Source organism: Clytia hemisphaerica, unplaced genomic scaffold, assembly GCF_902728285.1.
Source record: "Clytia hemisphaerica strain Z4C2 unplaced genomic scaffold, Clytia hemisphaerica genome assembly, whole genome shotgun sequence".
NCBI classification, from domain to species: Eukaryota; Metazoa; Cnidaria; class Hydrozoa; order Leptothecata; family Clytiidae; genus Clytia; species Clytia hemisphaerica.
Genome location: NW_027103648.1, coordinates 1,416,764 through 1,477,910, shown reverse-complemented (window position 1 = coordinate 1,477,910; position 61,147 = coordinate 1,416,764). Strand labels below are relative to the sequence as shown.

The 61,147-nt window shown below is 35.1% G+C and overlaps 3 protein-coding genes across 3 annotated transcripts; 2 read left to right on the top strand and 1 right to left on the bottom strand.

The window, feature by feature from the left end:
- Nucleotides 1–18,421: 18,421 nt before the first annotated feature.
- Nucleotides 18,422–25,642, top strand: LOC136803058 (uncharacterized). The gene is made up of 6 exons (XM_067059811.1): nt 18,422–18,841; nt 18,968–19,073; nt 21,366–21,556; nt 22,270–22,405; nt 23,852–24,076; nt 24,380–25,642. Exons 1-6 carry the CDS (start codon nt 18,426–18,428, stop codon nt 24,455–24,457), a joined length of 1,152 nt encoding a protein of 383 aa, XP_066915912.1. The 5' UTR covers nt 18,422–18,425; the 3' UTR covers nt 24,458–25,642.
- LOC136803057 (uncharacterized) lies at nt 25,399–44,362 on the bottom strand. The gene is made up of 13 exons (XM_067059810.1): nt 44,162–44,362; nt 40,536–40,637; nt 34,309–34,494; nt 33,054–33,443; nt 32,521–32,745; nt 31,520–31,690; nt 30,517–30,999; nt 29,421–29,579; nt 28,908–28,958; nt 28,663–28,812; nt 27,732–27,919; nt 27,052–27,214; nt 25,399–26,676 (listed from the first exon to the last, which is right to left on the bottom strand). Exons 1-13 carry the CDS (start codon nt 44,274–44,276, stop codon nt 26,327–26,329), a joined length of 2,733 nt encoding a protein of 910 aa, XP_066915911.1. The 5' UTR covers nt 44,277–44,362; the 3' UTR covers nt 25,399–26,326.
- A 5,100-nt stretch (nt 44,363–49,462) lies between these two features.
- On the top strand, nt 49,463–51,096 carry LOC136803054 (uncharacterized). Its single transcript, XM_067059808.1, has 2 exons — nt 49,463–49,537; nt 49,703–51,096. Exon 2 carries the CDS (start codon nt 49,705–49,707, stop codon nt 50,593–50,595), a length of 891 nt encoding a protein of 296 aa, XP_066915909.1. The 5' UTR covers nt 49,463–49,537; nt 49,703–49,704; the 3' UTR covers nt 50,596–51,096.
- Nucleotides 51,097–61,147: the final 10,051 nt, after the last annotated feature.

Sequence of the window (61,147 nt, the reverse complement as noted above, 5' to 3'; positions counted from 1 at the left end):
TACAAAATTGGAAACAGAACCAACATCTTGATCTGGAGAGGATTATAGAGTTTCAATAAATGTAAGTGTTTTTTTCTACAACGATTCAATATTTACATCTGACGTAGTCACTTCAGTGGTCCCTGCTATGGTCTCCTCAGAAGGTTCTACAGAATTATCTTTACATCCATCAGTCAACTCTTCAAGGCTTTTTAACTCGTCTCCTTTTCTTGCACAAACAGTACATGCTAATTCCCTTTTTTGAGGAAGAACATTCTTATCTCTAAGATATCGAATTGCACCCACCTTTAGCTTTTTAGACGAGATTCGGAAGACATCGAAAGGCTCAGTAGTTGTTCTTGTCCAAATCCACGCCTTGTGCAGTGAACAACCACACGACGCCATTTTGAATTTTGATATTTACAATTTAAGGGCCCGTCTACATATTAAATTTTAGTGTAGAAAGTCGCAAAAATTTTGAAAGACTTTCCTAATTTGTCAGTCTGCTTCCTTGACTATTCTGTTACTAGAAAATCCAAATATTTAATAATAGGACCATCAAATTTAATTTGAGTGATGGACTTGAGGTCCGCATGAAGGGGCGGTATCTCATAATATTCACAGTATTATTTACTATGAAATTACAGAAGCAGCCACCGAGGCAAAACAAGAAAAAGCCGTTCCTTTTTGCCAGCCAGGAGAAAATTTCTATAAAATGAACATAATCGGGTTGTCCGGAACGGCTCCAAATTTCCAGCTGGAAAAGAAAAATATGCCAGGAAAATGGAACAAATTGAACGGGAACAGCTCTCAAAAAAAAGTTTCGACCTTTTCCTTAAAATAGCCGTTCATATTTGCCAGGAGGAGATATACAAATTTATAGGAACGGCTCTTTATTTCCAGCTGGAAATGAAAAAGGAAAATAAATGTAGCAAACGTCAGAGCAATATAGATATTTTATGGGAACGGCTCTCTATTTCCAGCTGGAAATAAAAAAGGGAAAATGTCAGAGCAATATAGATATTTTATGGGAACGGCTCTCTATTTCCAGCTGGAAATAAAAAAGGAAAAACGTCAGAGCAATACAGATATTTTATGGGAACGGCTCTCTATTTCCAGCTGGAAATAAAAATGAAAATAATTGTCCCAAAATTGCCTACAATGATTACAGTATTTAATGGGACCGGCACTGTATTTCCAGCTAAAAAGTGGGGGGCATACGAGGGTTGCCAACACCGAGATACCGACAGATTTTTCTTAAATCACCGTAATACCGACAAAATCTTCCTAAAACACCGACACCGACGTCTATTAGAGCAAGCTTAAGATTTTTATTTTTAGTACGAATGCTCAATATCACGAGCGTAGTAGTGCATTAGTTCAGTTTTTCTTGGAGAAAACTATCGCCGATTCAAGGGTTTCAAATCTTTAAAGCTCAGTTTTTCGTTTTTCAACGACTAGTGGATAAACAAATCCAGAATTTTTAGGGAACACTTTGAAGGGTTTAAAGTGCTATTTTTACTTTAGTGCTTACTTTAGTGCTTACTTTAGTTGACTTTGAAGAAAAACATTCAAAAAGTTTTTAAAAGATCTTTCCAAAAAACGAGGGAACAAAAGAGATATCTGAATGTATAAAGTAATGGAGGAGGAGGCGCAACCATGGTTTGCGCAAACTGAGAAAATTTTCCCATTTTTGTCCTCTTGTTTAGCTAAAAGAGATCTTTTTGAACGTTATTGCCCCCGCAGGAGCGTAGCGACGAGGAGGCACTCATAGTTTCACGCATAGATATTGGACTGGAATCTCGAAATTTTGTTGCGTTTGTTTGTTTTGTCGCCCAAGCATCCCCGTAGTTAGTCTCTTCCGTAAATGCTCGGTTTTCATATTACGTTATATGGTATTATCATTATTACATATTACAATTTTAGTTTTGATTTAGCTTTGAAAAGCTGAAGCGAGTGTTATAAATGCAAATCAAAACAGTGTATGATATAACACGAATTGTAATATTACTTGTGCAAATCAAAACAAACAAAATGGCAGACTGGTTATGATGATGATGAGCTGATTCATTGACTGGAGAAAGTGTTTTGTATGTCAAATTTTGTTTCTTGTCTTTGAAACTGAATACTAACTACTGTAATTTAGTCAGAAGTTCACTTCAGCAATGATTACAATTCTTTTTCCAGAATCTTTAAAGAAATTTGCTTAACTTTTCAAATGTACATTTGATATTTTTGTTCAAACTAATTTATTTTTGTCTGTCATTTTATTGATAACTACCTTTATTGTTTATAGGGCTTCTTGAGATGGCTCATATGGTCGTAACTCGAGAAAGTCCTTCTTAAGTTAGTAAAACAACCGGCAAAGTACAAAAAAGATGAATGTACGCATATGTATTTATCAAAAAGTTCTGCGCCATCTTAAGTTGGGTGAAATAGAAACTCACTTATCCTAGTTAAGGCCCGGGTTCCACTAGCGTACGCTGTGATTGCACTTCTCAAGCAAAATCTTCTATGTTGTTGGTCAAAAGAAAAGTAAAGGAATGCCATTGTGGTTCATTCAGACGTACAGTCGAGAAAAGTTAAAATGCGCCTAAATTTCTTTTCAAGTGCATAGTCCTTTTTCATGATGCAATCTTTTCTCCAAGCTGATCGCAGCGCAGACAATGAAGAGACGTGCCTTCAGGAAGCTAGACTTTTTGAGTTTATAGCTAGCGATATACTTTCCCTTCATGGTGTTTCTGTATGACCTAGTCTAACCACCGTTAAATGCCTTCGGGAAGGTCTCTCCTAACTTATAAAGCCAGAATTTGGAGCTATTTCACCAAACCACTGAAGCGTAAGTTAATCAGGCTATCACAACTGCATGAAAAAGTTTAACGTGCGCATGTAAAGTTTAACGAGTAAACAAACTTTTTTCAGGTTTTTAAAAAAGATTTTAGAAAAAGTTGAATATGCACATGTAAAGTTAAACGAATGTTAAAACAGTGAATACACTCTAAGTGAGGTAAATCTAAATGAAAAAGTTTGTTTACATTGATTGACATTCAACATTCATTCAACCACTTTTGGATTCAACTTTACATAATATGGCCATATGCATACATTCAACATTTTTGAACTTTGCCGGTATCTTGTTTTACTAAGTTAAGAAGGACTTTCTCGAGTTACGACCATATGATGGTATTTAAAGCTCAAGAAGCTCTATAAACAATAAAGCTAGTTATTAATATAATAACAGACGAAGATAAATTACAGTTTGAACAAAAAATATCACATATCAAATGTACGTACATTAAAAAACTTGAGCAAATTTCTTTAAAGATTCCAGAAAAAGAATTGAAATCATTGCTGAAATGAACTTCTGACTAAATTACAGTATTTAGTATTCAGTTTCAAAGACAAGAAACAAAATTTGACATTCAAAACACTTTTTCCAGTCAATGAATCAGCTCATCATCATAACCAGTCTGCCATTTTGTTTGTTTTGATTTGCACAAGTAATATTGTAATTCGTGTTATATCATACACTGTTATAAATAATTTGCATTTGTAACACTCGCTTCAGCTTTTCAAAGCTAAATCAAAACTAATAAATTGTAATACGTAATAATGGTAATAGCATATAACGTAATATGAAAATACACATACTACTAAAAACCGAACATTTACGGAAGAGACTAACTACGGGGATGCTTGCGCGACAAAACACACAAAAATAAAAATTCGAGATTCCAGTCCAATATCTATGCGTGAAACTATGAGTGCCTCCTCGTCCCTGCGCTCCTGCGGGGGCAATAACGTTTTAACCATTTGGATCTTTTAAAAAGGAGACATGGGTGTATAAGATAATATCTGTTTTAGATATTTGCACACGTGCTCTAATAATTAAATCAAAGTCATTAAGAGAGAGCAGTAAAAGGAAAGAAACTAAGATAATAACCTTTTGCTTTGTACTTATATGAGGCGAAGAAAATATTTAATATCTAAATATTTGTATTTATTTAAATAATTCTTTTAGATGACACATTCAAATTCCTCGAAACCATTTTTTTAGAATAGAGATTTCGAACAGGCGAAGGAGAGAGCCTGGAAGTTTTGGTCTGTAAAGTATCCAAACGGATTAGGTAGTCAGTATTAAGTATTAGGTAGTAAGTATTAAGTAGTAGGTATTAGGCGTTTTAGCTTCCCAAACACGAACATAACTTTTTGAAAAAAATGAACAAATTTTTCCTTCACTCTCCATCGGCACACTTTACAATAGAATTTCATTTTATATTTTACAAAAGGAGTGCATAAACTGTAAGACGGAGAGTTTGTTTATCTAATCTTACAATGAGAGCCAATCAGAAGATAGAAAAAAAGACAAAATAAAAAAATTCTAAATAATGTTTTGATATTATGTTCTGTGTGTGGTGTGATTTCATATTTTTGATATGAAACGAATTAAGTCAACGACGAATAATTATGCAAATTAAGTGAGTTTACGTTATCCCTCGCCGCGAAATTTGAATTGTCGTTGTTGTCAGTTGATAAGCTACCGAGTTTACTGTCCCTAAGCTAGATATTCTCCTCATTACGTCCTTTGTATTAAGAGGTCCCCAAACCTACCTCTTGTAACAATAGTAATAACGAGGGGAAGATCGATTGTGTTTATAAAAGACTTCGTAAAAGCGATTTTAAATGTTTGTTTCGTTTAGGCCGCGTTTATGTTCTGAATTGTTATCGAAAAATAGAATGTTAATCAATTCTCCACTACAGATATAAACCCACCCGCCGTATATCTCGCCGTATATAATCAGAAAGGTTGTAGAGATACTTTACAGAAAGTAATAAAAATATTGAGATGCTATTCCCATAATTGATGCTAACGCAATCGACAAAGTATTCGGAGGGTAATCAATTACTTTGATAAAAGGTTACAGTATATGGACCCTATATGGCCCTCAAAACGGAGGTTTTGCCTTAATGTTTTTACTTTAAAACCTGGAAAAGCTTGAAATTCAATCCTAACACATTTCGAGTCTGAAATGAAAAATACCCAAAATTTCATTTTTAATATAACTAATTTTTTTCTTCCTTTTTTTTCAAAATTTAGTTTCGAAAATCTTTTTTTGGACTAGAACCCCTAGAAACTGGATAACTCTGGAAAGTATACAAAAAAATCGAAATATTTCACGATAAAATAAACATTAGAGGGTTCTAGATTTTGCACTTAGCCAGGCCTGAAGTGAAACACTTCTCAGGCAAATTAAGGCCTGTCCAGATTTTTCAAATTTACCTCAATTTTTTATCACCGTTTCCACTTGTCATATCATATCACTTCATACATCGAAAGAAGCGTATTGGAGTGTAGATCACTGGAATGGCTGTGCGATGATTAATTTTTTACCCAAAAAAAGATATTAGGCAAAAACCAAAAAATGCTGACGTCAGCAAAACTTGTTTTTTGAATAACTCCAGTTTGGCGCAGTTTGGCTTATGGTAAAAACATGAAATTTGGACCAACGTTGCACACCATTAAAAGGATAATTTTGAACAAAATATTTTTGAATTTTTGCTGACGTCAGCACTTTATTGCAAACTTTCGTAATTTGCTGATTTCTGCTGTTGTCAGCAAAATTTGAAAAAAAAATAATGCAAAAATGTTCCTATTATTGATAGGAAACTTTTGTCTAAATTTCATGTTTATACCATAAGCCAAACTGGAGTTATTCAAAAAGCAAGTTTTGCTGACGTCAGCATTTTTCGGTTTTTGCCTAATATCTATTTTTGGGTGAAAAAATTAATTATGACACAGCTATTCCAGTGATCTACACTCCAATACGCTTCTTTCGATGTATGAAGTGATATGCTATGACAAGTGGAAACGGTGATAAAAAATTAAGGTAAATTTGGACATGCCTTAATTTGCCCGAGTTATTGTTTTGGTATGAATTTTCTCCGTTTTGACAACCATTCGTATGAAGATAAAGAGAAAAGTAAATTTTGATTTTTTTAAGTCGTAAAGCATTGCCTTCATACCTATTGATGGTAATTTGATGTCGGTGCTATCCTTTTTGATTAAGATATTTCGAAAAAAAATTAAACCTCCGTTTTAGGGGCCATTAGAAAAATGTGACTCAACTTGCCTGAAAAAAAAATCATACAAAAACCAAAATTATCTTTTGGGAAAGGAGCTAGACATGTTGAAGCTTAATTCACAAGAAAAATTTTTAACGCTCATTATTTTCTGAATTCACTAAAAAGATTTCAATTTGGATAAACATTTTGGGGGCCTCATAGCCCTCATACTGTATCGTAAAAAATAAAACGATAAGTAGTAATGTGAAAAGCACAGGTAGAAGTCATATATCGACGCTGTGCCGACCAATCCAGATTCTATTCAATGCGCAATCAACGCAGAGAAAAGTAACCATGACGACCATCCAAGATCTTGAATGACGTTCAAAGTTAATATTTTATTCCCGTCGTTGAAAACACAACTCAAAAATGTCATCAATGCTTTTTAAAAAGAGTCAGTGATAGAGAATCATAACATAAAGTCTGTCTATTATTTCGATTCAATTGAAGTGGCATTTCCATAATTAAAAGTTTAGTAATTACTGTTATACATTTGAGGATCATGTAAAAGATTTCTTTTGAAAGAAACTCATTTCAATTACACTTGGAGGTTTCTAGGGAATTCGTAAATAGTAAACTGCATACTGATACAGTCTGCTAGACATTACTATGGTAATATTTGCTCTTCATCTTTGATTTTTTCTACAATGATTAGATTGACACATGCGCGATATGATACTCAGGGTAGATAAGTAGGACAACTTGAAAAAAACAACATAATGATTTGACAAAAACACAACGAAAGCAGTCAAGGAGACGACCTTTTTTTCCGATGTGTTCTGAGAGTATGTTAGCCTGGATATCCAGGCTGTAAACTATTTCATAGTCGCGTTTTTTATATTTTATGTTTTAGTTTACAGCCTGGTCTCCCTAAAGCGATTCACCTCCTCAAATCATAATGCAGTCCGCTTGCGTTGCGCTCGCATCGCTAATACCGTTAGGATCAATCTATATGACGCGGAGCAATTCTGAAACAAAAATAGGATAATCCCCCACTTGCTAGTGAAGATACAGCTTTCAGTTACATGAAAATATGAACAAGAAGAAAACAGACGCAAATTCATTTTCCAAGAAAACATGATTGGTTATGGTGATAAATGCAGTGTACAAGAAAAAACTAAATTTGAATTATACATAGTACTTCAAGTTTCATCTTTTTCGAATCGTCAGCTATCAAATGAAAAATGACAAATGCTATGATTTTATGTTGAAAAATTGATAGTAAAAAAATATGTATAATTGTAATGAATCCCTAGGGTCATAAATACAAATGACGATATTCTCTATAGACGTTCTATATGCGTGAAAATCAATCTTTAGACTGATAATTTGCTAACAAGAATTTATTTTGATGACGGTATTTAGATACATGCAAACTTGTTTATGGACTTTAGGGTAACATTTGGATGTTTTAAATGCCCCGCAGGGGCTTTTGTTGCTTCACGTAGCGGACTTCCTCGCCAGAAAAATATTCATGTTCATGTTTCTTTCGATTTTTTTAGTGATATTTTTTTTAACTTTCGTGCATTTTACACAGAGCATTTGCGAAAGCGAGAAATCGAAAGGCCCGTCTGTACTGCCAGTGCACACAGCTAAGCTTTCACAAACAACAAACAGCACACAAGATTTTTTCTTGGTTAATATCTTTTTAACGTAGTTGCTCAAAACTAAAACTGGATTTACTTGAGGGACATTGTTTGCTACTGAATGAATAACTATCACTGATTTCACTGATATTGGATCAAACCAGAGGAATGTAAAGAGATGGAAAAACAGCTTCTCTGATTACTCAAAGTTCAACGATCACTTCTATTGAAAATTTTATTGTAAAAACGTTGATTAGGTCCAAGTCCAGAAAAGACGGCTCGCCATACAAATCGGACGGTTTCTACATGATTTGACGATAAAAATGAAAATTTGTTTTTCCTTTTTTGCCGATTCTAGTAATTCAATTTTTAAGAATAAGGAGCAATATTTTTACCAATGTATAGCAGAAGAAATTCTTAACGCAATGATATTAAATTGGTTCTTGTAAAACTGTCAGAAGTCGAGTAAAATCAAGATGAAGTTATAATTTTCTCGAGCTCTAACTTTCCATATTATGGTGCGGTCATGATGCGGTTATATCAGTAGAATCGTTATGAAATTCTGAGCAAGAAGATATAGGTACCTTTTCGTATAAGAGAGGTGTACCCAAAATGTAAGCCCTAAAAGTTTGCGCATAATCAGGCTTGAAACAAAAGAATTTTGTCACAACATGCTAATTATGCAGATTTTTTATAGCAACAACAAAAGAAACCTATTTACTCGACATAAACTCCCTTAAGGGCAAGAGACCTGGTATATGACGAGCCGTTTTTCCATTGTTTTCAAGAAGCTGTTATTCCATCTCTTTACATTCCTCTGGTTACACACACAGTGTTATGCGCTGCTCTACCGAAACCCTACTGATATTATAAAGGCATAGACAAAAGGGAAATTGACCGTTAATTCATATTGTCCACCTATATAGTGACTTCATTTTGAAGGAAATTAAATTGAAATTTTTCGTAGAAAGACAAAACCAAGTACCCTATATGGATTGCATGCGCCGAAAGTAATTTTTCAAAGAGCCTTGCGCCAAAACGTGCCAAAAACTGGGAATGAGCTGGAGTTTTTATAAGATACTTCACTAATTGGTCATTTGAAATAATAGAGATGACGCGTTCTTTAGAAAAAGCAATAAAATCCTTTGTCTCAAGATTCAACCATCAACCGAATCATCGAAAACCTTGTAAAAACTCCAGCTTGACCCAAAAACTGTTTCCAACATTAAGGTTTAGTGAGTGAGACATGCCAATGAGAATATACTATGACTAACATGAAATGATTCATTCTCGTGGACATTTGAAGAACAGTGTTACAGCAAAAAAATGGTTGAGCATGGGGAGCAGCGAGCAGAAAAATGTAAACAGAAGCGGAACAAAAGCCGGAAAACGATGGATTATGGAGTATTTGATCCTATTTTGTGAATAATCCTTTACGCCAATATTAAAGCTTTAGCAAACTTTGAAAATGCTGTTTATGCCACTGTGCCAGTACGGTACTTCGATGTGTATGTACGCCGAAGATTTTCAGACTTAGTTACCTGAATTCCAGACTGGGACAAAACATTTCAAGCTTCTAAGAAAAGCTTGTTATTACACACGCTATTGGAGTAATTTGGATTTGAATTGTTTTATCACATGAGATGAACAGACTCGAACACTCTCTCTACTAATACCACTACTGCACACTGTACCGTGTTGATGTTGAACGCAGGAGCGTACTTTGCTCAAATCAAAACTGAACAAACTTTTTGACTTTTTAGAACCATACTTCCAATAAAATACAAACACAATGTTGTACCACATGTTTTCTATAAGCATTTGTCTGCCTTTGGTTAGGCTTAAGTATGCTTACGACCGCAGCAAATCTAGGCTCAACATATGCTTACTATTTGCTTATAAGTTGTTAATTTTCTAACATCATTTATATTTTAGTCTAAGGTAAGTTAAGGTTTGGTAACATTACATAGCTGAGATTTTGGTAAAGAGTAGTAACTTTAACTCTCGCACGGGTATCAATCAATAAATACTCCCACTTTAGACTCCATTAGAAATTATATTTCAGGCTTAAGTATGTTACATTATGTTTAATAATTTATCGAATCTGAGTCTTCATTATACTAGAGTCTACTTTTGGCTGAACTTTGCTTTTTGATAATTTGGATGATGCTGAATTCAGTAAAGTATACTAAAACCAATTTGCAATCCCTCGGTGCTTTCGATTTCAAGCACTATTTTTTGCCGTCTCCATAATTCTGCTAAAAGGGCCTGGGGCGTTCTGTAAATTCTGCTAGCATATTAGAGCAAAGCACTACCAAAAAGAATCCGGACCACTTAATCGCATCATCCAGTTTATCAAAAAGCCTTAAGTGGCCTCTGGGCTAAGTCGTCATATGTTTATAGACGTTATGCTTATAAAAAAATCATGTATTGGTTCATATCATGGCAGCTTTTTTTTGATTTTAGCAAAATATTGGACTCGCTTTCATTCTAAAAATAGAGCTGCCCTTGACCAAATGGCTATTTCAAATGTACTTTCTTTTGACTTTTTTTAGTCCTGGTTCCTCCGGGATGGCTATGCTCTGCACCTCTGCGGGGCATTTTTAGCCATGGCTAATTGCAAGTTTTAGATCTTGTAATGCTGCTTTTTATTAATTTCTGTTTTGCTGCCCTGGGTTGGCTAGGAAGGTTTTTGGAAACATGGGTTTGCACTTTCAATCTCTAGGGAGACCAAGCTCTATAATTTTAGAACTTTGTATGTTGAGGTAAATTTTGCTTTTATCTAATAATTTGAGCTTGGATATCCAGGCTAAGAGTATGTTTTAGCTAAAAATCTTGATTTGTTCTGTTATGTTCAGGTACCCCCTGAACGGGGGAAGGGCTTCGGAAATCAATCAGCTAGAAATGATTATGTGTTCTAATGAGATGTATAATCAAGGTCATCTAACGTATTCTGGTTGTCTAGGTAACTCTAGAAAGCTTCAGAATACATCTTTTAAGGAAGCAGATAAAGCAATGATAATTTTAGAGCATGGAGGTATAAAGAAAAACAGGAGTGAATGTGTCGGTAATTGGCCGTTAAAGTCTTTTGATTTCTGTATACCGAGTCTATCGTTCTACATCTGCAATTTGAGCTTTACTAAGCTCATTTGACGTCAATCCACACTTCGATTATCAGCCGGATTGATAGACAATAGAGAGTTTATGTATTCGAGATAAATCGAGGGGGATGGTATAAAGCAAAGTTGACATGTCTCCAAAATCACCGTCCACTTTGCTCGACGACAGTAAAAACACCAAGATACCGTCGTCTGTTTAGGTGAGAAAAGGCCTTATAGAGCCGTACATCAACATCGACTTTGTTTTGTATCGATTTCACTTACCGTCGCCTTCGATATCCTCCGATACAAAAACTCGGTAATGACATGTGAGTGAAGGTAGAGAGTCTATCACCATATTTCCCTAACAATCCGGCTCAATCAATCCGGGCTCAATCCAGGCTGATAATCGAAGTATCAATTGACGTCAAATGAGCTTAATAAATTGCAGATGTAGAACGATAAACTCGGTATACATTCACTCACCATTTGGATAACGGTATCACTGTATCTCACTAACATTCTGCCGATTGGTAATGTGAAGGTTTCGATCACAGACGCTCACCACAATGGACTGTGTTTGAATCCCAAGCTCTTCCAGGCAGGGTGTTAGGAAAATATGGTGAAAGACTCTCTACCTTCACTCACATCTTTTGATTTCTTTTATAAAATGTATCAAAAGAAATTCTAATCTCGCTAATCGACTTTTTAGTGGAACTCAAGTTTGCTCTGAACATTCTAATTATCAATATTGAAGATTCTAGCCTTTTAATATACGAAAATTGAATAAAACTTCGTACACGACGCAATTATGTTCCATTTCGTTATCCGTTCAATTTTGTTTTGAAAAGATATTTTCTCAAGCCAGAAAATGAAAAAATCTTTATAAGCAAACACAATTTCAGACTCAATTTGTAGATATAAAGAAAGTTGGAGAATTTTGGAGGAAAAGTATGGAGGAAAGTATCAAGCAATAGAGTTCACCTTAAAGAAAAAATTGATCGAAAAATCTTATTATTTGACGAGGGATTGCGAAGTTTACAGGCCTTTTTTTAGTGCAAATATTTTCTTACACTGATGCCAGAAGGAATCAAGACTGTTAAAAAAACTTGTATTTGTTTGTTTTTAAACGTGCAGTTACAGTCACAGTTACAGTTTATATCTGCAAAGACGAAATCCACAGGTCTATCATATTCAGAGTAAGTTCTTTGGCTTTATCAAAAAGATCAAGTCTTGACTTGGTTAGATCCAAAAGTACCTTGAAACCATCCTTTGCATTTTTTATGGCCTTGTTAAACTGAGTACACTTGCTGCGGAAAGAGTAAAACTCAACAATCATGCTTTTTATTCTCGCCCTACACGATGTGCACGATCAATATCATCTGCAGAAATATTAAGCTTCAAATCCTTGCAAATACCCACCACTTTTTCAACACAATCAGTAGCGTAGACAGGAGGGACGCAAAATTTGTGTAGGAGAGCAGATTTTTATGACGCTGTAATTATCTATTCATAATGTAAAAAGATAATTAGATTTCCATAAAAATCTGCTCTCTTACACAAAATTTTTCACTTCCTATGGTCATAAACGAATCTACTTGCGGCTCGTTATCTCATCCCATCAGGTTTGAGTATTTTTTGCCTTTCAATCAATACGACAATTTCTCGTTTCTAAATGTTTTTACAAAAAAAATACACTTCAAACATAGAAAATAGATTTTCATTTTTTATTGTCCTTGGGAATAACTTAGATGTTATTGTTTTGCCCCTCGATAATAAAACATTTTTATCGTCTTGAAATTATTCAAGGTCAAGGAATTATTGAAGACGCTGGAAAAACAACTGGCTGATTTTTGCCAATTTCTCATGTACAAACCGCAGTAGTGACATTATTGTTCATCCTCCTTCCACCATTATATTGTTTTTCGTAGTATTTTTATTGCAGTTCCTTATCGTCTTATCTAAGAGCACTTATTCAATTCTCAAATGAGACTTTAAGCTTTCCTCCGAGTTAATTGCTAATGATATGTCGTTATGCAGTGGCGTTGTGGCAGGGAGGGTGCCCCCCCAGCGGAACTTTTAAGAAGGGACGCCGAAAGAGATTTTCTTAAACGCCCCAATCTTAAAAATCATACTTTATGCTCCTTAAATTGCGCCACTAGATCGATTTTACTGAGATAATCTTAAATTACTTGCAAGTTTTTTCGCTCGCTTCGCTCTCAATAAAGGTAATTGGTAACTTCTTTCCAATCTAGCTAATTTGCAAGTTTTTTTGTGTACAATATAGCATTATTGAATGAAAATCTAACTGCGCCCCAAGACCAATTTGCTGACAACAATATTGACATCATAAAACATTAATTTGTTTGCTTACTTCTCTCGCATTACACATTGTTTCTTTAAGTTTCTTTTCGCTCTACAATCCGTGCCATAATATATTTGCACTTTTGGCTAATTTACCATTTTTTGAAAATTGAAGTTCGAGCGAGAATGTCAATTTCAGGCCCTCAACTTGATTTCATCGATTATTTTGATCTGGGAGGGATTTATTGGTTTCTAGGCTATATTTCAAGCCTTACTGGACCATTTTTAAACTTTTGGATCCTCATATCCTAAGGTCCTAAGTCTAGCCTTAAAACTCAGAGTTAAAACTCTACCCTTCGAACCTACTTTAGAGCACTTAAAAATCGATTGTGGTTTCAAAACACCCCGGTGAATTTCCCTTTTGTGCCAAGTATTTTGTCCCTGATTGTAGCAAGTGTTAAATTTGTTTATTTTTATTTAGTGATTTAGGGTATCTTGGCAGTCGATTTTCAAAATTTTTCTAGTCGTCCCCAACCATAGTGGGGCCTGTTTTTCCCTTTTCCATTCATGAAAGATATATCTACTCTCATTCACTAAATATTTCCTTCCTCATTATACCTAGGCAAATGAATTAAATTAGTAAAAGTTTAGAAACTGGTGAGTGGGGGCGACACTTTGGAAAATTGGGGGCGCCCACAACGTCACTGTCGTTATGACGTTTTATATTGCAAGAAAGATGCAAAAACATACTTTGTATAAGAAACTGAGCATTGACACCAGATATTTTCAAACTTCAACCTTAAAAATACCACCGTGCTACCACGTGCCACCAAAAGATTTTCATACCACAGTGGAGCTATGAGACTCACGTCTAATATATATCAAGCACCGGGGGGGGTACTAGGGTTGCGAGCTGACGGGGGGGTGCCGCCCGACTTTCGATCTTTGGACCCTTACCGGGACTAAAAGGAGAAAACAAAGGAAAATTTTGCGAATTTTGCGACCCTTAGCGGGACAAATTTGACCAATTTTGACCAATTTTTGATCTTTCAGGGGGTAAAAAGTTGAAATTTTCCTATTTTTCCGACCCTTAGTGGGACTGAAATTTGATTTTCTGATTTTTCCGACCCTTAGCGGGACATTGGAAGTCCAAAAAAGGTACCTTTAAGGGCGGCACATACCGTACCCTCCATTTGCCTAAGTACCCTCCCCCCCGGGTATCAAGCTCAGCTCTTCTCGGAGAAATATTAGAAAGATATAACCCAACTGAAAAATTCGTGTCACCATTTGCAAATTGAGAAGAATGAACAGAAGTATGTTTCCCGAGCAGGAAGATCTGTACGATTATTTTTTTTGTTATAATCTACTTGTTCCGCTATTCAGTGCTCCTAATTTGGTTCAACTCTACCCGTTTTAACATTCTCAAAAGAGAATTCAAAATTAGAAGAATCTTTGAGTTTTTGCTCGTCATCCTCACCTACAATCATGGTTGAAATATAATAATAATTCCGGTTATTTTAACGTTTTCAAGATTTAAAGTCGATTTTGGGCTATCACTTTAATTTAATCGAATATTTCAATTTAGGAATGGGCTGGCAGATTTCCAGGCTATGTTCTGAGCCTTATTGGACTATTTTTGAACTTTTGCATCATCAGATCCTAAGGTCCTAAGTATTAGTCTAGCAGTCTAGCGTTAAAAACTCTACCCTTCGAACCTACTTTAGAGGACTTACAAATCGATTTTGGTTTCAAAACTTCCCGGTGAATTTCCCTTTTTTCTCAAATATTACGACCATGGTTGTAGTCGTTTAGCTTTCGCGTGAGATTTAACCATTTGGGTCATTTCTTGACCTCTTGATCGGGATGAACCTTCCGAAGAATCCTAGCTTATTCTTCCCGGTTCGGAAAGTGTCTTCCCTTTTGCAATTTCCCAGCTTGCATTTCTCTCAATCGCTGAACAATTAATTATCATTGACAAAAAGAATCCACAAGAAAAGAATTTGGTAATGTAATTAAAACAATGAAAATGTGAAAACGTTTGCAATTATGCTGCGCAATTAATTTGATACTTTTTTCTCTGCTGACAAAAGTTATTTACATAATAAATGGGCTTTTGTTTTTCCTCTTATGAAAGATGTTTTCTTTTATTTGTGATCGTCTTGACGTTAAAATGGATGGTGTTGTTTTGTATATTTTTTTTAAATCTAGTTGCTTGTATAATTTGTTGTTTGTCGATGTTGTTAGTTGATGTTGTGTTGCTTCCAGGGGGGCGTACGGGGTTTGGGATTTCCGAAATACCGAATAATTTCGCCAAAATTTACGAAATTCCGTAAAAAAATACTTGCAATTCTGATACCAATTTTTTCGGGTATTTGTACTAGTTTTGACTAATTTTCCTTAGAATTTGATTTTTCATGTATGAATTCCGAAAAATGGGGATAAAAACTTAATAATACCGAAATTTCGAAGCAAAAATTCTTGAATTTCCGATACTGAAACAATTTCAGAATTCCGAAATACCGAAGGAATTTTGCCCGATTTCCGAAATTGCGAAGAAAAAAGGGTAAATTTCCGCAATTCCGAAATATCGTACACCCCTCACCTTCCAAGGATAAACCAATGGGCGCGGTAAGTGTTTTTACGGCAGGGAACTATTACTGTCAACATCTTGTTTTGTCTTTGTAGAGAATGCATACACAGTCAAACTAGAAAGTTTTTAATAATTTATATACCATAACGTTACTATGGTAATCATATATGAAAAGAAAATCTTTTTTACATTTGAATATTAAGAATGTTTCGCTATATAGACAGTTTATAAATAATATAAAGAAAGAGAAAGTTATAAAGAAGTTCTAGATATATATGTTTTCTGAGATAGAGGAATATATGAGATTGAAATACGTAAGAGGAAAACATTCTATCTAAGATGGTAGCTGAAATGTGCAGAGATTTTTTGGTTAAGAAACATATATCTTCGGAAACAATAAATCAGCTAAATAATAATTTTTTGGGCATCACACAATTTTAAGAGTTACATATTACAATAATTTATAGTGACATCTGAAGTCCTTTCTTAAGTTAAAGCTTTTTTCTTGTGACTTCATGTTTATGTTCCTCAAAGTTGCCTTGTTACATGATTTATGGGAGTAACAGAACAAATTTAGTAGAACTAGTGCTCTTTTAGCTTAAGTTTTACTAATGAGTTTTTGTTTTACCCCTGTATCATGTTAAGCGACATTGAAAATATCCATACGTTTGCAACCATACGAAAACATTTTTACGAAAAAATTTATGTCTTTTATCAGCATAGAGTTGCTATCTGTGTTATTCTAAGACAGATATTTCGGGAAGTTACCCTAAGTGTGTAGATTTTTAGTGTTTTGAAAATTGATCTATGTTTATAAATAAACAAGAGAGAATGTCTTTAAACTTTGTCTGTCACGGTTTTTCATAAGTCTATTACAAGATTCTTTTCCTCATATGATGATAGGGTGATCTTGATATTGGATGAGGTGTTTGACATGTCTTTTTGTGACAAAGTGATCAATTTCGTGTTTGACGCAAGCTATAAGAGAAAATGTTAAGGTTATGGAGCTAGCTTAAATTTGTACAGTGCTTGAAAATTGACGTCTTTTATAGCATGTTTTACCAGCATTGATTGACTTTCTATTTTTGCCAGTAAAAATTTTAATGACAGTAATTAGGAATATGATGAGATAGAAAGATAGAAAATAATGCTCATCTCAGGCGCAAAATATTCTTCAAAATATTCCCCATCGCAAATATTCGTTTTATGTTTCCCTTGGTTCTCTTGACTTGGGAAATCACCTTACTCCAGCCATTTTAATATATGATCATGTTTTCTCTTGCAGGTAACATATAAAAGACATTTGAATAAAAAAATAGACAAAACTTTATTTCAATGCTGGTTCTTAATGGATAGAGATTGATCATATTTTTCTTTTTTATGAGAATTTGATATTGTGGTGCAGTGAGACAGAAAGTTAATTTTCAAGATGAGCAGTAGAAAAGAATCATCATGCACCAACCAAAACACGTTAACAACATCTATTGCCAAGATAGGGTCTGCTGTCAACAGTCCTCGAAATCGATTATTTCAGATTCGGCAACAACAAACACCAGTTTCCAGTAGCTCATCTATATACAATCCACCTCAAAGACGTGTGGTGAACTTAGATACTTGGCCAAACAATGCTGGTAGCTTTGACAATAATAATGCCGCTATGGCTCAAATGTATAGCAGCAGATGGGGTGTATATGATAATACCACATTCAATATCGGTTACAATGATGGAGGATTCTCAAAACTACCACCACTGAATATGAATGGTATTGATAATAATAGTATGGACAATCTAGACCATAATCAATTCTCACCTAAACACACCATGATGAACAACAGCCCTAATATGAGTCCCAACAACTATATGCAACAAAATATGAACAATAATCCATTTACAACGGTACAGACTTCCAATAGTAACACGTTGAATGATAGTCTATTTCACCAGAATCAACAACAACAGCAAAATCTGAACACTCATAACAATCAGCAGCAAAATCATCAGATAAGCGTTACAATGCAAAATTCGAACTTTCATCACACCAATAACCAAATAAATAACACAACCACAAACTTTCAAACACAGCACTCCCAACAACCTTGTATAGATCTAAATACAACGAGTTTTAACCCACAACACACGATAGAACAACAAAATAACACGAACACTTTATTCCAGCAAAGCCAACAGACCCAGCATAATGTGGATCATCGACAGACTATAAATAGTGTAAATAACACAAGCAATTTTCAACAACAGAACATTTTTAACCAATTCGATCAACAGCAAACTGAAATAAACTCTGCAATTCCTCAATCCTTAGTTGATATTGTTATGGAAATGGAAGAAGAAACTCCCGAACAAACATTTGAGCAGATGCTGACAGACCATAACAAAAATATTCAAAATACTTGTAGCTATGGAAACTCTCCAGTCCCAGAGACTTTCAACGATGATTCCATGATGGATATAAGTGATATGAATGACATTTTTACCAATATTCCATCAATAAGGCCACCTTCTACGTGGAATTTCGATATTGTTGAACAAAACAATAAAATGAATATAGAAAACTTTGGATCGTCTACTTCACAATTGATTAACGAACTTAAAAAAGAGAATCTGAAAGCAGAGCCAGCGGTGTCTATAAACTCGCTATCAACAACATCAATGATAACAGAGCAAATTCACAAAACTTTCAACAAACTTTTGAAAACACTCAGCAGACATTGCAAAATCAACAAGATATGAAAAATTCACAATTACAACAAACTTTACATAGTGAGCAAATCTTTCAACAAAATAGACAAAATCATCAACCATTTGTACAACAAAGTCACCAACCAAATCAGCAACATGCCTTTCAAGAGCAGAACTCGGAACTAAGTCAAAAACCTCAACAAACTCAACAAACTCAACAGACTCAGCAACAATTTTTGAACCAACAAACTCAACAAACTCAAGAGAATTTACAACAAAACCAAAAAACAAAAGAACAACATCAAATCTTACAGCAAAATAAGCAAAATAATCAACAGACCTCAACGCCACAACGACAAGAGCAACAAAAATATCAACAACAACAACAGCAGCAAAGTCAAAGGCAAGAAGAAGAGGAAGAGGAAGATATCCCAAGTGAAATTTTTGACAAAAATGGCGAAACGTGAGTTTATCTTTTTTAACGTTTTTTAACACTAAGTTGAACAGGGGAATATTTATTCCCGAATGCTATTTATATTTTTTTTTGCCCTGGATATAATTTTATTTTTATCAAACAATGTTTTTTTAGGTTCCTACACTTGGCAATCCACAACAGAGATATCAAACAATGTTTGGAAATTTTGGAAACACCTGTCCTGAATAAAGCAATCAATGTTAAAAACGCCAGTAAGGAGGTAAGTAAAAAATTGCTCATAAAGAGTACACAACGTTTTTTGCCAGTAAGTGCACTTATATAACACCCGCTGTAACCCCAGCCCAACTGGAGAATTTGGCAAACATTTCGTCGCCGGTGGAAAATTACCCTGGAATTTTAACCCCATTGGGAAATTGACTTTGATTTCATCCCCATTTGAAATTCGATGCTTAAGAATTGCACTCCAATAAAACCATCTCCACTGGATTTTTTAAACTTGGAACAATAGAATTTCTCCATCAGGATGATCCTCCGGGGCTTTGAGACAGGGGTGTTATAAACCATCATTCATATTTCCCTTCTTTTATTTTTCATTGGAAATTTTCCCCGCTTTGAAACCCTTGTCTCGATGACCAGTAGTCTAGAGCTAGACTACTAATTAACATCAGTTTTACTCGAAAGTTTCTTTTAACAGTAGTAGAAAAAAGCTACCTAGAAGTTTGTTTACTTTTCCCGTACGGCTTTTTTCTTCTTTTTGACTTTGAGGCAGGATTGTTCCTACGTTTTGTGTTAAAAGAATAGTGGTCTGGAAATCGAGGCTAAGAGACCAGGTGAAAAGCTTGCTTTGCCAGTAGAAGATATAATAATTTTCTTCCAATGGGTAATCAAGAATCAGCTCAAAGTCATCGAGGAAGGGTCGAGGAAGCTAGCTTAGTGCGAAACATCGGACATTAATATCTTAAATATTGTCATTGTTTTGTTAAATACTCATTACAGAGTTTGAAATCCTCTGTCACGTCTTGACAAACTATTTCCTTCTAATATAGAAGCATAATTGACGGAAATGAGAGAGTTTATATTTAACGAGTGAACTTCAATCTTTCGGTTTTGATTGTAAAATTGGAGAGAAAGCATTGAATGATTAGGAAATTCTATGTAAACGTACTATGAGTTTCTTAAATGAGCCCCCTCCCCAGCGGTAACTCTGATCACGATATCAAGCAATTTTTTGTCTTCAATCACGATCCCGCAAATATGAAAAAATGGACAATCACGCATCCCTTTGAAAAAGTCCAAATCACGATCACGTTTTGACCTCTCATCACGCTATCACGTAATCATGCCCTAAAAAAGTCCCTATCTACAATCAGGGACAAAATACTTGGCCCAAAAGGGAAATTCACCGGGGTGTTTTGAAACCACAATCGATTTGTAAGTGCTCTAAAGTAGGTTCGAAGGGTAGAGTCTTAACTCTGAGTTTTAACGCTAGACTTAAGACTTAGGACCTTAGGATCTGAGGATCCAAATAAAGTTCAAAAATGGTCCAGTAGGGCTTGAAATATAGCCTAGAAACCAATAAATCCCTCCCAGATCGAAATAATCGATGAAATCAAGTTGAGGGCCTGAAATTGACATTCTCGCTCGAACTTCAATTTTCGAAAAATGGTAAATTAGCCAAAAGTGCAAATATATTATGGCACGGATTGTAGTCATCACGAAAACCGCTCGGGGCCTCTTGAATAGAGGTTTAATTCAATACATATGTGCTAGCTCAATATGCATCAAATACAAACTAACAGATTTGAAAAATCTCCTTTCCTAAGTCATGACTAACGAGCTATTCCTTAGAGGAGCTGTTCGAGTTTTTGTCTTCAAGACACAAAAAAGGTACCGCCTAAAAACGGTTTCCGGAAAGTACTTCCGTTGCCCTTAGCACAAATCGATTTGGTTTAAGAAATGTATGAATTTTGTTTGATAGCGAACCGATCATATAATGTTCTTTCGTAACCACAAAGAAATTGTGTTTATTTTGTCTTGACGCACAGCCGTTTTAAATCCCTTCTAAATGATCTAACAGTTGATATCTTTTAGAAATTTGGATTTTTCGCAAATTATTTGAATGAATTTGGCAACTACAGGTTATCTCCACTTAGGATTTGATGTAAAGTATTAGAACTATCATCATATAAAAAGTTTTCCTATAAGAACAAACCATATAAGATTATCAGACTTTGATGGCTAAAATATTAAGAACATGTTAAGAACATTTCAAGGCTTTGCCCGGGAATTTAAAACACCTATTTTCTTAGGAAACGGCGTAGAAAATACTCATTAAGTAATGAAAAATGAATATTTTAAGAATATCTTTATGCTTAAAACTCAAAAAGTTTAGGAAATCCGAAGGCTTTAAAAATTTGGATATTCTTATAAAAAACATGTAAAACCGTGAAATTAGCTAGACAAAAATTGAAGAAACGTTGTGTCTGTGATAGGGTGGGAGCATGTTCATTCTTTTAAAGTTATATATTCACACTATCATTCCATTTTCTAGGTCCCTATCCTGATATTACTGAAAAAATGTTTCACACAATGTGACAAAATCTTGGAGAAGTTTTTGGATCTAGATGTCCGTGTGAAAGCTATTGATCATTCAGCCAATAACATTTTCCATCTTTCAATATCTGAAGCACCTGATGAATCTCAATGCCTTCAAATCCTGGACATTTTGTTTAAATATTCAAAGTAAGTTAAAAAGTTTTATGAACAGCATGTTTTATCAGCGATCCAAAAAATATCTGCAATCTGATTGGTTAAAAAGAGTACGATATATCTTGTATTTTACATGTAAAAATATAAATTGACGAAAAGATGTTGTTGCATTGTAGCGGCAGAAGCAATCTAACGTCACTTTGCTACAAAAGTGTCCTCCAAGATAAAAAGTGCATTTTTTGGGTCACCGATAAACCAGTTATCAGACATTTGCTCGTACAATATGGAAATATTGTACTCGCAACTGTCTGATAACTATTACATATCACACACCCCTGTCTCATAGCCCCGGTGGAACTTTTTTCCACAGTGGGTGTGTACAATGGGAATGAAATTTCTTATCAAAACCTCTACGGGGATAAACATTATATTGTTCTCAGCTCGTAAGATCTAGTGGGGATAGCTTTGGAGTGCAATAATATCTTCCATTGAATTTCAAATAGGAATGAAATCATGGTCAATTTTACAGTTGGGCTTAAATTGTAAGGTATTTTTCACATCGGGGAGAAAATTTTTGCCAGATTTTCAACTGAGGCGAGGGACCGCAGGGTTAGTGACACCAAAGTGTTTCTAGTTACGGTAAAAATCTAAAAGACTGCAAAATACAAGAAAGGTTTTGTGAATACACCCAAAAACACAGGGTTTGATATCATGAAAGCTCACATGCTTTTCTTCTCATTCATTAGATACAAAGAAGATTACAAATGGCTGATGAACCAACGTAATGTATCAGGTTACACTCCAAGCCATATTGCAACTATCAGAGGTTATGGAAAAGCAATATGGAAATTTCACGAAAACGAGGCTAACCTTAACCTACAGGTATGGTGGTAATTTCACGCCAAACTCCAATTCTATTATTTTGTTGGTCTTATCGCGTTAAATTAAAGCTCGGGGGATTATTTTAGCAAATGTGGGTACGGGTATGTGTCGCCCTTAACCCTATTCAACCTAGGCTTTTAGGGGCGGTTCAGAACTAAGGGGGGGGGGGGAATTTTCCTGTACCACCTCTTAACTTTTAATCTATTTTTGGATAAAATTTGGCACACAAGTTCCTTGTCACGTATAAGGTAACTTTTGACAAAAAATTTTTTTGATGACGTCACTCATTATGCCCAAAGTGAGCAAGAACCGAAAATTTCCCTTGTTCTTATAAATAGCTATTGTATTCTAACAAAGGATTTGGAAAAAAGTTGCCTGGGTTTAAAATGCTTATTATATCCTAAATATTCAATAAATTACGGTTTAAACGATATATTTGACATTAAAAATAAATTTGTATTAGAAAAGTGTCAATTTTTGTGACACCTTACTGTCAGAAATGTCATCATGCTCAAGGTGTGAAAATTTTTAGTTGTCAAATTTTTATTTATTTTGAAGCTAAATAAAAGTTAGGAATTTACAGAAAATTTCACGGCAAAAGCCTTATTATTTCAGGAGCTATTACCAATAGTTTGACCTAGGGTTAAAGAAGTCTTTTGAGACCTTGAAAAATTCCTCTAAGGATTGTAAAAATCATAATATCTAATTTCAGTCTCCCTAAGGCTTACAAAAAAATCAAAATCTCATAAAAGTCGTAGTTGGATTAACCATTGATCTAGAGTCACGATACTAATTTTAATTTATTTTTGTGAATTATTGCACAATTTGAATGAAATATCTCTTGCAATCCGAGAGTTATTTTGTCTGGCATTTTACTTAAAGGATTAGCATTAAGCCAAACAAAAAACAATATCATTCATTTGCGAGATGAAACCCTGGTAGGAAATATTCAAGTTACAAGTTATTTTGACTTTAACTAAAATACAATAAACTCAAATCAAACATTTACATTTATATAAAAGTTTGCTGAGTATCCACGAGATTTTACCTCCTGTGTTGATAAAGCCCGGGAGGGGGTACTTAGGCAAATGGAGGGTACGGTATGTGCCGCCCTTAAGGGTAACTTTTTTGGATTTCCAAAGTCCCACTAAGGGTCAGAGAAATAGGAAAATTTAAATTTTTTACCCCCGGAAAGATCGAAATTTGGTCAAATTTGTCCCAATAAGGGTTTTCCTTAGTTTTCTCCTTTTTAGTCCCGGTAAGGGTCCAAGAGTCGAAAGCCGAGCGGCACCCCCCCCCATCAGTTCGCAACCCTAGTACCCCCCTGGTTGGTAAAGTCTATTTAAAACAATCAGACATTAGAAAGATTTATTTTCATTATCCTCTATTATAACTTTTATAACTTAAGACTTGATATATATGATACTTCTCGATACTTCTTTTCAGGATTTTCAAGCACAAAAGACATGTTTAGTAATGGCTGCCGAAAACCAAAACTGGCCTCTCGTCACAGAACTCATTAAAATGAATGTTAATGTCAACGTGGCCGCCCGTGGCGATCAACGGGCAATTAATTACGCCATTAAATCAAGTCGGGCGGACATCATAACTTTGCTGTTTGAGCACGATACAGAATGTTTGAAATGGAAAGATATTGTCCCATCAGAGGAGGTAAAGGGTTTTTGATTTTTTAGAGAATGCTTTTTTGTAAGAACGCCGAGGCTTATTTTCATATTACTTTATGAGTATTTTGATAGAAAATGACCATGTACTAAAAACTCGAGTCCTTTGAGATGATAAACAGAGGGATTTTAGTTTGTGGATTTTTCTATTGCATTTTTGAAATTGTAGAAGTTCTGCATCGATTGCGGTACAGTATATTCACTCATAGGCATTTGAAATAAGGCCATGGGACCCGAAAAAAGCTCAAAGTTTTACTTACTTGGCTTATATCCTCAGTATACTTTTTTTTAGATTGAAAAATTGGTTCGTAAGTTGATTCGAAAGAAAAGGCGAAAGAAGAAGGAAGGGAAAGTGGAACGCGTCGAATGACAATGAATAACTACTAGTGATCGAATTCTGGGGCAAAAATCGGTACTAGGTTATGTGCGGTCGGCAAGGGCCGGATTTCAGAGGTCCGGTCCGCAAATTCCCGACACTCTCTGACCCTAGTACCCCTTCTCCACGGGGAACGAACAAATGGATGAATGGATAAATGGATGGAAGAATATCTGAATAGGCCATTGATCATGGGTAATAAGGACTCTAGTAATGACTTCCGGTTGGCTGGACGCAAAATTCTTCAAATCTTCAAAACTTTGGACGAATAGTAAGTCGCCATTAGCGCGCAGTGGTCTTGATTACCCATTACGCTTTGCGACTGTGAAATGGCCTATGAAGGAATGAATGGATTATTTACTGTATAGATGAAAGAGTAAATGAATGAGCGGGTGACTGACTCGATAAGTAAACTTTTGCTCAAAAACAGTAAAATTGTTTTCTATGGTCTATCTTCTGAATCAGGCTTCCAAATGTCAATTTCTGATAGATGATGTGTGATGGCGTCATCAAAAGCTTTCAACAACTTCAAAATCGATCGAATGTGATTGTGGTTCTTGGAATCTTAACATTACCCTTTCCGTGTCCATGTCATGTATATCTGACATTGCGAAAACCCTTTTGGAAAATGATATTTTTTAGAATCAATTGAGCACCTGCACAAAAAAACTGGGCAAAAATTTATAAGTCATGTCCAGTATATCTGACATTGGGCCTGGCGGCTAACAATTGGTGTGGACAAATATACATGCCATCGGCTGCTCAAAATATTTTTCTCATTTTCTTCCGCCGAAAACAACAACATCACCTCGAAAATTTTTGTTAATTTCTTTTGCAATTTCCCCCCTTTGGGGCGGAAAGAATTAATGTTCATTTTTGAGTGTTAATTTAGGCCTTCTATCTCTACCAAATAAGTAAAAGAAGAACTGGATATATAATCAATTTGTTTTTAAAGATTGTTTAGCTTCGAACATATTGTTATATGCGTTTATACACGATTACTTAAATTTAATCAAATTTCTGTACATAAATTATTTTTTACCCAAAATTTTAACTTTTTTAACACTTTCTTTAAAAAAATATACTAAAATGCTTGAAAAATTGTTTGAATTGAAATATTTACATTGAAAATAAAAATCATCAAAATTAAAAAAATATTCAAATGATTTCCCATTAGAACACCCCTGTCTCATTTACTCGTTGAGAATTTATTAGCCAGAGGGGGTAAACTAAAGTAGTTTAATGGCCATCGGGTTGGATATTTTTCTTTGATGAGTTCTTCTAATTAAATTATATAAAGCTAAAAAATCAAGAAAAATCAAGCTTAAAAATATGGCATAAATATATGGCAAAAATATAGTAAGGATAGGTCAAGGGGGTAGGTATTCAATTGAAAATTCAGTTTCTTTGTCACCAGAGACGAGCTCCGCCGATTCCGATTTCTTTAATGGATGGATTGTCAAGCTGAGAATGTGAAATGTTTGTATAATGAGGTGAAATTCAGATCAAATATTATCAAATCTTCACGTTGAAGTTCTTCGAAATGATTAAAATAGGTCCGAGCACGCGGACTTTGGCTTAAATTGCTAACAGAATCAATCGAGGTTTCAAAAGAAACGTTTTCGAATTTGAAGTTTGATATCTTTTTGTAATGACCATAACACTCAAATCATGTACATTGTAGAAGCATTGTAAATGTTTTTGAAGCTCAAATAAATAATTGTTTCATAAAAGAACAGCATCTGTAAGAAATGCCAGGCACTCTTCTTATGGCAGTGATCCGCAACCATTGACAAAATACACTGTAGATTGCGATGTAGAAGAATTCTTCTTGTATAGCAAAACCAAATAAGATCCAGTCCTTTATTTCATTCTTTGCTTCTTGCTTTTGGCTCTAATCTTTTTCATAATATTATGTGCAATTTTACGAATCTTTGAAAAAATTCTTTTATGTCCTTTCTTATGTCCTGGGAAAACTGTTAAGACATCCTCATCCTGTCTTCGAATCCTGGCTTCACTAGGACCAACAATTTTATTAACGTTCAATAAAGTTAATTTAGCTTTTTCTTCTGGGTAGTGTGTCCACCATGCTTGTTCTCGTATGACCACGCCACGCTTATTATTGATGCTACGATGATGTGGGCGTGGTTGTATAAAGCTTCGTTTAACGGTAGGTGATGTAGGAGCTTCTGAGGTTTCTGAGGATGGGGTTTCTATGGATCGAAAAGATATTGCGAAGAATTCATCATGTCGATGGTGGTTGATGATGAACTAGCCTTTTATTTAGCAGCTGGATAAATTCCAAAGCAAAATCATACATAGCTTTTATTCGGTAAATGTTAAGTTTTTTTAGACGTTTAAATTTGTCACACATTTTACAGGTTCCATAGTTTTATGTGTTTGGCTTTTTGTCTAAACCTTTGATGGCTTGATTCACCGATGACTTATATATAGGACATAATCAAATAATTAGAAAAATTGCATTGAACTTCAAGCCAAAAGCCAGAGGCGATTCTTCAACCTTTCCTAAGTTCCGAATTTCGGATGACGAAACTTCAACCTCAATAGAATTTATAGAAAAACCTTACCTTTACACTTGAATAATGCAATCCTCATACATATATCATGTTTATCAGGTTCAACACCTTGGTTCCATTCGATTGGATTTAATTGAAAATAACGGCCTGTGATTGGTGGAGAAATCACACTTCGCTGGATACTGTTTTGATCGTTATTACCATTGAGTGGATTCTAAATAAAAACGACAAAACAATTCTCAATAATTGATAACATTGCTAATTTGCATTAAGCTCTATTAATTGTTAATCCGTGTTTAAGCCCCTGGGCTTGTTGGGTGAAAAGGGCTAAAAATCTTCCAGAAGGAGAAAAAACTGGAATAATCTTCGCTCATTGCAATGTCTAAACGCTAGTCACCAATGGGTGGAAAAGTCACATTGTCCGTGCTACGATTCAAAAAAAAAAAAATCTTACATCCTCAGAAATTGAAAACAAATTTCATCTCTGAGGCCATGTTCGCACGTGACGGTTCCGTTTCGCTCCGAAACGGAATGAAGCCATTCTATTGGTAAGAAGTGATGTAACACTTGAATTTTACCAATAAAATGACTTAACCTCGTTTCGGAGCGAAACGGAACCGTCACATGCGAAGATGGTCTGACGGTATCCTACTGGTATTAATAGAAAATAGTTGGCTATTTGCAAATTTTTCAGATTACTGTAAATAAACAAAGAAGTATTGTAACTTTACCTTTGAGTAGTATTGCCAACTCTTGCCATCATCGCTGTATCTCAAATTATATTTTTTGACCCAATTCTCTAATAAATGACTACCCTGGGTTGCTACACCATCCACAGACATCTGTTTCCCGAGGTCGATTTGTATGAATTGATCTTTATCATCTTGTGTACTGTATTTATGCTCTGCACACCAACCACCTACGAAAATTGATTTTTATAAGAATTTTTGTAACAGCCATTGTGCTGATTTGAACCGTGATTAATAGCTTGGATTTCTCAGAAACTACGCTGTGGAGACGGACTGTAAGAATTTTATCACGCATGTCTCAATCACATGAATATCCAAAGAATCGAAGATGGAGAGCAAATATCCCCATGTTAAGCTCGAGTAGATTATATATATTTCTATTTCCAACATTGGATCGGTCAAAAAATAATCCTCAGTAGGACTTATACCTAAACTTTTTTACCAGACTGAAATGTCATCGAAATAGGCACTGTTATTATCTTTTAATAAAGTTATCGCGAGAAACTTGAAACACTTCGAAAAGAAGAACTCGAATCGAACCACCGTATAAATTTGTCTAGCATTAACTATTAGGTAACTTAGTGAAAACCTCCAATTATGAATAAAAATGTTCAAATTTTGCAGCGGGGGCAAGAGAAGAATCTTCAACCTTTCTCATACAAGAAAAAGTGAAGCCTTAAGATTTCGGCCACCTTTTCAAAGACGGATTGAATATAATAGTATTTTCTTTTTTTTTTCGAGTGGCATATTGTCGAGATCTGGCGGTGGGTTTTACTTTCAATCCGACGTTTGTGTGAAAATCACACACGGGTCACGCATTTTGGATGGGAAAATGTTGCATCTTTCCCCCATTAAAGGATTTCAAATTTAACCCCTTTTAGAGTTTTAAACACAATAATAGTAAAAGTCTTACCTCCATTGATTTCATTATTAAGACGGGCGTTTGGCGGTGCATATTCCCTTTTGACATAATCGTCGTCCGTGTCGTGAGAATAGACGGACGACGCCGTGAATTGAGTGTCGTTTAACGGAAGTTTAAGCAACGAAGCCTCACTGCAGCTTCCTAAAAATATAAAACAAATTCGATTCGTTTGATGTTACGGCACTATCAAGTAATTAGTCCTAGCAATGAAATGAAATTGAATTAATGTATCTTACCTTCACTGCTCTCTGTTGGAGATCTTGTCGATGCTCCAGAAACTTTCTTGGCTAAGAAAAACCGAGGAAAAGATGTGACAGGAGAATATTTTTTTGATCAGTCTACAAAAAAGAGGGGTCTGGTAGAGGTTACCTTTATAAAGTAAAGCAATGTTTCTGCATCTAGTTCATTAAGAGCTACTCAAATAAGTTATGGCATGTCTCAAAAACATGAAAATTACCATAAAATTTGGACTAAAGTTGCACATCATTAAAAGTATCATTATACAAAAAAATATTTTTTGGAATTTTGTCGTCCCTTTTTTTGCACTTTGACAACAGCAAAATTTAAAAAAAAGTTTTAGGTCGTAAGTATTAAGTCTCATGTTGAAACTCAGAGTTAATACTCTAACCCTTCCAACCTAAGCCAGAGCGCTTCCAAATCGATTGTGGCTATAAGATTTTGTGGGAATGTCCCTTTTTTCTCAAATATTACGACCATGATTTTAGAGAGAGAAACAATAAAATACTAACCATCATTGTTCGTCATGTTTGCTCTTAATGACGGGTGTAAAACCTTTTCAACAGTCAGTGTTGGTAACAAATTATTCTTGCTATCTACAAAACCACTTGGTGTGGACTTGTTTGATGTCACATTTGCTAAACTGTTCATTGTTGGTTGGTTGTTAGACGCTGTTGTAGAGAAAAATATGAATTTAGGATTGATTAAGCTTGAAACAGTCCCCTCTACATAGAGGTGAGCACTCAAAAGATCATTAAAGTAGAGTCTCCATTGCTCGAACCTACGCGGAGAACACAAATTTGTTCGAGTCAAAGTAAGTTTCAAGTTATGAAGTGAGATGTTTATAAGGCATTGTTAACGGCAGGGACTGTAAAACTTGTTCCAGTTAAGGAGATATTCGAGTCATAGATGTTCGAGTTAAGAAGACTCTACTATATTGTAGACTGAACATATAACTGTTTTAAATTGGATACCCCTAGGGCCCCTTTCTTCTGCAACTCAAACACTTAAAGAGAAAGCTAAATTTTTCGGATTATCTGGAGAGCTCAAAATATCGCTCATTGAAAGGGCTAAACTATGCTAGAGTCTAAGACAAATCTTTATCTTTAAGAAATGAGCCGAAAGCCGTAGAACATTTGCAATCAGTTTTTTTCTGCTGAAAAGGCTATTGTTGAGGGAAGTAATGGAAAGATTCTTGATTTTTATCAGGTGGCTCTAAAATAAAAGAGGGATATTATTGGCTAGAAAATTAAACATATTGTAGCAAGTCTTTTACAGACGAGGGTATGCGGCCGTAGAGTTTCTAGCTACAGTGCGCAAGTTAGTTCAATCTCCGACCGGGTCATACCAAAGACTTTGTACTTAGTACAAAAAAGTATTAGTATTTGATGCCTTTCTGCTTAATACTCAGTAACTAAAGAAAAGAATGAGAGTAAGTGGAGAATTTCTGGAAAAAGAGCTGCCGCCTTCCCGTACTTTCGGGTAGACAGTCAGAGAAAAGTAACTCTTCAGGCTGCCTTCGACTACGGTGGCAAACTTGCTTGCTTTACTTGTAATGGAAAATAATAGTTTCCTCAAAAAGCATCAATGTCTGTTTCATATTCTTACCTAAAGAGTCAGTGCTAGTTTTATTACTGGTGGTCAGTCTTGCTTCTGTTTTTGACGAGGATGTTGTTGGTTTATTGTCATCAGCTGGTGGAAATTCTACTGGTTGTTTTGAGTTGTGAGATGCAGTTGCCGGTAGCGACAGATTCTGATTGGACGTTGCTTGATTCAATAATGAGCCCTGATTGGCTACTGATGGACTTGATGGATTCTGATTGGTTGATGAAACTATTGATGATGTATTAGTGATGTTTTGAGGTGTCGATTGGAAATTAGTTGCATTTGTGAATGAAATTGAAGTTAATAGTGTTGAATTTGTCGGTGAATAATATGCAGGTGTCGTGACCATAACTTTCTGTGTATTGCTTGCTGGCGGTAATGTGGGTATAATAGAGGCGTTTGAGTAGTAGCTTGAGGACGTTGCTGTATGGTGGCGGGTGGTTGGAAATGGCGTGGTGTAAACTATTGAAGGAGCAGATTGTCCGACTAAAATTTAGATCAAAAGAGAAATCTATCACGTGAATTCGATAAAAAACCAATGAAAGCAACAAATAAAAATTAGATTTTTTCACTTTTTCGCTCTCTATAAAGACCGATTTTTAAAAACACAAGCACAGCCAAATTGTTAAATATGAGTCAAGAAATCTCAGTATAAAAAAGACCTGAAGAAATTACTTAAAATTTTAACTAAGAAGACTTTAAAGAACCCATTGATTGAGGTACCAGGGGTTTTGCTTTGTTTTTGGTAGGCTGGCGAATGAAAAATTAACGAATTCTTAGCAAGCGCAGTGTTTTGATTATCGTAAATATGTACTTGAGGCGGCGAACCAAACTTTTCGAACTGTGAATTGTAATGTTTTTGTGCCTTGGACCGGCGAAATTCGTCGTTTGCCAGGCCTAAATAAGACCTTTGGGTAACGGAATCAAACACGTTATTGAGAAAGATATCATGAATTTTCGAGATGATGAAATTGGTAGACACTCAAGCTTATTTAGAATCCCTCACCTTTGCAAGGCCCCATATAGCATTCTTCATCTTCCACTCTCGGTCCCGTACAATCAGCACCATTATTGGCGGGAACTGGTTCAGTACACGTGCGTAATCGAACACGTGTTCCATATGAACACGTGACTGAGCAAGGTGAAAATTCCGACCAATGGCTCCAAGCACCATTGACTGGAATATAAATTAAAAGAATAAAAATTGATTTTATTATAGATATTGCCATCGAGTTTCAAGACTAAGGGAAATTTTCAAAATTTCTCAAGAAAAAAATTAACAATATCTTATAAATCTTACTTCATACCGCGAAATTTCTTTAACTGGAACAAATTTACGTTCCCCGTTCGTGTTCGAATTATGGAGAACTGTAGAGTCAACCCTCACAAAATCGAACCCTTATTATTCGAATTTTTCTATAATTTGAACTAAAACATTGGTCCCCTCATGTGTAATATCGTATAAAATACTCTCCGTCATCCGAATCTTTCTATAATTCAAAAAAAAAATCTTTAGTCCTTTAAAAATCGAATTAGAGAGAGTCAGCTGTATATGAAAAGTTACAACCTACCAACACACGCTGCTTGACTGACGCTCTGTATTTTACGTTATAGCTTGGGTTGATTCGTGACGTAATCTTTTATACGGAAACACCCGAAAATCACCTGGTGTTTGCCAGCAGTTTCATCGTTTAAATTCAAAACTGGTGGCAAACACCCGGTGTTTTTGGGTGTTTCCGTATAAAAGATTGCGTCATGAATATCAAGAATGTGAAAAGTAAAGACCTACCAACACAAGCTGCTTGACAGACGGTCTGTACTTTACGTTGTAGCTTGGGTTGATTCGTGACGTAATCTTTTATACGGAAACACCTGAAAATCACCTGGTGTTTGCCAGCAGTTTCATCGCTTAAATTCAAAACTGGTGGCAAACACCCGGTGTTTTTGGGTGTTTCCGTATAAAAGATTGCGTCATGAATATCAAGAATGTGAAAAGTAAAGACCTACCAACACACGCTGCTTGACTGACGGTCTGTACTTTACGTTGTAGCTCATGATAACCATCGGACATAAACACGTGCTTGTTTGTTGGCTCAGATGCTATAGTTAACATTTCTTCTCGCATTGTTTCAATCTCTTCCGGTGTTTCACTGTCAGGTTCGATTCCAATACAAAATAAAGCAATTCCTGTCTCTTTCAATCTCTCAGCTGGAGCCGCTACTAAATCTTTACCTGTCGAGAGAAAGAACAAACTATATAAGAACACAAGGCTTTGCTGGCCAAAATGTTAACAACAAGATAAGAACACTTCAAGGTTTTGTGGACTCAAAAACACCCTATTCCCTTATAATTCTTGAAGGGAAATTTGCGCAGATTTGTACATTTTTACTTTAAATTGAATAGAAAAAAGCATGTAACAGATGCATGAATCCTATGAAATAATAAAGGCTCAATTTTTCAAAATTTCATGAACTGGTATCATAGGTGATGAACAGTTTGCTTTATTTAAAAGCTAGATAAAATATATGCATAAGGTTTACCTTCAACGAATCTATCTTTACTGATCTCCAGTTTGTTAGTCGGTCCATCCGTGAGCAACATGATAACCTGGTTTCTCGGCTCTCCAACAGGGAAAACTTCTTGCGCTTTCTTCAAAGCTATATCTGTTCTTGTACCCCCCGTTTTATAGAAAATATTATCAATAGCTTCGTCTCGTGCTTCAGTTGTATTAAATTGAGTCAGGGGTACTGAAATTTCTGGTTCTGATGCAAATCGTATAAAAGCCACACGAGTTGTATTTAGAGAGAATTGATTACAAAGATCTTTAACAAATTTGATAACGATTTTCCAGTTTGAATATCGGACGCTTTCAGAACTGTCCAGAAGGAAAAGAAGATCGACATCTTTGTGACATTTGCCTTCTTCGCCGTCTATAAAAAGCAATAAAAATACGGAGAAAATCATATCTTTGTTTCCTTAAAAAAGGGTCTCACAGACCCGGTGGGAGCTCCCTCACCACTGGACAATTTGACATTATATCTGTTTTGTACCGGTTGACCAGATAATAAATAACCAAGAGGGTACTTGATTTTAATATTGACCGTATGTATGCACGCAATCGCCTGTTTTAGGCACATCTGAGCAAAATTGACCCTTTTGTGCTCTTTGTCGAGTTATGTTAGTTTCCAGAATTTTGCTCGAAATACTTCGTTTTTCTTCCTTTTTACCCCTTTACATGATAGTGCTTCTCATATTAAGTCTTGAGCTGGGGCTACAATAAATGGGGGGGGGGGGTTTCAGGGGGTACCCGATTCCGCAATTCCGTCAATTTTTTCTCCAATTTCCGTCAAACCGTCTTAAATTGAACCAAAATTCCGTCACCGAAAATTCCTTTGAAATTCAATATTTTGGTCGAAAATTCCGCAAATTTTAATTATCTTTTACCAATTCCGAAATTCCGCAAATTTTTTTGCTAAATTCCGTTTTTCCGCACTAAAATTGTCTAATTTTCCGTCTCCGTCAGAGAACCCAATTTCCGTAATTCCGTCTAAATTTTCGCTAAATTCCGCCACTCCGTCCGAAAAAAGGGCCGATTCCGCTCCTCCGCCAACCATGAAACCCCCCCATAAATAAGGGATGTAAAAGGAAAACGTTTTTATTTTACATCGCTTTTTTTAGTCTATTGCAACAAACAAATTCGCGACGAGCTCATTTTTTTCAGTGGAAACCCTGCTTAAGGACCAAACCTACGATAGGTCACTTGGCCAACCCAGGGGGTAACAAACACCCTTGTACCTGTGCTATTGTTTGTGTTGTTCGTTTTCTGATGTTGGCCCATACTTTCTGTTGTGATTGTTTCTTCACTTGTATTGTCTGATAATAAATTACTCGTGCTGTGATTGGTCGAATTATTTGATGACGTCACAGCAGTTAGGTTGCGGCGCATTGACATGTGAGTTTCAGGATATAAGATTGGGAATCCTGGAGAAAAAAGATATTTTTGTTTCTTATTTGTCGAGAAGAGAAAGTACCGAGTTTTGGGGAATTGCACTAAGTAGCTTATGCCCAGCTAATTAGTCAGCCCAGGTGACTCTTCAAATCGGTTCGACGATTTTTTTCCAGCTGGTCGTTAAGGAAAACATAAAAGACAAACCTCCAAAATGTGATCGGCTATTGCTCATTCCGACATTTTAAATTTTCCGGGGGTCTTGCTGTTTGGGATTGTTTAGGTCAGGGTTGCTAGTAACGGCTTGTCACTGTATCGGGTGCATACTCGGCGCCTTGGGCCCCGCAGGGTTGCTAGTAACGGCTCGAATTTCAGTCAGGTTTAAAAAAGGGGTACTTTTACCCATATTATAATAACATTACCCCCGTATTTTGCCAGTTTGGTATAAAATGTTATGAATTGAGTGGTTTTGCTGTGCGGCGATGGCTCAAGGGATAGAGCGCTGGCTTCCGGGTCCGAAGGTCTTTCTTTGGTGGTGGTTCGAATCCCACTCGGTGCGAAAATTAGACTGGTCGAAATTGATGAACAAATGATTGACAGGTATGAAAACTCAGTCAGAAATGAGAAACTAAGTCTCAGAAACTCAGAAGCTCAGACAGTCAGAAAAGAGAAGGACGGGATCAGAGATAAGGATCACATTTCGGAGGTTTGTCGGTCGTTAAGACTTAAAGTTTTAATTCCGATTTCGGATTATTTTCGGGAAACAGGATTTCGGGATTACTTAGCGCGCGAAAATAATTTTTTCTTAGTAAGGCAATTACTTTTTTATTTTCTGGTTTACGGAATCGCCGACGATTATTTTCCAAAAATAAAATAAAAATAAAATTGAAATTGACAGAAATTTTATTTATTTTTGCACTTCCGACTCTTTTTGATCTGCCTTAAAATGGATTTTTTTTAGAAAACTTCATTTTATAAGAGCAAGAAAGGAAGATAATAGGATACAGCAATCTCTTTTTCCCAATATGCCTCATCCAATGGCGCTCAACACAATTTTCTAGCTGAAAAACTTTCTTTGATTTTCCGGTGTATGCAAGTTTCCTCAAAACACATTTTATTCTTTCCAACACAACATTAAAGTTTGAAAACGACAATTTTATTTTTATTTTTTTTCCATCCTCCGGTCCAAAAGATCATCTCTAAATGTCCGTAAACCAGAAAATAAAAAAGTACTTGCCTAAGATAAAATAGGAAGAGAAAAACACATAACATAAAAAGAAGCGTATTAATTAATAATAAGAAAAAAAGAAAAAAAAGATTCTTTTTTGCGTCATATTCAATAGTTAATAAAAGATACTTTTCTTTTGCATTGTAAATAAAGAAAGAGAACTAATTATACCGGGTGGTCCAGAAAAAACATGTCGAAACTTATAACGTAGATATCTCGAGAAGTAATTGTCAAAAATCACTCAAATTTTCTACATTTATTTTTTAACAAATGTAGAGTGTAAATCCAAATTATCTTTTTACGAACATCGTTTTATTTCTTTTTATGGGTTCTAGAAGTTCCCTAATCATTTTTAAGTTGTATGAGAATTAACGTAAAAACAGAGAGGCTTTCAAAATTAGTTTGAGTTGCCTGGAGAATCTGTTCTTTCCAACATCCAAGAGTCCTGTCAGCTCTGGTCTATTTTTGGAATAACATTGTAAAGTCTTCTTTTAAAAAAAAGATGCCATTCCATTGGGCTTTAACGTTTATCAGTAGCTCTGCTGACATCGATGGTATCGGAGTCTCTTTTTTGACGCTGAAATGGTTTTTTCTGACGAAGACAAGGCTGTTATCAAAAATGATTACGAAGAAAAACAATGGACAGCTTATCGAATTTGTACCGAGCACCCTACAAAGAAATGGCACAAAACATCCGTTCAAAACTTAATCAATCGATTTAAGCAGTATGGTTCAATGGACAGAAGACCCGGATCTGGGAGACTAAGAACTGTTACAACACCTGAGAATGAAGCCTTAATTGATGATTTGATATGTTCTCAAGAGGACAACCCTGGTACACATTTGTCACCACGGGAAATAGAGAAATACACTGGAATTAAGAGATCGTAGAGAAAGTGAGTATTAAAGAATTACTTTTCTTTGAATAATGTTAAGTTGTATACTACTTGTAGAAATTCTTCTATTTGGGTCTTTTATTTTATTGTCAAGACAAGAGACCCGTCGGCAGGGCTCGAAATAACGGTCGGACATCGGACATTGTCCGACCCAATTGCTGTAATGTCCGACCCAAATCGATTCTAGTCGGACATCATGTCCGACCCAATTACTTTTAGTGCCTTCAAAAAATTTGTCAGAGGCGTTGTGAAATTTCCAAAAGAAATTACAATTTACATAGAATTAGTAACTTCTTTATTTACACAAAAAAAACTCTCAAAGTTGCGATCATTAGTGTTAGTATTCATTTTGTGTGATACTTTTTCTCAACAAATTAAAGCATGCTTCAAGTAAAAATCATGGGCTTCTGACCATTGATTGGCATTTGTTTAGCTTCTTCGTGATCAATATGAAATTCTATCAGAAGCTTGTATTAGACTTGAAGTATATAGATTTGGAAGTACATAATTGTTAATAGAAAAATGCGGTAAGATGAAAAAAATCGGTAAACACAAAACTGAATTACTATTTAATAGGTAACACCTTTTAAAAGAAAATTGTTTAGAAAGAAAAAAATTGAGGGAGTTTCTAAATATCGACCAGAAATGGCGACCAAGACCAGCGACCACGACCGGCGACCAGATAGATTTTGGTTATCGAGTTTATCTGCTCTCTCCACCGTAGAGAATGTCTAAATCAAGTCCTTAGAATACTAAACAATGACCTTTGAAGTAACCAGTCATTTTCTTGACAAAGTGACACTATTTGACAAAAATATTGACAGGGTCATTAAGTATGATGTTTGTAAGCTTTGTTAAACCAAATATTTTAATTATGCTGAATGAGATGCCTTTAGTATGAATAGATAGAACTTGTCAGTAGGAAAAAATTGGGAAGGCCAGTTTTAGAGATGAATCTAATCAATTATTCTATTGTCTCTTTATGCTGACAAAATGATTAATTTTGACAGAAATAACAATCTGATGATGAAACACAAAGCTTCTCAAACCATTTTCAAAAAGTTTTGTGCCACTAATTATTGTGATGCTGATAATACAAAAGGATAGAAATTGACACCATAATCAAGCTCCAAGAGCGTCGAAATAGTTGCTTTACGTATTTGGCATGTGGCTTTAATTAGATGAGACAGGGGTGAGCTTACTCTTCAATATTAAATATATTCAAATGATTAGAGACACTCTACGTTAGAGAAAGAGAAAAAACTCGATAACCCAAATTTATCTGGTCGCTGGTCGTGGTCGCCGGTCGTGGTCGTCATTTCTGGTCGACGTTTAGAAACTCCCAAAAATTGAAGTGGCTCCACATACTTTCGGTTTATTCTTATGTAAGCTCACAAAAACTAAATAAGGCACCTGCTTTTTTCCTATTCACTCAAATAAATCGCGATCGTTTGTTTTGATTTTCCTTATAAGGAAATTTAGTATTTCAAGCATTATTGAGTATTTATATGATCACGATCGTGATTTTTGGAGATAGAGGCTTAAAATTAATTAATTAAATTCAATTATGTCTGAGATGATTCATTGTACTAGCTACGTACAGAAACCTTTTGCTTTTAAGTTGAAAGACGAATGTCCGACCCCACATAAAAATCAATCGGACATGTCCGACCCATTTTACTTTAAAAGCCTTAGGACATGTCCGACCCAAATCAATTTTTGATCGGACAATGTGTCCGACCACCTAAATATCGTTATTTCGAGCCCTGCCGTCGAGTGTTTTTTATAATCTGATATCTCTGATATACACTAGACAGGTTCGAGCTGTGAGTCCAATTTTGGACTCACATTTTTATAACAGTTGAACAAGCACAGGACTCACTCACTGAATAAAAATGAGTAAACGAGTGGACAATAAAAAATCGCGCTTTTTTCTGAGGAAGTTTGAAAAGAGAAACTAAAACAAGCTTTCATTGACTAATTCATCAACTGTCATTTTGAGGAGCGAAATTCAAATTCAAAACAGCAATGGAATTAATTTGTTTCACCGACTTCTGCTTTGGACGGATCCCACTATGCAGGTCCCCCCCCCCCTATGCACCACTACTTTTTCGTCTGAACGTTTCAAGCAAATAGATACACTCTTTCAAGCTTTTCAGATTTTAACAAAGCTAGATTTCTTATTTGTACTTCCATGAAGGTAATAAAGATATAGATGGAGAGAAAACGTCTCGGTAATGACCTAAATGATCGTTGAAATCTTTTATAAATCTATTCAAAGCGGCTTTTCTTTGATGTACCATCATTGGAAGTAAAAAAATCCGAAATGTAAATTTATAAGAACAGAAAGAGGCTGGTCCGTTGATTTTGAAAAACTTAATTTTGCGAGAAATCTTAGTTAAAATGCGATTTGAAATAGTTTCAACTGATTTAAGGATAAAAGAATATATTAATTTCATAAGGATATATTTTTGGGCTGGCATTTTGTAAACATTGAGAGTCGCATCACATTATCATCGAAAGTTTCTTATCTTAAAATTTTCACGTCTAAGTGAGCAGCGGTTTTCATACTCTGACAAAATGATCGATACAAGGTTCCTAATCGTAACACGTAATTCTTTTTTAAAACTATCGATGGGTTTATGGGAAGCTTCCCCTAGAAGTTTAGAGTATTGTGCTTATTATGTGAAGCTTTTTTCAATTTTTCATGACAAGGCTATTATATTTCCATATACTTGTTAAAAATGTAATGTCTTTTCATTCATCTTAAATATTCCCACGAGTATACCCAAAATTAATCATCTTATTCCCAAAGCAACCAAACAGTTGTTTGCTTCCGATGATAAATCAGAATAGAACAAAAGGCATTGACTCTCCATCTATCTTTATTACCTTCATGGTACTTCTAAGCCTTTTGGGCTGACTTTCCAGCGCAGCTGGTTTATTTTTCAATTAATTTCTGAATAAGTATATAAAATTGTTCAAAATCTTCACTAAAATCTGTCTCAATATAATCTGTAACGGAGACAAAAAGTGGCATAATTCGAATTAGATAGCTGTTTCATATTGTTGAAAAGGTAATAAAGAGTAAATAGTTATTAAATATTCTTCATTTTTCATCTTCATCTTTCGGTTTTTGTTTCTATTTGATAATTTTCCACTCCTGATTATCTTTTCAATAAGCAATAAAAAACCGCTACTTTATTCGAATTCTATCAAAGGTTACAGCCTTTACTTCCACTGCAGATATTTAGCCTGCATATTCTTTTAAATTACAGCAACGCGTACAGTAATATAATTACCAATTTCTGTTTACCAGAAACACCAGTTGGTGTTTAGGAAAATATAAAAAAATCATTGAATACTTTTTATGAGTTTCATAATTTCAGTCCGCAATTTTTCAGTAATGCACGTTGAAAGCTGATTCAGTGTTAAATTTCTTCTTTTTCTTCCTGTGATTTTTTTATTCAAAAGTCAGGGTGCAAAACTCCAAAACTGGAGGAAAAAATCAAAGCGGTGCGTCAATCTTGGCAGAATCTCATATGAAGTCATGGCCTTTAGAGTAAATACATGCTATCAGAATCTGCTATGAGATTACACGTTTTTTTTTATAAGAATGGTTTCCATTTCATCATGGATATTCTCAACTTTTTTGGGAAATCATCTTAAAATATTCCTACAGCATTCTTAGGTTAGGATCATAATTCAGACTAGATTTAACATTTAGTACATACGTCTCAAGCATAAAATGACATTTTTGTGAAAGGGGTGAGCCTTACTTGGGGGTAATTGACAATTTATAATTTAAAATCCTCTAAAAATGGCATTCCTAGCTTGAGTAGCAAAATTCCATGATGGTGATATTCTTAGCATTATTCTTATTTTTTGGCCATTTTCATCATGGACATTCTTATAAAGTGCATTCTTATAAAAAAAAGCGTGTAGTGCAAACCTTGATTAGTTTCATAGTCATCATTGTTGTTATTATCCGTGATCTTTTTAACACTTGATTGTTTTTTATCCTCCTTCTTTCCATGCTTCGATTTCTTCTTGTCTAAAACATTACAATGTAGTTGTTTAAATAACGATTGTCATGCCAAAAGCTGCAGTAAGCGGGATCGTGTCACATTTTCAAGGATCGAATATATAAAGTTTTCTACGTCGCTTTTCTCTGCACAAAGTTATCTATTTTCCCCTTTAAATCGAATGGAAAATAGTATGTAACAGATGTGTGAATCCTATGAAATAGGCTTATCTGACAACACTGGCTAAAGATCTGACAAGCTCTGGTAAACCCAAACCCAAGATGTTTTACACGGTATGATTTTCGTAAAAAAGTTCTTGGTTGTTCGACGACTTCCTGGTGCTGAATAAATTATTCAACAAACTCGTTCACTACTTAGAAAATTATTGCCCCCGCAAGGAGCGCAGCGACTGAGGAGGCATTCATAGCTTCACGCAATATATTGGACTGGAATCTCGATTTTTTGCGAATTGTTTTTGTTTTTGCGTCGTAATCGGCTTTCCGGCCAAATAAGTGTTCCGCAAAAATATGGCGGTAAATTATACAGCGGTAAATGTTATACATATTTTCATATTACGTTATATGCTATTACCATTATTGCGTATTACATTTTATTAGTTTTGATTTAGCATTGAAAAGCTGAAGCGAGTGTTATAAATGCAAATTATAGAAAAAGTATAGTGATTACACCATAACACGAATTACAATATTACTTGTGCAAATCAAAACAAACAAAATGGCAGACTGGTTATGACGATGAGCTGATTCATTGACTGGAAAAAGTGTTTTGTATGTCAAATTTTGTTTCTTGTCTTTCAAACTGAATACTAAATACTGTAATTTAATCAGAAGTTCATTTCAGCAATGATTTCAATTCTTTTTCTGGAATCTTTAAAGAAGTTTGCTCAAGTTTTCAAATGTACATTTGATATTTTTGTTCAAACTGTAATTTATCTTTGTCTGTTATTATATTAATAACTAGCTTTATTGTTTATAGAGCTTCTTGAGCTTTAAAGACCATCATATGGTCGTAACTCGAGAAAGTTCTTCTTAACTTGGTAAAACAAGATACCGGCAAAGTACAAAAAAGTTTAATGTACACATAAGTAAAGTTGAATCCAAAAGTGGTTGAATGTGTTGAATGTAAACAAACTTTTTTCAGGTTTTTAAAATAGATTTACCTCACTTAGAGTGTTTTCACCGTTTGTTCAGTGTGGTAAATCTATTTTAAAAACCTGAAAAAAGTTTGTTTACATTCGTTTAACTTTGCATGCGCGCGTTCTACTTTTTCATGTAGTTGTGATAGGGGCCGTCCATATAGTACGTATGCAGAGATTTTCCAAAAATTTGATACCCCTCCCCCCTTGTACACAGAGAACAATAGAAATGATGTCATTTATACAATAGATGTACGCTTTTGCTAAACCCCCCTCTCCCCCTTCACCGCGTACGTACCATATGGATGGCCCCATAGCCTAAATAACTTACGATTTAGGGGTTTGGTGAAATAGCTCCAATTCTAGCTTTCCAAGTTAAGGCATTTAACGGTGGTCAGACTATAGCTAAATACTCAAAAATTCTAGTTTCCTGAAGGCCCGTCTCTTCACTGCTCTTCATTGTCTGCGCTGCAATCATATCTTAATGGCTTCAATCCTTTCAGCTTGGAGAAAAGATTGCATCATGAAAAAGTACTATGCACTTGAAAAAAATTAGGCACATTTCAACTTTTCGACTGTACCTCTGAATGGACCACAATGACATTCCTTTATTTTTCTTTTGACTGCAATCACAGCGTACGCAAGTGGAGCCCGGGCCTTAACTAGGATTGGTCTATTTCAGATGGCGCAGAACTTTTTGATGAATTTTATACGCAGTATCATCTTCAATCTTATCATCTTACTATTGTTTATTAGGCAAAGTAGCAATAGAGAATTGTTGAAATATATAGCAGCCAATGAAAAATAAACAAGCTATTTCTGATTACCTTGTTGATTTATTCACCGCTATATATTTTGCCTACAATCTAAGATGTCTGCAGCATTATCGGAAAAGGTCTATTTAGTGAATGATCATGATATATATTGTTGTAAGAAAAAACAAACAAACAAGGAGATGTGAAAGTCAGTAAGATAATGATACCATGATTTTCGAAATATGTTTTTGAGAAGCTTTTCCAGATTTATAAATTGTCAAGCTGCATGAATTCTTCAAGTATTTGTTAATGGAATATGATTTTTTTTCCCTTGAATTTTATTAAATTGTCAAGCTGCATGAATTCTTCAAGTATTTTGTTAATGGAATATGATTTTTTTTCAATCGATCAATAAATAATTAAATCAATCAATTATTCCTGATTATTTTTTATGATTTAATTTTTAAAGCATTAAAAGCTTTATAAGTGCATGAGATAACCTTTCTGTGGGGGCATTTAGTAAAAGCTATGACTAGTTGTAAATTTCGTGGTATATATTTTCGAACCTGGTTTACATTCAGAGACCATGTAAAATTAGCTGCTAGTTATATGTGTTGGCAATGGTACGATTCAACGATCTTATCTCTCAAAGGGTTGATGTTGTTTTTTCTAAGATTTAGTCAGGGTTTTATGTTCAAATTTACCAGAATCAAATGGCATAATTGTCAAATTATAAGCTTTTGATGATAAAATAGCATACCGTGGCGTAGCCTGGGTATCCAGGCTGTAAATTATTTCACAATCTAGTTTTTGATATTTTCTTTTCTGGTTTACAGCCTATGCTCTCCCTAGAGCGATTTGCATTCTCAGATCACAATGCAGTCCGCATGCTTGCGTTCACTCCGCTAAAGCCATAAGGACAAATCTACATGGCACGGTGAAATTCTGCAACAAAAAAACAGTGTAACCCTTATACTTGCTAGTTCACATACAGAAAGAAACAAAGGCGAGTTTTTTTTCCAAGAAAACATGGTTGATCATGGTGGCACATGTAAACTTGTTTATGGACTTTGGTGTAATTTTTAGATGTTTTAAATGGCTTTAGATCTTGTAAGGCTACTGTTTATTTCTATTTTGCTGCCCTGGGTTGGCTAGGAAAGTTTTGGAAACATGGGCTTGCACTTTCATTCTCTAGGGAGACCAAGCTCTTTAATTTTAGAACTTTGTATGTTGAGGTAAATTTTGTTTTTCCTAAAATTTGAGCTTGGATATCTAATTTGATATCTAAATCTTATATAGATATCTAAATATAGACATTAATTTTTCTGTTTGACCAAAATTCAATTCCATCACCCTTTGCGTTTATTACGCTTGCACGCAAAACACACTCAATTACAAAGAAACAGTAATAAATTTCATGACTTTTTAATTTCGGTCAAATGAGAGAAGAAATAATCATGATGTTTGAATAACGAAGCGCTATCGAAGCGCTGTTCGTTCCCACGGGGTTAGTAAGTTTTTCGAATTTCCCGGTTTCCTGTTTTGAATGTTTTGTTTAAAAGTTAAAAATTTTAAACAACCAAACCCATAACCAAAACTACCATGAATTAAATTATGTTTCATATTCTAAAACAATACAAACCATCAGAATTTTTATCTTCTTTGTCTTTCGAACGTGAATCTTTTGTTGCACTTGCATGACAACTAATTAAAACCAGGGCCAAAAAAAGAAAACCAATAATTTTCCAATATATCATTTTGAATCAATTTTTTAGTTCCAACTTTAAGATTTTTATTCCGCCATTTTTTATATATGTTTTTTAAAAAATCTTTATTTTGTTTCGAACACTTGAACCAATACTATAAACGAATGTTTACATCGAAATCAATGAGGCGTATCAAATGAACTAATGCCATGTTCGATTTTTTGTTGAAGACGCATTTGATTAATTTTTCTCGAATCTCATGAGTATGAGAATACATGCATTTTTTTGTTACAGTGGAGTCTTTTTAACTCAAGCCTCTATAATTCGAATGTCTCTTTAACTCGAACAAGTTTTATGGCCTTTTCAGTTAACAATGTCCTATAAAATTCCTTTACTCGAACAAATTTGTGTTCCCCGTGCGCGTTCGAGTTATGGAGACTCCACTGTATTAGACTTTGGACAAATCATTAAGCTTCTAGAGTTCTATTATCTAAAAACAAAACAAAGTAAGGGTGGTTGTAAAACATGGAGCCCATCCACGTAGTACATACTCCAATGGAATACCTAATGGAGTACCCCAAAAAATACCTGCCAGAGCAATAAATATCACAAACGTGATAATCAACCTGTTGCTGCAGCTGTGATCTGCCAATTTATAGTAATCGAAAGAACTTTCTAAGTGTTTGTGAAAAAACTCCATTATCTTAGCCTCTGCGAGTATTTTGTTTTTACTGCACTGTCAGATTCATCTGGGGGCTATCGGTAGAGCCAGAGGATATCGAATGCTGATTTGGCGGTGACCAGAAATCGACCTAATTATAACACACCTGGATTGCAGGGCTTTCAAATGAGCTTTCAGGTCAAATATATTGACACAGACTTTTTCTTTATTCTTCCAGGGACTGAATTATTAATGGCAGCCTTGGCCAAAAGAACCATATTTATGAACGAGGTTGGCGAAAAAGTACTGAATGTTCATGAAAGCGAAATTTCTGAAGAAAAAAAACTGCTTTTGTGATCAAAATCGATTTGGAGATTTCCTCTAATTTTCGAGACATTTGAAAAAAAGTTTGAATTGTAGAATCCATCTTGGTAAAAATGATGATGAAAGTCCATTCCTAGTACTTCAGGGTATTTCAGACGAAACTTAAAAATGTCAATGGCGTTTTTAATGAAACTATTTTGAGTTTACCGTGAGTATCACAGCGTTTGAATATTTATCATGCTGTGAGGACAAATTCCAATTCATTCAACGTGCACTCAACGAGAACAAAATTAACCATGGCAACCCTGGATGAAAGTATACCGTGAAAAGCACAGGCCGAAATCATAGACCGACCTGTGCCGACCAATCCAGATTCTATTCAGCGCGCAATCAACGCAGAGAAAAGTAACCATGACGACAATCCAAGATCTTGGATGAAGTTCAAAGTTGATGAAATTATATAACTTGAGCTTAAGAAATGTGCAAATATGCTCTTCATCTTCGATTCTTTGGATATTAATGTGATTGTGACATGCGCAATGAAATTCTTACAGTTTGTCTCCACAGTAGCTTAGTTACAGAGAAAGCTAATTGAGGTGTAGGAAAGACGTGTATACGTAAAAAAAGTATATTTTTTACGATTAAGCATCATCAGAAGCCTTAGGAAAAATCTTACAAGACCTTACTTAGTGCAACACTTTACCCGGAAGCTTTGCCAGATAAACGTTTTGATGTTTATTGTTCGAATTGTTTTGTAAATTTTAGATTTTTTATCTCAATTGTCGGATGGACACACTCATATTTTGAGTTTGCGTGGTAGTATTGAAGATAAATTTTGTATTTATTCTTAGTTGTGGTCCCGGGGGGGGTGGTACTTAGGCAAATGGAGGGTACGGTACTCTTGTCTCCCGAATAGACGGGGGGTCCGAATAAGCAGGGGTTAGGAAAATTTTCTAAATTCTAATAAGCGGGGGGCATGGAATAAGAGGGGGGGGGGGTAATTTGAAGACAGAATTTTTTCTAACTGGTTTTAATTTCAACAGCAAAAAAGAAACTTTAACAAATGAACACGTAAAATAAGAACCAATACTAACAAAAAGGAAAATTTTAACAAGTTCAAGGTCTATCTACACTGTAATAAAATATTGAATTATTCGAATTTAATTAGCGGGGGGGTCTTAATAAGAGCGGGGGGGGGGGTGGATTTATTTGTCTCTCAACAATTAGCGGGGGGACGTCTATTCGGGAGACAAGAGTATGTGCCGCCCTTAAGGGTACCTTTTTTGGACTTCCAAAGTCCCGCTAAGGGTCGGAAAAATCAGAAAATCAAATTTCAGTCCCACTAAGGGTCGGAAAAATAGGAAATTTTCAACTTTTTACCCCCTGAAAGATCGAAATTTGGTCAAAATTAGTCAAATTTGTCCCGCTAAGGGTCGTAAAATTCCCAAAAATTCCCTTTATTTTCTCCTTTTTAGTCCCAGTAAGGGTCCAAAGTTCGAAAGTCGGGTGGCACCCCCGTCAGTTCGCAACCCTAGTACCCCCCCGGGGTTGTGGTACGTTGGTTGAGATATATAAATTAACCATTTACTTCCATAGCTGCTACAACGGATGAAATTGCTGTTTGGAATATAAATTTTTCCAGCCGACTTGTGTCAGAGTTTTGTACCATAACAAAGCCAGGGCTTAAGGGATTAATAATCCCGTGGTCCACTTAAGGCTTTTTGATATTAGACTAGATGGCACGATTAATTGGCCCGGTAGTATATGGTAATTCTCAATTCTGACCTAGACCTAATTAAGTGCTTCTAAACTAGTTTATTGGACTCGGCGTGGATCAAATTATCAGAAAGCAAAGTTTAGCCTCTTTCAGAAGTAAACTCTAGGATTAACAGGAAAGATTGGGTTGGTCTAAAAAGCAGTTGGCTCGCCCAATTGGGCTAGGTTGTGGGGTACTCCTTTTTTGCCCAAATATTTGAAGGCTTTAGTGCTTTAATTTGTGAAAATACAATACTAGCACCTTTCAACAGTTATTTAAATAAATCAGGTCTAAATTTGCTCCGTAACTTTAGTTACTGTAGTAATTTTTGTAAAAAGTACAGAAATCTGCTTCTGTTTACTGAGTGCGGTCGCCATCTTGTCTTCCTCCCTCTCACACTTTGAAAAATTACAGATAAGATAATTTTTATGGTGAAAAGTACAGTGTGGATGTGGCCCCCAAAACGGCGATCAAATTTGAAATTTCTCTCAAATCTAGGAAAAGAGGTTTTACAAAAATTTTTGCTGCATGAAAACCTTTAACATCTCTACTTTATTTCCTAGAAGTTCTTTTTCAAAATTTCCAATTTCAACAATATTTTTCAATCGCTTAAAGATAGCTAGCTTTTTTCTAATGGCCCCCAAAACGGAGGTTTGAAATTTTAGCGATTTCTCGAGATATTTTTAAGATATGAATACAAAATTTTGACCATAATTTTGAAATATGAGGGTTTTGGGCATAAATTTATTTGATAAAATTTTTACAGTATACCCCTGGTTGTCAAAATGCAGGTTTGGGGCCCCCAAAACGGAGGTGTAGTTAAAATCAAATTATTAAGCCCAGTGGTAATAGGGGGGAAAACTATGAACATATTTGTGTTTTCCCTTAAATTTACGACCCGATGGATGTAAAATTTATGATTTTTATGAAATATTTCAAGATTTTCGATATTGCAAAGTCTAAACTGAAAATTTAGAAATTTTCAAATTGACAATTTTGATTTAACAACGTCTTAATCAAGTTTTTGAAAACAAATCTCCTTTGGAAATAGTTCCATTCATGTATGGAATAAGCTGTGAAAATTTTAGAAAAAAAGCTTAACTGAAACTGAAAATATTAAGCTTTAAAGATATTTTTCTCCTATATTTTGCAAAAAAATGACAGAATTTGCCGTTTTTGCTGATTCAGCGAAAAATTTTATATAATGTTAATTTTTTGTTATAAACTATTAACTCAAGGTGATAGGAATAGAATTCCAAGATTTTTTGCTTTTTCTCATATTTAGAATTTTCGGTTTTGTCAATGCTGATTCTAGGGCTCCAAAATACTGGTTGACCTTCAAGATGCTATATCTTTTACCCAGCCTCTAAAGTCACAGATGTATTTGCATTTTCTGAACGGCATTAGGTGTAGAAAGTTTCCTATACCCCGTTTTCATAACTTATTTTCAATATCCAAGGAGCTAGAGTGAGTTATATGCAATCTTTATCTAATTTTGGTGTTAAAATACTTCCTTTAGACGCAATTATGTTATTTTGAATCCGTCTCAAACCAGCAAAAACATGCTCATTTTTAAGTATAACTATCATTCTTTCAAAATAAACAAAAATCGTTTAATTCTGATAAATCTACAAGTCAGAATCTTCATTTTAATGAAAACCTCCGTTTTTTGGGCCGTCTCCGTTTTGGGGGCCATATACTGTAGAGAATATTTCTGGATCCCCAACATTCTAACAGAGACTCAAAATGAAAATCAGAACAATGGGTAATCTTAATATTACATCAAAGAGTAATTTACCTTTAGCGCAACTTTACCTAATTACACCTAATTAATAGGTGTAAGCCTTACACCTATGGTAGCTTAGGGATTCACACATTTCATTTGATAATTAAATGTAATCAGGAGGTCTAAGTTCAAATAGTGGGAGAAAACAAGCTCTGACCATGTGTTAAGTTAAATCTTTGAATATCTTCTGCATCATAAATGAATAATAAGAATATTTTGTAAAAGTTTTACCCCCTGGCTTCAATGAGGATTGTCATCTAAAAAGTTTTTATTTTTTTGCTCTGGTCCGTGAAATACATGGCTACCCCACAACCTAGTCTAATTGGCTACCCTGCTTTTTAGACCAACCCAGAAAAAATTCTTCTTGAGCGTAAAAAGGAGCGATGTTAAAAATTCGACCAATTGATTGATTATTCGGCAAACAGAGCTTAATAAAGACGACCACTGAGCTATTAAGCTATTTGTCCTATTAACCTATTATAATTATATGTAATTTGCTTGCTGTGTATTAATGAATAGGCTTTCATTCATAGTAGAGAATTATTTGATGATTAATCAAGACGCGTACTTACTCGCATAGTAAAAAACTGTGCTTGTGTTTAGAACGCAAAAAAAGTCGTACGTTATCAGTAAAGTATGTAATGATAAAAATTCTGACGATTAGATTTTTATTTTTGATATTTTAAGATTTTACTGTGATAATTCATTCATAACATACATTTTTCTTTTAATCGAGGAGAGAAGCTTTTTTTAGAGATTTGACGATAAATAGTTTTTGAAAAGAGGTATGAACTAAAATTGTTAAAAAAAAAGAAAAAAATATTTCAAGTTCCTAGCATTTTTTTCATCTCAGAGTAGGATTGTGTGATCAAGAGAGAGGAGAGCGAGAAGCCTACCGGTACCGGGTTCTAACTTACGTTGATAATTTACGTTGTTTTTTTATCGTACAGATATGGAAAGTTTACAAAGATCTCCAGAAGAATTATTATCAGAGACATTACAAGATCTCGTAAAATCGTATGAAGGTTTAAAGCAGAATCTAAACGGTTATACACAGGCTGTACGTTATTTGAAAACAAACGATTTTAACAATGAAGATGAAAAACACGAGAATTACTTGGTGATTTTTCAAGCAGATTCTAAAAACACTTTAAGAGATTTCATTGGTTGTTTTAAAGAGTTGACATCATTGATTGAAATATTTCAAGACTTCTTCGGTGTGTATCAAGTTGATTTTGAATATTGGTGTAAAAATGAATATCAACTACAAACTGTTTCAGAAGATTTTTATAGTGATGGGGAAAAGATCGTTCACAACTTGGAAACTGTTTATAACCGATTAAGAAAATTAGCCGAAGAGGCTGGGAAAAAGAATGCAGAGACACGTGAACAGGAATCTCGCTTAGCTGAGCAAAATTCGAATCTGAAAACTCGCCGCAATGAGGGAACAAAGGTTTCATGTAGGTGCGTCTTATTATGGTTGCCTCGCTTGCTCAGTCGTCGATGTCATCAATCATCGAGACAAAATTCATCATCTTATGAGAACCTTGTTCTGGAAAAAGAGAGACAGAACAAAATCACTGAAGCAAACTCGACAGCAGATGTTTTCATTGAAAATATCCATTCAATTGTGACAGTCTCCAGCATGTTAATCACTTCAGTGAATTCCGTTACTAACGGTATGTCTTATTTACACCAAGATTTATGTCGCCTTGACTACCTGGATGCTAACAAAGAAAAACATTTTGAGATTGTCAATGAACACGGAGAAAATCTTTTAAAATTGCTGACATCAGCATATTCTTGGATCACCATTGCCAATAATGAGCTCGGCAACATATAGATATATATTACTGACGTATGTTAAGATCCTGAACTAAGTTGTACCCGCCATCTTCGATAGGAGGTTTTGAGAAAATGGTAGCCTGCAGATGTGGTAACGTTAAATGCATTGTCCTTCACTAAGTTTGTCACCAACTAACATTGATGAGTGCCGCGATTAGGGTACCCCTGTTTTTAGGCCAGATATAGCACACATTTGGAGATGAATACAATCTAAATTTGGCCACACCCCAAGAACATAGTTTGCTTGAATTCCTTTAATTTTTGAGCTGGACTGCACGAAACTTGGAATTTTAATTAGAATCTAAAACTATTGACTGTTTATGCGAGTTTAAAAACTAAATCACCAAGTCCAAATTCTATTGTTCATGTAAACTTAAATTTTATGATCATTATTTACTATATAATAAATAGTCGAATGCCATTTTGAATTTGATTAGTACTTGTAACTTTTTTTTATTACCAACGATAAATAAAGAACAAATGAAATGAATACAGTATAAAAAATGGGCGGACATAGCGGGAAAATATACCTTGAGAAAATTTTGAAAATAAAAAACAGTACTCAAAAACAAAGCAAAACACGCTTTAAGCAAGGAGAAAAAATTGGAGGTCGTGATAATTAGCGAAAAAGAACATGGTTTTCGAGTGATATTGGGATAAATAAAGTAACTCCTAGCTATAGTTAAGGCCGCTACCCACTCAGCATTTTATGGTCGGCGAACAAGGCGCGCAGCTTGGGCGCTTTGGTCGCTGAACGCTTTTCTCATTCCATTGATCCATAATAAAGGGGAGATATGCTGCACATTTTTTATTTTTTCTATTGTTGATATTTTTTACATACAGTACAAGAGTTAAATGTCTTTTCTGATTGGCTTATTTAAAAAGAAAAATAGGGAAGCTGCACAGCTCAGCGAAAAAAGTTGAAAAGTTTCAACTCTTGTTGCGCTCAAAGCGACAACCTTTGAAGGCTTAATTTATGTAATTCATGCAATAATCAAGCCGTGCGCCTTGTTTGCCGACCATAAAATGCTGAGTGGGTAGCGGCCTTTAGTGCCTTTGAACAATTGCTTGCTTTTTGTAAAAGAACCAGGGATATGTTATAGTAGACTAGCAAGCGTCTGTCTTTTCTTGGACACAGGAACGCGGGAATGGTGCGGGAATGGTGCTTATAATAAAGAGTTCTTATAAAAAATAGAAATTGTTGCGGGAGAGTGGATTGGAAAGACCGTATTCAGTGAACATATAAAAAAATAGATCCCATTGAAAGTTTAATCTGCAGCGAAATACAACGACGTGGTTTACTAGTCTAATGTTATAGCGGAGCTGGATGAAGTACGAGAATTCCTTAGCGGATTGCTTCTTTGTCTTTTCTATTGTAAACTGTTGATAATAGAAATCCATCTCTGTCCCCTTGAGTGTTCTGTTTTTATAAGAAAAATGAAGCAGACAAAGTATTCAAGCAGTACGTTTGCACATATTTTGCTATGATGTTCCCGCTTTTCATCAAAATAATATTTGTAGAAGATACCCCAAAAGCTTCCTTGTAAATGAAATCTATTTTTATCAGCGTGTGTTATGAATTTGAGAAACTTTCATGATTTCTATTTAAAAATTTCGGATGTAAATATTTTGACCCTCTTGATAATTAGAAGTTTTTAATCGTGAACGATAAATGCAGCAGCAGAATCATTGGCTAAGAGGAAATCCAAATTTCACGAGTTTGTAATTAAAAAAGTTAAATTTCATATCAAATTTTAATGTCAGGGACAGAGATAGAACAAGGCTTTTTTAAATGTGCGTTATCCAGCTCCGCTATAACATATCCCTGAAAGAACATACTAAATTTTTATGCCTTTTTGAATTTCATGTATAAAAATCTTCTCAAAATGTTCTATTTCACCATTTTGTGCAATTTTCTGAAAAATTGGAAGTTCCTTCGTCCTAGTGACCATAAAGCTTCCCAAATGTTCTTAACATGTTCCTAATTTCACCATTTTGTGCAATTTTTTGAAAAATTGGATGTCTTAGTGACTATAAAGCATCAGGGCCGGCGAATCAATTTTGAAAGTGGAGGGGCCAAATAGTAAGTGTCTAAGGAGGCACCACCATGGTTGGTTTTTTTTTTTTTTTCTTAGCAAAAAAGGGGGGGGGGGGCATGGCCCCCCCCCCCGGCCCCCCAGTTTCGCCGGCCCTGAGCATTCAGATGTTCTTAACTTGTTCTTAATATAATCGATTATAAAAACAAAAATCGAGAAGTATTTTTATTTGAAGGTTGGATAACTAAAATATAAAATAGATACTGTATATAATATGATTTCAAACAATTATAATAAGATTATTTTTATTTACAATATTGATACAATAATAGACAATAGAATCTAACTTAACTTTCTTACCGATGAGAAATGGCAATTTAAATGTTGTACATAATGAAATTCAATGCAGGCTTTCAACCAGTTAAGCACCACTGTAATCATACAATGTGTCCCAAAAGAGCGGACAGATTCTTATGTTTAAGTATATTCCTCGTGATTTATGCGAAATTTACTTAATATTTCAATCTCCAAACCTATTCAATTATCTAGAATCGAATATCTATTGATTGAGAGAATTTCAATCTTATTTCAATAATTCTAAGTCCAGTTTAAATATTTTCTTTCATATAAAAATTTGTCCGCTTTTTGGGACAAACTGTATGGAGATGTCTTGTTTCTGAACCTGAAGACCTACAATCAGTGCCCAGAACATCAACAGAGCAATTTTGGCTATTTTACCATTTTCGAAAATTGAAGTTCGAGCGATAATGCCAATTTCGGGCCTTCAACTTGATTTCATCGAATATTTCGATCTGTGGGAGGGATTTATTGGTTTCTAGGCTATATTTTAAGCCCTACCAGATCATTTTTGAACTTTTGGATCCTTAGTCTAGCCTTAAAACTCTGCCCCTCCAACCTAACTTAGAGCACTTCCAAATTGTTTGTGGTTATAAAATTTCGTGGGGATTTTTCTCTTTTATGCCAAGTATTTTGGCACTGATTGTAGACCTAGGAAGACTGCGACATTATATGTTATCTTCTGCCCGAATATAATCTGAGCTATCTTAGTTTTGTTTTTAATTAGGAAAACTTTGTTCGAAGGGTCTTAAAATCAAGGGAATATTTTCAAGCATAAATACAACTGGTGACACTCTTAATATTCCCTGGCAAAATTGTAACGAGTGTTATGCCTTTATTGCAGACACAATAAGCTATATTTGATGTGTCAAAGTAATACATCATACTTTGATAGTCAGGATCGTTTTTTCTTTTGTCGAAACATTTTCTAATACATTCGTTTTTTGATTGAGCGTTCACGCCTTCACTACCATCGTTACTTGAAATACCAACGTTTTCTTGAAGAGGACAATCAATGGCTAAAAAAGAATACAAAAAAATGTATCAAAATTTTATTACTATGTCGATCATTCTTATTAGCCAACATAGGAAACTAAAGTCATCTTTAAAGGTCCGGGGCCACTTGAAGCATTTTTCATTAAATATGAAACATTTGAAAACTGAAACACGCAAAAAGTTTCACTTCGATGAAAAAGTTGCTTGCTGCCCTCTAATCGGTTTCTGAACGAAGAAATGTTTCAAGAAATTCATCAACAGATTCAGTCAGGTAATAAAAACTGAGATTGAGCTACATGGTAAGGTATCATTTGTCTCAATGATGCTGAGCTAAAAAGTATAAGACTTACGTTCTTCAGTGGTCGTTGTAGTCGTTGAAATGGTCGTTGTTGTTGTGGGGATGGTCGTTGTAGTTGTGGGAATGGTCGTTGTAGTTGTGGGGATGGTCGTTGTAGTTGTGGGGATGGTCGTTGTAGTTGTGGGGATGGTCGTTGTGTTGTATTGTGGGGTCGTTGTGTAGTTTGTTGTCGTTGTGGTTGTGTGGAATGGTCGTTTTGTAGTTGTTGGGAAGTCTTGTATGGTCGTTGTTGTTGTGGGAATGGTCGTGATGGTCGTTGTGGGAATGGTCGTTTGTCGTCGTCGTTGTTGTAGTTGGAGTCGTCGTTTGTTGTAGTTGTGGTCTTTGGAATGGTAGTCGTAGGGGTCGTAGGATATGTTTGTAGTTGTGGAAACGGTCGTTTGTGTTTGAGTGGTTGTTGTTTAGGAAAACGTTGAAGGCTGTGTTGTCGTCGATGATGAGTCTTGAAGTTCATGAGTTATTTTCGAGCCGTTCTTGTCATCCTGCCCAGTTATCTATAAAAAGAGAATAAACTATGACATCATATCTATGGAGAAAAAATTTAAAAATACTAATAACACAAACATATCCCTTATCACGCTAAGCTCAAGAAATAAGAAATATAGTAGTCTGAGGATCTGGCTTTTAAAGTGATGAGAATTCGAGTCCGCAAAAGCCAGTGCGCGTAAAGTAATTGCTATTGCTTAAATATTTCTAAAGCAATCAAATACGAACGCATTCAACTTTGTAGTCAACTTTGTCAGCTACAATATCGGTCAAAATGTATTGAGAATTTTGGTCAGTTCCTAGTTTTTAGCATTTTAAAGTTCGGCCGAGAAAGTCGCTTTTGAGCTATTTGTTGGATTTAATCGAATATTTTAATTTGGGTGGGGTTTATAGACTTCCAGGCCATATTCTGAGCCCTATTCGATCGTTCTTGAACTTTTGGATCCTCAGATCCTAAGGTCCTAAATCTTAAGTCTCATGTTAAAACGCTACCCATCCAACCTAAGTTAGAGCTCTTCCAAATCGATTGTGGCTATAAGATTTCGTGGGAATTTCCCTTTTTTTTCTCAAATATTATGGCCGGTATTGTAGGTCAGGCCTGTCGACAGAATCTGTTACTGAAAAGTCATCGCCGTAATGAAACTCGGAAAGATTAGATTCAGCAAACGGATTTTCGTCGCCAGGTTTCCGTGCAACAAATGGTGACTAAAGCACCGCGAACTATTGTATGCTAAGACTACTCTATTCATGATATTCATGACGTAATGTTTTCTACGGAAAGACCCCGGTTTTTGCCAGTAGTGGCAAATTTTATACAACTTTTGTCTAGTTTAAATTTGCCACTACTGGCTAAATCCGGGGTCTTTCCGTAGAAAACATTACGTCATGAATATCATGAATTTCACATATCGGAAACTTCACTTACACTTATCAATATAAAAAAACATGTCCTTACCTTTCTCTGATTTTTATAATATTTCAACTCGTTGCTTGATGGGCAAACAATTGAGCCTTCCTGTCCATTGCCGTAAATTGGTGAAACACAATAACATTTCTTGCTATCTCTACCGAACAAAACATTTGAGTGTTTTCGATCACATTTCAAAAGACATTCTACCAGGGAATGTGAAATGGATTCATGAGTTTTTCGGCAATGTTCATTCTTAAGTTCTCCTTCAGCAAATATGCTTCCATAGACATTTGATGGTAAGCTTACCAAAATACAATTTATGAGCAAAAGACAACGAACCATGGTTCCATAGAAAAGCAAGTTAATTCCCAAGTAATTATCCGGAAATTTGAAATGAATGAGTTTATTACTTTTCCAAACTGACCAGAACTGACGTACTTTTCATTACGTACGCTTCTTTATTGATTTTTCTTCGATTTTGCAAGGTTAATTTCATTGATAAAACTGTGCATAAACTGCTAACTTTTTTTCTTCCCTTCACAAGGCTTAACGGTTTTATTTGAAAAGTGAAGTGAACTTTTTTGAATTTTTCTAATTGTACAGTACTTTTTTACAATTTTCGCTACGTGATAAAATACGTTTCATATAAAGATTCACAATACATAGGTGTAACTTTCTTTGAACTCAAACTGGTTCAGAACCTAGATTTTTTTCAAGTTAAATTTCACTAATCTTGCATTTTTTACAGTTTATATTAAGAAAGACGACTCCGGATTAATTTTCAGAACAATTACACGCCAAGCCAGATTTTTTTTCAAAAAAGATGGAAAATTTGAGAAAATATTTATTTAAAATGAAAATTGGATTTCAAGATTATTCCAAAAGTCCGAGACTACACAAAACCCCCACAAAACCAACGAAATGTGAAATTGAACTGCAAAAAGAGTTTTGAAAAAATATACGTCTTATATACGCTTTAAAATGCTACCTTATCTATCTTCTAAAATATATTTAATCTTTTTTGTAAAGCAACCACTGTCATGTACGGACACCGCATAAAAATGATGTCGTAAAATCTATTACATTTTGAATTTCTTCGCCTTGTCGCACCCCATTTAACGGTTATTTCCTAAGGTTTCTTTTTGGAATTTTAGAGAAGTGAGAGGTTGAAGATATGAGAAAAAGACCGTAAAGCTTAATATAAACATCGGTAGTTTAAATTATGAGTGCTTCATGAGCGAATTATTAAGTCACAATTATGTCTTTCCGGTGAAAATTTTGAAGTGAAATAAAAAACTTCATAAAACACTGAGCTTCGTAAGCAAGGAGATGTTTATTTAACCTCATCCAATCAAATCTTTGATCTAATCCGAGGTTTCAGAGGAGATGCGGGTTAAATATCGTCTTTTTAAATATCAACTTTTTAAAAGGACTACATTCAGTAAAGCCAAAAATCATTTCTTTGGCCTTCTCAAAATCTTTCAGTAAAATCATGGTCAAGATTACGGCATTGTTCATATCGGAAACACCCGAAAACACCGGAATTTAAACCATAAGTGTTAATAGAAATAGCAACACATGGGTCAAATTCCGGTATTTCTGGGTATTTCCGATATGAACAATGACGTAATCTTGACTTACACAAATCAAAAATTTATTCAGGGTTACGTCCCTGCAACGTCATGGAGCTATTTTTACAGCAGCCGATTGGTTGCTAGTGACGTATTGGATAGAAAAAAAAACAGTGAAATTGCGAGCGAGTGCCAGTGGTAGAGCATCCGGCTACGGTTCGCAAGGTTGTGGGTTCAACCGCCAGCCGGGTCATATTAAAGATTCCCAAAATGGTACTTGATGCCGCTCTGCTTGATCTTCAGCAATTAAGAGAAGGATAAAGGGTAAGTGGAGCATTCTAGGGGAAAAAAGTACGCGCCCTCCCCTACCTTCGAGCAGTTAGCTATCGAAAGAGGATCCCTCGGGTCGCCTCTGACTGTGGTCGCAGACTTACTTACTTACTTAAAATTACGTAATTTCATCTTGACTAAACTGACTATGTCCATTTTTCATACAATAGTAAAGTATTTGTTATATTACGGGAGTAAGTCAGCGGTACATTAAACTGAAAAATATAATACTTGGTTATTGGAGAATGTTGTTAGAATTACTAAGGGTCATTAAGCTTAAAGTGTTGTTTCCCTGAATACACTCAAAACAAAGCTTATGCTTACTTCAGACTAATTTTATTAGACATACCTTGCAATTTATGACCATTTTTAGCTATAGGATGTTATAACGTATATTCAGAAGCCAGCCTGTACACAAAATCTTCTAACAAACGACCACAACATTTTGATTTAAAACGTTAGATGAACGCTGAAACAATGTTGCAAACCAGCCGGGTCGTTCTACTGACGCAACGATGGATGTTAAAAGGACGTTGTTTTGTGCTAAAATGGATTTTAAGAGAATTGGGAAGTAGTCCAGTGTGGATTAGATCGTATGTTAGTGAAAATAACATTGAATAACATGCAAATCTGTTTCAATGGATGTCATTTCTTATAATTATTAAACCCGGCTGGGGCATATCAACATTGCAAGAGTCCTTGATTTGACCTATAAGGGGGTTGCAGGGTCGGATACAGGAGGTAGGCTATCTTATTCATGGAGAGTAATTAGTTTCCATATAAGGTAATACGATATTAAAGTGCACTCTCCTCCATTGGTTATAGCCTCCCTCTGTATCCGAGTCTGGGTTGAACGCCGACAACCTGATGTGCCGAAGCCTTAGCTGAATGCTTGTACAAAACTCACAACGTGTTGCTTTATTCAACTAACGTTATATCGGAGAAAATTAAGGAATTTTGCTTTTGCGTTGCTTTAAGTAAGTCTGCGATCGTAATGCGGAGGCGACCCGAAGGTTCCTCTTTCGATAGCTATCAACCCGAAAATAGGGGAGGGGGCACTATTTCTCCCTTTGATCCTCCGTCTCTTAATTGCTGAGCATCAAGCTGAGAGGAATCAAAAACCATTTTTATATTAAGAACGAAGGTATGACCCGGCCGGGTATTGAACCCACAACAGTGCGCACCGTAGCCGGATACCACTGCACTACGGTCGCTAGTTGCTAACATTATAACCACCCTTTAAAATTAATTCATCATCATAATAAGTAAACATAATAATCCTTGATTCGAAGGTAGTTTCTGAGCCTGGAAACTTGATTCAGGAAACTTTTTCAATAACTCGCCGTGGAAACCGGTAAAACAAATAGAACATTCTAGTAACTTGACTTGAATATTTTTTGCGTGGGTAGAATGTTCTCACGCGTCCACTATCACAAGCAAAATAAACTGTTTCAGAAATCATATGAATAGCACGCCGAGAGAAGTATTACTTTCATCTTCGCCCACACAAATCTACATCCGAGTTCAAAAACATTAATATGACATGAACCAGAAGAAAGCAGTCGAAACAGGCTCAGAAACTCTTCTGAGATTATATAAGGAGCTAAGACTTTTTACTTTAAGGTTCATTGTAATGGATGTCTATTGCTATTCGCGAATTTTGAGCCCATACCTGCTCCAGTAAGTTTTTCAACATGCTTTTTTATCGGATCAATTTCAAAAGAACACCAGGTCCAGCCGGCCAAAAGCTAAGAACAAATTAAGAACGACTCCAGCCACAGATTCCAGTATTGGATTAAAAACTGCTGATATTAATCCCCTTTTAAGAATAAAGTAAATATTTCGAGAACGTTTTAAAAAAGCAAATGAAAAAACGTTGAAGTTATGTGTAAGCTTCGTTAAGTTAAAAAGCCCGAAGGGCTAGAGTACTATCTCTAACCTTTTTCAGGCAAGAAAAAGCGAATCCACTTATTTCCCATCCAGAACGCGCCTAGAACGCGCCGCAATCGTGACGACCGATTATATATCTAGCGGTTCCTTTGTTTTTTAGGACTGCATTTTCTTAAATCTAGCGATAGATTTCAATTTGCCGTTTGTGTAAAGACCACGCGCGGGCGTTCTGGGTGGGAAATAAAGTGGATTCATTTCCCATCCAAGAGTCGCGAGTCTGGCCCTTCAGGCTTGGAAGTCAATGGTCATCTTAGTAAACGCTTTTTTATAAGAACGCACTATATAAGAACATAAGTCTTCGGTGGCGAAATATTAAGAGCAAGTTAAGAACATTTTAAGGCTTTGCGGACTCTTAAACACAAGATTTTACAGGAAAATGGGCAAAAATACTAACAAAATGGCGAGAATAAGAACATGTTTAAAACATTTCCAGATTTAAAACTTAAAAAGTTAAGAACATCCAAAGGCTTAAGAAATCTTGAATGTTCTTATAAAAAACGTGAATATCGTTACCAAACTGAAGGGTTCCAGTTAAAAGACAAAGATGAACTCTTATAGATATACACTTTATATAGAAACACTAAAAATTGAATTGAAAAATATTGTATTCGAAAGGTCATCCATCATCATCCTCATCTTTATTTTTCCTGAATCGGTCACTCTCCGGTGAAATTTCACATCAAGCTGCTCCTTTTTTCGGGTCGCGGAAAAAATAAGTAACCATAGAAACCAAGTTACTGTTACTAAATCAAGTTTAATTAAATTAATGACGTTATTTGCAATAACAAGTGACGTCACATTCTTTGTGGCTTGGAAAAATTGATTAGGTCAGTCTGAAGATTCGACATTTTAACTCAAGCAAAGCAAAAAAGCAAGTTTCATTTGAGAAACGTAGCGACCAAGAAGAAAACCTAATGTTAAAGGACTTCCGGTAATCTATGACTAAGTGCTCCTTTTTGGTAAAATATTTTTAAAGTCCCTTTTTTCAACACATTGAAATGAAAACTTTATGTTTATAAATATCATGAGTGAGGATGATGCTAAATCAGCACTTTTACCGTCCTCAATTTTGCGGGTCAGAGCTGAGGATTATTACAAAGTGTTTCAGTCACGTTACCGCTCTCAAGAAATTGCAGATACATAAACTCGGTAATTATTAATTAAAGAGACTCTACTTAATTCATTTAAAAACATGTCAAACAACTAATACATCCGTACCGTTCGCTTCGTGAAACAATAAATATCACAAAATTTCTAATAATTCAAAAATTGGTCACAATTTGATAAATCCGCACCGTTAAAATTGAAACAGACATTGCAAGTTAATTATAACGCTTAGCATATAGAATTAATTTATTATCCTTAATCGAAATTTAACAACCGTATAAAATGATGTCTGACCCCAACGACAAATACTTCAGTTGCAAAGTTTTGGAGAAGATGAACTATAGTTAAGAATTTGAAAATCTTAAAATTGGAACTAAAGATAGAGAAGACTTAATTCAATATAGAAGGTGGTTGGATCATTAAACTCAGCTTTGAAAAATCAGTTTGAC

Excerpts from the sequence above, each read along its gene's own strand:
- LOC136803057 (XM_067059810.1), bottom strand. The coding sequence starts at position 44,276 with ATGATATATTGGAAAATTATTGGTTTTCTTTTTTTGGCCCTGGTTTTA. Across the intron at positions 40,638-44,161 it reads AGAAGATAAAAATTCTGATG|ACAAGAAGAAATCGAAGCAT; the intron begins GTTTGTATTGTT and ends GTAATGTTTTAG. Across the intron at positions 26,677-27,051 it reads TGCATTATTCAAGTGTAAAG|AAACCCCATCCTCAGAAACC; the intron begins GTAAGGTTTTTC and ends TTCGATCCATAG.
- LOC136803054 (XM_067059808.1), top strand. The coding sequence starts at position 49,705 with ATGGAAAGTTTACAAAGATCTCCAGAAGAATTATTATCAGAGACATTA.
- LOC136803058 (XM_067059811.1), top strand. The coding sequence starts at position 18,426 with ATGAAAAATTCACAATTACAACAAACTTTACATAGTGAGCAAATCTTT. Across the intron at positions 18,842-18,967 it reads TTTGACAAAAATGGCGAAAC|GTTCCTACACTTGGCAATCC; the intron begins GTGAGTTTATCT and ends ATGTTTTTTTAG. Across the intron at positions 22,406-23,851 it reads AGGCTAACCTTAACCTACAG|GATTTTCAAGCACAAAAGAC; the intron begins GTATGGTGGTAA and ends ACTTCTTTTCAG.